This window comes from Pelobates fuscus, chromosome 4, assembly GCF_036172605.1.
Source record: "Pelobates fuscus isolate aPelFus1 chromosome 4, aPelFus1.pri, whole genome shotgun sequence".
NCBI classification, from domain to species: Eukaryota; Metazoa; Chordata; class Amphibia; order Anura; family Pelobatidae; genus Pelobates; species Pelobates fuscus.
Window position 1 is genome coordinate 257,315,532 of NC_086320.1, and position 57,022 is coordinate 257,372,553.

The window sequence follows — 57,022 nt, forward strand, 5'->3', positions numbered from 1 at the left end:
ACAAAGAAAAAAGGTTTCCAGTGTAAGCTAATAGCAGCCAGTCAGTGTCCTTCAAGCGGCTCTGTCAGGCCTTCCATCAGCGTATGCCCTGCACAACCCTGCCAGCGTGCTTTGACAGTTGCCAATCATATCTGGTGTCTCTTTAGCGTGCTTTTACAAAGAAAAAAGGTTTCCAGTGTAAGCTAATAGCAGCCAGTCAGTGTCCTTCAAGCGGCTCTGTCAGGCCTTCCTTCAGCGTGTGCCCTGCACAACCCTGCCAGCGTGCTTTGACAGTTGCCAATCATATCTGCTGTCTCTTTAGCGTGCTTTTACAAAGAAAAAAGGTTTCCAGTGTAAGCTAATAGCAGCCAGTCAGTGTCCTTCAAGCGGCTCTGTCAGGCCTTCCTTCAGCGTGTGCCCTGCACAACCCTGCCAGCGTACTTTGACAGTTGCCAATCATATCTGGTGTCTCTATAGCGTGCGTTTACAAAGAAAAAAGGTTTCCAGTGTAAGCTAATAGCAGCCAGTCAGTGTCCTTCAAGCGGCTCTGTCAGGCCTTCCTTCAGCGTGTGCCCTGCACAACACTGCCAGCGTGCTTTGACAGTTGCCAATCATATCTGCTGTCTCTTTAGCGTGCTTTTACAAAGAAAAAAGTTTTTCCAGTGTAAGCTAATAGCAGCCAGTCAGTGTCCTTCCAGCGGCTCTGTCAGGCCTTCCATCAGCGTGTGCCCTGCACAACCCTGCCAGCGTGCTTTGACAGTTGCCAATCATATCTGGTGTCTCTTTAGCGTGCTTTTACAAAGAAAAAAGGTTTCCAGTGTAAGCTAATAGCAGCCAGTCAGTGTCCTTCAAGCGGCTCTGTCAGGCCTTCCATCAGCGTGTGCCCTGCACAACCCTGCCAGCGTGCTTTGACAGTTGCCAATCATATCTGGTGTCTCTTTAGCGTGCTTTTACAAAGAAAAAAGGTTTCCAGTGTAAGCTAATAGCAGCCAGTCAGTGTCCTTCAAGCGGCTCTGTCAGGCCTTCCTTCAGCGTGTGCCCTGCACAACCCTGCCAGCGTACTTTGACAGTTGCCAATCATATCTGGTGTCTCTATAGCGTGCTTTTACAAAGAAAAAAGGTTTCCAGTGTAAGCTAATAGCAGCCAGTCAGTGTCCTTCAAGCGGCTCTGTCAGGCCTTCCTTCAGCGTGTGCCCTGCACAACACTGCCAGCGTACTTTGACAGTTGCCAATCATATCTGGTGTCTCTATAGCGTGCTTTTACAAAGAAAAAAGGTTTCCAGTGTAAGCTAATAGCAGCCAGTCAGTGTCCTTCAAGCGGCTCTGTCAGGCCTTCCATCAGCGTGTGCCCTGCACAACCCTGCCAGCGTGCTTTGACAGTTGCCAATCATATCTGCTGTCTCTTTAGCGTGCTTTTACAAAGAAAAAAGTTTTCCAGTATAAGCTAATAGCAGCCAGTCAGTGTCCTTCAAGCGGCTCTGTCAGGCCTTCCTTCAGCGTGTGCCCTGCACAACACTGCCAGCGTACTTTGACAGTTGCCAATCATATCTGGTGTCTCTATAGCGTGCTTTTACAAAGAAAAAAGGTTTCCAGTGTAAGCTAATAGCAGCCAGTCAGTGTCCTTCAAGCGGCTCTGTCAGGCCTTCCTTCAGCGTGTGCCCTGCACAACCCTGCCAGCGTACTTTGACAGTTGCCAATCATATCTGGTGTCTCTTTAGTGTGCTTTTACAAAGAAAAAAGGTTTCCAGTGTAAGCTAATAGCAGCCAGTCAGTGTCCTTCAAGCGGCTCTGTCAGGCCTTCCTTCAGCGTGTGCCCTGCACAACCCTGCCAGCGTACTTTGACAGTTGCCACTCATATCTGGTGTCTCTATAGCGTGCTTTTAAAACCAAAACTTTGTTTCCACTGTAATAGAAGAGCAGTTGCCTGCCTGCCAGCTTCTGTGTGAGTTTCACAGTGGATACTGTGCCCTCTTGCCCAGTGCCACCACTCATATCTGTTTTTACAATAGCTTAAGCTTTAGATTTAAAATAAATAATTTTTTTCACTGTAATATGATTGGCAACTGTCACCAGATATGATTGGCAACTGTCAAAGCATGCTGGCACAGGTCTGCAGAGCACACGCTGAAGTAGGCCTGACACCCAGACGCTTGCAGACAACTAACTGCTCTTCAGCAGTTAGTTGTCTGCAAGCGTCTGGGTGTCAGGCCTACTTCAGCGTGTGCTCTGCAGACCTGTGCCAGCATGCTTTGACAGTTGCCAATCATATCTGGTGTCTCTTTAGCGTGCTTTTACAAAGAAAAAAGGTTTCCAGTGTAAGCTAATAGCAGCCAGTCAGTGTCCTTCAAGCGGCTCTGTCAGGCCTTCCTTCAGCGTGTGCCCTGCACAACCCTGCCAGCGTGCTTTGACAGTTGCCAATCATATCTGGTGTCTCTTTAGCATGCTTTTACAAAGAAAAAAGGTTTCCAGTGTAAGCTAATAGCAGCCAGTCAGTGTCCTTCAAGCGGCTCTGTCAGGCCTTCCATCAGCGTGTGCCCTGCACAACCCTGCCAGCGTGCTTTGACAGTTGCCAATCATATCTGGTGTCTCTATAGCATGCTTTTACAAAGAAAAAAGGTTTCCAGTGTAAGCTAATAGCAGCCAGTCAGTGTCCTTCAAGCGGCTCTGTCAGGCCTTCCATCAGCGTGTGCCCTGCAGAACCCTGCCAGCGTACTTTGACAGTTGCCACTCAAATCTTGTGTCTCTATAGCGTGCTTTTACAACCAAAATTTTGTTTCCACTGTAATAGAAGAGCAGTTGCCTGCCTGCCAGCTTCTGTGTGAGGTTCACATTGGATACTGTGCCTACTTGCCCAGTGCCACCACTCATATCTGTTTTAACAATTGGTTAAGCTTTAGATTTAAAATAAATATTTTTTTTCCACTGTAATAGAAGAGCAGTTGCCTGCCTGCCAGCTTCTGTGTGAGGTTCACATTGGATACTGTGCCTACTTGCCCAGTGCCACCACTCATATCTGTTTTAACAATTGGTTAAGCTTTAGATTTTAAAGAAATCATTTTTTTTCACTGTAATAGAAGATCAGTTAGTTGTCTGCAAGCATCTGGGTGTCAGGCCTACTTCAGCGTTTTGCTCTGCAGACCTGTGCCAGCGAACTTTGACAGTTGCCAATCATATCTGGTGTCTCTTTAGCGTGCTTTTACAAAGAAAAAAGGTTTCCAGTGTAAGCTAATAGCAGACAGTCAGTGTCCTTCAAGCGGCTCTGTCAGGCCTTCCTTCAGCGTGTGCCCTGCACAACCCTGCCAGCGTGCTTTGACAGTTGCCACTCATATCTTGTGTCTCTATAGCGTGCTTTTACAACCAAAATTTTGTTTCCACTGTAATAGAAGAGCAGTTGCCTGCCTGCCAGCTTCTGTGTCAGGTTGGATGCCTTGCCCATTTGCACAGTCAGTGCCACCACTCATATCTGTTTTTACAATAGCTTAAGCTTTAGATTTAAAATAAATATTTTTTTTCACTGTAATAGAAGAGCAGTTAGTTGTCTGCAAGCGTCTGGGTGTCAGGCCTACTTCAGCGTGTGCTCTGCAGACCTGTGCCAGTGTGCTTTGACAGTTGCCACTCATATCTTGTGTCTCTATAGCGTGCTTTTACAACCAAAATTTGTTTTTTACTGTTATAGATTGAATAGCAGTTACTTGTCTTCAAGCGGGTGTCTCAGGCCTACTTCAGCGTGTGCTCTGCAGCACTGTTCCAGTGCACATTGCCAATCATATCTGGTGTCTCTATAGCGTGCTTTTAAAAACAAAATTTGTTTTTCACTGTTATAGATTGAATAGCAGTTACTTGTCTTCAAGCGGGTGTCTCAGGCCTACTTCAGCGTGTGCTCTGCAGACCTGTGCCAGTGTGCTTTGACAGTTGCCACTCATATCTTGTGTCTCTATAGCGTGCTTTTACAACCAAAATTTGTTTTTCACTGTTATAGATTGAATAGCAGTTACTTGTCTTCAAGCGGGTGTCTCAGGCCTACAGTGTGTGCTCTGCAGAACTGTTACAGTTCACATTGCCAATCATATCTGGTCTCACAGTAGCTTGCACGCATAGTACCACTAATCCCCCAAAAAATGACAGGCAGAGGCAGGCCACCCCGCAGGGGCCGTCGTGGTCGTGGTGCTGTGATTCCCTTTTGCCCTAGAATGATGCCCAGTTTTCAGAAGCCACGTACCCTGAACTTGAAAAGTTCTGAGGACATAATTGACTGGCTAACACAGGACACCCAATCTTGTACAGCCTCCGCTCGGAACCTTGACGCACCATCCTCCTCCAGCTTAGCTTCAGGCATCTCTCAAGATAGCACTCACCGCCTGCCGCAACCACCAAAACTAGCACCACAGCCGCTTTACTTGGTATGTCAGAGGAGTTATTCACACACCCGTTTGAAGAAATGAGTGATGCGCAACCATTATTGCTAGAGGATGTAGATAACAGGGATATGTCTCAGGCAGGCAGCATTAAACACATGGAGGTACGGTGTGATGATGATGATGTTGTACCCGCTGCTGCTTCCTTTTCTGAATTGTCAGATACAAGCGAAGCGGTTGATGATGACGATGCGTCCATGGATGTCACGTGGGTGCCCGCTAGAAGAGAAGAAGAACAGGGCGAAAGTTCAGATGGGGAGACAGAGAGGAGGAGGAGGAGACCAGTTGGAAGCCGGGGTCGGGGTCTGCAAGCGTCTGGGTGTCAGGCCTACTTCAGCGTGTGCTCTGCAGACCTGTGCCAGCATGCTTTGACAGTTGCCAATCATATCTGGTGTCTCTTTAGCGTGCTTTTACAAAGAAAAAAGGTTTCCAGTGTAAGCTAATAGCAGCCAGTCAGTGTCCTTCAAGCGGCTCTGTCAGGCCTTCCTTCAGCGTGTGCCCTGCACAACCCTGCCAGCGTGCTTTGACAGTTGCCAATCATATCTGGTGTCTCTTTAGCATGCTTTTACAAAGAAAAAAGGTTTCCAGTGTAAGCTAATAGCAGCCAGTCAGTGTCCTTCAAGCGGCTCTGTCAGGCCTTCCATCAGCGTGTGCCCTGCACAACCCTGCCAGCGTGCTTTGACAGTTGCCAATCATATCTGGTGTCTCTATAGCATGCTTTTACAAAGAAAAAAGGTTTCCAGTGTAAGCTAATAGCAGCCAGTCAGTGTCCTTCAAGCGGCTCTGTCAGGCCTTCCATCAGCGTGTGCCCTGCAGAACCCTGCCAGCGTACTTTGACAGTTGCCACTCAAATCTTGTGTCTCTATAGCGTGCTTTTACAACCAAAATTTTGTTTCCACTGTAATAGAAGAGCAGTTGCCTGCCTGCCAGCTTCTGTGTGAGGTTCACATTGGATACTGTGCCTACTTGCCCAGTGCCACCACTCATATCTGTTTTAACAATTGGTTAAGCTTTAGATTTAAAATAAATATTTTTTTTCCACTGTAATAGAAGAGCAGTTGCCTGCCTGCCAGCTTCTGTGTGAGGTTCACATTGGATACTGTGCCTACTTGCCCAGTGCCACCACTCATATCTGTTTTAACAATTGGTTAAGCTTTAGATTTTAAAGAAATCATTTTTTTTCACTGTAATAGAAGATCAGTTAGTTGTCTGCAAGCATCTGGGTGTCAGGCCTACTTCAGCGTTTTGCTCTGCAGACCTGTGCCAGCGAACTTTGACAGTTGCCAATCATATCTGGTGTCTCTTTAGCGTGCTTTTACAAAGAAAAAAGGTTTCCAGTGTAAGCTAATAGCAGACAGTCAGTGTCCTTCAAGCGGCTCTGTCAGGCCTTCCTTCAGCGTGTGCCCTGCACAACCCTGCCAGCGTGCTTTGACAGTTGCCACTCATATCTTGTGTCTCTATAGCGTGCTTTTACAACCAAAATTTTGTTTCCACTGTAATAGAAGAGCAGTTGCCTGCCTGCCAGCTTCTGTGTCAGGTTGGATGCCTTGCCCATTTGCACAGTCAGTGCCACCACTCATATCTGTTTTTACAATAGCTTAAGCTTTAGATTTAAAATAAATAATTTTTTTCACTGTAATAGAAGAGCAGTTAGTTGTCTGCAAGCGTCTGGGTGTCAGGCCTACTTCAGCGTGTGCTCTGCAGACCTGTGCCAGTGTGCTTTGACAGTTGCCACTCATATCTTGTGTCTCTATAGCGTGCTTTTACAACCAAAATTTGTTTTTTACTGTTATAGATTGAATAGCAGTTACTTGTCTTCAAGCGGGTGTCTCAGGCCTACTTCAGCGTGTGCTCTGCAGCACTGTTCCAGTGCACATTGCCAATCATATCTGGTGTCTCTATAGCGTGCTTTTAAAAACAAAATTTGTTTTTCACTGTTATAGATTGAATAGCAGTTACTTGTCTTCAAGCGGGTGTCTCAGGCCTACTTCAGCGTGTGCTCTGCAGACCTGTGCCAGTGTGCTTTGACAGTTGCCACTCATATCTTGTGTCTCTATAGCGTGCTTTTACAACCAAAATTTGTTTTTCACTGTTATAGATTGAATAGCAGTTACTTGTCTTCAAGCGGGTGTCTCAGGCCTACAGTGTGTGCTCTGCAGAACTGTTACAGTTCACATTGCCAATCATATCTGGTCTCACAGTAGCTTGCACGCATAGTACCACTAATCCCCCAAAAAATGACAGGCAGAGGCAGGCCACCCCGCAGGGGCCGTCGTGGTCGTGGTGCTGTGATTCCCTTTTGCCCTAGAATGATGCCCAGTTTTCAGAAGCCACGTACCCTGAACTTGAAAAGTTCTGAGGACATAATTGACTGGCTAACACAGGACACCCAATCTTGTACAGCCTCCGCTCGGAACCTTGACGCACCATCCTCCTCCAGCTTAGCTTCAGGCATCTCTCAAGATAGCACTCACCGCCTGCCGCAACCACCAAAACTAGCACCACAGCCGCTTTACTTGGTATGTCAGAGGAGTTATTCACACACCCGTTTGAAGAAATGAGTGATGCGCAACCATTATTGCTAGAGGATGTAGATAACAGGGATATGTCTCAGGCAGGCAGCATTAAACACATGGAGGTACGGTGTGATGATGATGATGTTGTACCCGCTGCTGCTTCCTTTTCTGAATTGTCAGATACAAGCGAAGCGGTTGATGATGACGATGCGTCCATGGATGTCACGTGGGTGCCCGCTAGAAGAGAAGAAGAACAGGGCGAAAGTTCAGATGGGGAGACAGAGAGGAGGAGGAGGAGACCAGTTGGAAGCCGGGGGGGTCGTCGCAAGGAGCTAGTCAGACAGCATGCATCGGCACCCGAGGTCAGCCCGACAGCACGCCAATCAACGCATGCTGTGTCCACCACCAGAATGCCGTCATTGCAGAGCTCAGCAGTGTGGCATTTTTTTTGTGTGTCTGCCTCTGACAACAGCGATGCCATTTGCAACCTGTGCCAAAGGAAACTGAGTCGTGGGAGGTCCAACACCCACCTAGGTACAACTGCTTTGCGTAGGCACATGATCTCACATCACAAATGCCTATGGGATCAACACATGAGTACAAGCAGCACTCCTACTCTAAGCCGCCATCCTCCTCCTGGTCCAGCATCTTCAGCCACGTCAACCACTGCTGTCCTTCTTGCCCCCTCTCAACCATCCGCCACTCCGTCTCCCGCCTTGAGCAGTTCCCGCTCATCTGCCCACAGTCATGTGTCTGTCAAGGACATGTTTGAGCGTAAGAAGCCAATGTCACCAAGTCACCCCCTTGCCCAGCGTCTGACAGCTGGCTTGTCCGAACTATTAGCCCGCCAGCTTTTACCATACAATCTGGTTGAGTCTGAGGCGTTCAAAAAATTTGTAGCTATTGGGACACCGCAGTGGAAGGTACCCGGCCGGAATTTCTTTTCACAAAAGTCAATCCCCAACTTGTACTCGATTGTGCAAAAGGAAGTCATGGCATGTCTGGCACACAGTGTTGGGGCAATGGTCCATCTGACCACTGATACCTGGTCTGCAAAGCATGGTCAGGGCAGGTATATCACCTACACTGCGCATTGGGTAAACCTGCTGACGGCTGACAAGCAAGGAATGCGTGGCATTGCAGAGGAGTTGGTGACACCGCCACGAATTGCAGGCAGTCCTGCTGCCACCTCCTCTACTCCTCCTACTCCATCCTCTTCCATAACCTCCTCGGCTGAGTCCTCTTGTGCCGCTGCTTCTTGCTCCACATCAACGGCACCCCCCCAGCTCCCCAGGTACTATTCCACATCCCGGATACGGCAGTGTCACGCCGTCTTGGGTTTGACTTGCTTGAAAGCAGAGAGTCACACCGGAGAAGCACTCCTGTCCGCCCTGAATGCACAGGTGGAAAAGTGGCTGACTCCGCAGCAACTGGATATCGGCAAAGTGGTGTGTGACAACGGAAAAAATTTGATAGCGGCATTGAAGTTGGGCAAGTTGACACATGTGCCGTGCATGGCACATGTGTGTAATCTGATCGTACAACGCTTTGTGCATAAGTACACAGGCTTACAGGACGTCCTGAAGCAGGCCAGGAAGGTTTGTGGCCATTTCAGGCATTCCTACACGGCCATGGCTCACTTTGCCGATATCCAGCGGCGAAACAACATGCCAGTGAGGCGCTTGATTTGCGACAGCCCTACACGTTGGAATTCAACACTCCTAATGTTCGACCGCCTGCTCCAACAAGAAAAAGCTGTTAATGAATATTTGTATGACCGGGGTGCTAGGACAGCCTCTGGGGAGCTGGGAATTTTTTTGCCACGTTACTGGACGCTCATGCGCAATGCCTGTAGGCTCATGCGTCCTTTTGAGGAGTTGACAAACCTAGTCAGTCGCACCGAAGGCACCATCAGCGACATCATACCATTTGTTTTCTTCATGGAGCGTGCCCTGCAAAGAGTGCTGGATCAGGCTGTAGATGAGCGTGAAGAGGAAGAGGAAGAGGAAGAGTTGTGGTCACCATCACCACCAGAAACAGCCTTATCAGCATCGCTTGCTTGACCTGCGGCAACGCTGGAAGAGGATTGTGAGGAAGAGGAGTCAGAGGAGGATTGTAGCTTTGAGGAGGAGGAGGAGGAGCAAGACCAAACACAACAGGCATCCCAGGGTGCTCGTTGTCACCTATCTGGTACCCGTGGTGTTGTACGTGGCTGGGGGGAAGAACATACCTTCAATGACATCAGTGAGGAGGAGGAACGGGAAATGAGTAGCTCGGCATCCAACCTTGTGCAAATGGGGTCTTTCATGCTGTCCTGCCTGTTGAGGGACCCTCGTATAAAAAGGCTGAAGGAGAACGACCTGTACTGGGTGTCCACGCTACTAGACCCCCGGTATAAGCAGAAAGTGGCGGAAATGTTACCCAATTACAACAAGTCGGAAAGGATGCAGCATTTGCAAAATAAATTAAAAAGTATGCTTTACACAGCATATAAGGGTGATGTCACAGCACAACGGGAATCTAACAGGGGGAGAGGTGGAAGTCATCCTCCTCCTCCTCCTCCCACGACCACGCCGGCAAGGACAGGACGCTTTAAAGACGTGTTGTTGATGGAGGACATGCGGACCTTTTTAAGTCCTATGCATCGCCACAGCCCTTCGGGATCCACCCTCAGAGAGCGACTCGACCGACAGGTAGCAGACTACCTCGCCTTAACTGCAGATATCGACACTCTGAGGAGCGATGAACCACTTGACTACTGGGTGTGCAGGCTTGACATGTGGCCTGAGCTATCCCAATTTGCGATAGAACTTCTGGCCTGCCCCGCTTCAAGTGTCCTGTCAGAAAGGACCTTCAGTGCAGCAGGAGGTATTGTCACTGAGAAGAGAAGTCGCCTAGGTCAAAAAAGTCTAGATTACCTCACCTTTATTAAGATGAATGAGGGATGGATCCCGAAGGGACTGACACTGGGCGATACATTCGATTAAAAAAGGCCTGATGAGATGAGCTGCCTTGGGCTAAAAATTGTCCACACGCTGCTGTATTTTAGCTCTGAATGACGTTTGACTTGCGTGACTTATCCGCCACCAACTAGGGTTCAAGCCGCCATGTTTTAGGGCACTTTCTGCCTGTGAAACAAACATCAATTTTTCTGGACGCTGCTACAGCAGCGGCTGCAACAATACCAAATTTTTCAGGCATGTGTACATGCCTAATTTTTAGGCCCACTGGTGCAAGTGGACTGATTACAATTACAGGGCCTCTAAAGAGTCCTGTATTGTTATTTGTCGTCACTACCTTCCCGCGTCGGGAGTGGGTCATTTGCGCCCCTGCTGCCTTCCTTGCATGTGGTAGCTGTTTGTCAGAGATTTGTCAATCCATATCTGCAAAGTGACCCTATGTAGGGGTAACAGTCCCTATTCTGCTCTGTGTCAGTGTGTATCATGGTCTCTGTGGACAAGGAACAGTCTCTATTCTGCTCTGTGTCAGTGTGTATCAGGGGTTTTGAGGACAGGTGTCAATCCATATCTGCCAAGTGACCCTATGTATATCTGCTGTCAGTACACAGGAAAAGTTTAAATATTTCTTGTTCTACGTTCTCTGCAACTCCACGCACCGACTCATCCAATACGTGAAGATCTGGGGTTTCTCTGACTCTCCTCAGTAGTGTATCAAACAGAGTCTGCACTGTGGTAACACGGACATCTTCAGGACATAACTCAACTATTTGCAGATAGGCAGTCTGCAGCTTCTCTTTTTCACCTGTTCTCTTCTTTCTCTTATGCGTATTCTTGTCTATATGCAGGTGGTCTCTTGCCTTTCTTTTAACCAATTCGTTCCTTCCATATGGTTTCAAAAGAACTCTGGCATCATTACTTTCAACGCAAATAACGTCATCATAGTTAGTCTCCTCATTATTCACCGGGAAGAGAGTGTTTGCACTGACTACCCACAGCATGCTCTTGCCATTGCCTACTCCACCTTCAACGACAGGGTGCAAGTCCCAAGGAGAAGGATCATTCACTTCATTATCTGTCTTTATTTCACAAGTAGTGCCTGGAACATCCTCATGGGTCACAAGATGTAAATCTGGACTAATGTCAACCCCAGGGTCTGGAAAATCTAAAGAGTCCTGTATTGTTATTTGTCGTCACTACCTTCCCGCGTCGGGAAGATTTCTTGCACAGGGCGCCCAAAGGCCTAAGGCTGGCCCTGCGCATGGGTCAGTGGCTCTGCACCAGACTTCCCTCCAATTGATCAAAGTTAAAGGATTTCAAGTGGACTGATTACAATCACAGGGCCTCTAAAGAGTACTGTATTGTTATTTGTCGTCACTACCTTCCCGCGTCGGGAAGATTTCTTGCACAGGGCGCCCAAAGGCCTAAGGCTGGCCCTGTGCATGGGTCAGTGGCTCTGCACCAGACTTCCCTCCAATTGATCAAAGTTAAAGGATTTCAAGTGGACTGATTACAATCACAGGGCCTCTAAAGAGTCCTGTATTGTTATTTGTCGTCACTACCTTCCCGCGTCGGGAAGATTTCTTGCACAGGGCGCCCAAAGGCCTAAGGCTGGCCCTGCGCATGGGTCAGTGGCTCTGCACCAGACTTCCCTCCAATTGATCAAAGTTAAAGGATTTCAAGTGGACTGATTACAATCACAGGGCCTCTAAAGAGTCCTGTATTGTTATTTGTCGTCACTACCTTCCCGCGTCGGGAAGATTTCTTGCACAGGGCGCCCAAAGGCCTAAGGCTGGCCCTGCGCATGGGTCAGTGGCTCTGCACCAGACTTCCCTCCAATTGATCAAAGTTAAAGGATTTTAAGTGGACTGATTACAATCACAGGGCCTCTAAAGAGTACTGTATTGTTATTTGTCGTCACTACCTTCCCGCGTCGGGAAGATTTCTTGCACAGGGCGCCCAAAGGCCTAAGGCTGGCCCTGTGCATGGGTCAGTGGCTCTGCACCAGACTTCCCTCCAATTGATCAAAGTTAAAGGATTTCAAGTGGACTGATTACAATCACAGGGCCTCTAAAGAGTCCTGTATTGTTATTTGTCGTCACTACCTTCCCGCGTCGGGAGTGGGTCATTTGCGCCCCTGCTGCCTTCCTTGCATGTGGTAGCTGTTTGTCAGGGATTTGTCAATCCATATCTGCCAAGTGACCCTATGTAGAGGGAACAGTCCCTATTCTGCTCTGTGTCAGTGTGTATCATGGTCTCTGTGGACAAGGAACAGTCTCTATTCTGCTCTGTGTCAGTGTGTATCAGGGGTTTTGAGGACAGGTGTCAATCCATATCTGCCAAGTGACCCTATGTAGGGGGAACAGTCTCTATTCTGCTCTGTGTCAGTGTGTATCAGGGATCATTAGGACAGGTGTCAATCCATATCTGCCAAGTGACCCTATGTAGGAGGAACAGTCTCTATTCTGCTCTGTGTCAGTGTGTATCAGGGATCATTAGGACAGGTGTCAATCCATATCTACCAAGTGACCCTATGTAGGAGGAACAGTCTCTATTCTGCTCTGTGTCAGTGTGTATCAGGGATCATTAGGACAGGTGTCAATCCATATCTTCCAAGTGACCCTATGTAGGAGGAACAGTCCCTATTCTGCTCTGTGTCAGTGTGTATCAGGGATCATTAGGACAAGTGTCAATCCATATCTGCCAAGTGACCCTATGTAGGAGGAACAGTCCCTATTCTGCTCTGTGTCAGTGTGTATCAGGGATCATTAGGATAGGTGTCAATCCATATCTGCCAAGTGACCCTATGTAGGGGGAACAGTCTCTATTCTGCTCTGTGTCAGTGTGTATCAGGGATCATTAGGACAGGTGTCAATCCATATCTGCCAAGTGCCCCTTTGTAGGAGGAACAGTCTCTATTCTGCTCTGTGTCAGTGTGTATCAGGGATCATTAGGACAGGTGTCAATCCATATCTGCCAAGTGACCCTATGTAGGAGGAACAGTCCCTATTCTGCTCTGTGTCAGTGTGTATCAGGGATCATTAGGATAGGTGTCAATCCATATCTGCCAAGTGACCCTATGTAGGGGGAACAGTCTCTATTCTGCTCTGTGTCAGTGTGTATCAGGGATCATTAGGATAGGTGTCAATCCATATCTGCCAAGTGACCCTATGTAGGAGGAACAGTCCCTATTCTGCTCTGTGTCAGTGTGTATCAGGGATCATTAGGATAGGTGTCAATCCATATCTGCCAAGTGACCCTATGTAGGGGGAACAGTCTCTATTCTGCTCTGTGTCAGTGTGTATCAGGGATCATTAGGATAGGTGTCAATCCATATCTGCCAAGTGACCCTATGTAGGGGGAACAGTCCCTATTCTGCTCTGTGTCAGTGTGTATCATGGTCTCTGTGGACAAGGGACAGTCTCTATTCTGCTCTGTGTCAGTGTGTATCAGGGGTTTTGAGGACAGGTGTCAATCCATATCTGCCAAGTGACCCTATTTAGGGGGAACAGTCTCTATTCTGCTCTGTGTCAGTGTGTATCAGGGGTTTTGAGGACAGGTGTCAATCCATATCTGCCAAGTGACCCTATGTAGGGGGAACAGTCTCTATTCTGCTCTGTGTCAGTGTGTATCAGGGCTGGGCTTTGAGGACAGGTGTCAATGTTAGGTGATGTCTGCCCTTTATGGATTAAAAGCAGACTCTGCATCAACTGTGCAATTTTCCATGGGAGTTTTGCCATGGATCCCCCTCTGGCATGCCACAGTCCAGGTGTTAGTCCCCTTGAAACAACTTTTCCATCACTATTGTGGCCAGAAAGAGTCCCTGTTGTTTTTAAAATTCGCCTGCCCATTGAAGTCAATGGCGGTTCGCGCGGTTCGCCGGTTCGCGAACATTTGCGGAAGTTCGCGTTCGCCGTTCGCGAACCGAAAATTCCGGGTTCGCGACAACACTAAAGGCTATATTTAAATAAAAATAGAAAAGTAAAAAGTAAAATGGGCATAATAGCTAGAATATTAATTCTCTCTGGATCATCTAAGATCTACCCTAGATCTACAAACAATCTAATTAAAGTGAGTCTTATTGAGCCACTAAATAAAGTAAGTCACTTTCTAAATAAAATTTTTTTAAAGTGAGTATCTGGTGCAGTGCACATTCACTGTGCAGTAAACATGCATTCAACACTGCACAAAAGAAAATGCAGGAAAAAATCAAGTGTCTAAGTTAACTTAATCAAATCCATTTAAAAGGAGGTTGAGCAAGTGGTTCAAATCACCAGTCTCCCACAATGAATGGAAGCAAGGATCAATGGCAGGATATCAAAGTAATGTACAACAAATGGCTACTTTAATAGCATTAGTCAAATTGTCTAGAAAAAAAAAAAACGCTTTCAATGTATTTAGAGTTTGCTTACTCTCATGTTGTTACTCTACTGGTCAGTTGCTCTGACAAAACCACCACTTGGTGGCTGTCCTCTTAAAATCAGTTATAGGTTTTCCTGATTGGACAGGGGATGCAGTCTACATTGTTAACATACCCTTAGGTGGCTAATTTACTACATTATATCAACTCCTCCTGCTTTCCATTCCCTGTTCTGATGCAACAGCCAGCATCCGTTGGATGAATCAAAGACTCGCGTGGAAGAATTGCATTCATCATGCGATTCATTTGTCTATCCAACATTTCTTTGTTTTGACAGGCCAAAAATGTATCCAAATCATAGTCTGTCTGAAAATGAAAACATACTTTAGAACCATGCGACTATCCTCTTGGTTACATATACAGAACAGAAAAATAATCTGTAAATTAATATCTGACCAGATGCTCTAGGTAATAAGGGCCATCTGCTTTTGTAATGTAATTTGTTTCAGCTCATTTCACTAACCAAGCAGGAAAAATTCTCAGACTTTATGCAGGAAAGCTACACAAATTAAGCTATTTGTACCTTTTTATTAATTCTTTTTGCTATGGCTCAGAGATATTTGTTCACAGTGTTATCACATATAAGATCTTCACTTCTGTCAATGCATTGATGTTTGCATGCGTGTATGCATGCATGGTTTTTCTTATTTTTCTCACTGGAGCCAGAAAATATTGCGATAATCAACAAAGCAAACATTTGCTGAAGAAATCTCCTTCTTGTATCACTGTACAGATATGGAACATTCAAAATTGTTTTATTCCATCTATTAACTCCTTAAATATGGAGGCAACTGTCCAGGGGCGGGCTGGGAAGGGGGGCAGGGGGGCAATTGCCCCCCAGGCCGCCCTAAACCCAGGGCCGCCCACACCCAGCAAAAAAATGAAAAATCTGAACCCCCTGCTTCTGGCTGAGGAGTCAGATTTTTCAACTTACCTCACTCTTCCTGCAGTCTGCAGTCAGTGGAGTCGGCCGGCCTCTCCTGATGATGTCAGGAGGAGGGGGCGTGACTTCCACTGCTCTTCTCACAGGACCGCTGGGGAGTCTGGGAGAAGAGCAGAGGAAGTCACGGCCCCTCCTCATGACATCATCAGGAGAGGACGACTTCACTGGCTGCTGCTGGTTGCTGCTCCTGTTGGCTGCTGCTCCCTGGCCTAAGGTAAGATTCAGGGAGGGGGGAAATACACTTTTAAAAAAAAAAAAATTTTATTCCCCTCCTCAGCCCTGTCCCGTTAGTCAGCTCTTGCCCCCTCCTCAGCCCCTGTCCCCTCCTTAGCCCCTGTCCCCTCCTCAGCCCCTGTCCCCTCCTCAGCCCCTGTCCCCATCTCAGCCCCTGTCCCCACCTCAGCCTTAGTCAGGCCCTGTCCCCTTAGTCAGCTCCTACCTCAGCTCCTGTCCCCTACCTCAGCCCCTGGCCCCCTAGTCAGCCCCTGTCCCCCTATTCAGCCCCTGTCCCCTTAGTCAGCTCTTGCCCCCTCCTCAGCCCCTGTCCTCTCCTCAGCCCCTGTCCCCTCCTCAGCCCCTGTCCCCTCCTCAGCCCCTGTCCCCTCCTCAGCCCCTGTCCCCATCTCAGCCCCTGTCCCCACCTCAGCCTTAGTCAGGCCCTGTCCCCTTAGTCAGCTCCTACCTCAGCCCCGTCCCCTACCTCAGCCCCTGTCCCCTACCTCAGCCCCTGTCCCCTACCTCAGCCACTGGCCCCATAGTCAGCCCCTGTCCCCCTATTCAGCCCCTGTCCCCTTAGTCAGCTCTTGCCCCCTCCTCAGCCCCTGTCCTCTCCTCAGCCCCTGTCCCCTCCTCAGCCCCTGTCCCCTCCTCAGCCCCTGTCCCCTCCTCAGCCCCTGTCCCCTCCTCAGCCCCTGTCCCCATCTCAGCCCCTGTCCCCACCTCAGCCTTAGTCAGGCCCTGTCCCCTTAGTCAGCTCCTACCTCAGCCCCTGTCCCCTACCTCAGCTCCTGTCCCCTACCTCAGCTCCTGTCCCCTACCTCAGCCCCTGGCCCCCTAGTCAGCCCCTGGCCCCCTAGTCAGCCCCTGGCCCCCTAGTCAGCCCCTTTCCCCTTGGTCAGCCCCTGTCCCCTTGGTCAGCCCCTGTCCCCTTGGTCAGCCCCTGTCCCACCCTTTCCCTACTCCTTTTCCCCCTCTCAGCTCCTGCCCCCTTCCTCAGCCCCATGCCCCCCACCACAGCCCCATGCCCCCCACCACAGCCCCATAACATCCCCACTACAGCTCCTCTCCCCCAATTGCAACCCATATTACACACACCACAGCCCCTTTCCCAAATTGTAGCCATCAACTTGCTTCAGCCCCTATCCCCCCGTACATTTCCTAAACCCCCAATTACAGCTTATACCCTCCACTACCACCCCTGTCCCCCCACTACAGCCCCTGTCCACTGGTTTTGAAAGTGTCAAGTTTGGGTGTGTGTGGATGAGTATGTCTGTGTGTGTCAGTATGTCTGTGTGTGTCAGTATGTCTGTGTGTGTCAGTATGTCTGTGTCAGTCAGTATGTCTGTGTTAGTCAGTATGTCAGTATGTCTGTGTGTGCGTTAGTATGTCAGTATGTCTGTGTGTGTGCGCATCAGTATGTCTGTCTGTGTGTGTGCCAGTATGTCTGTCTGTGTGTGTGTCAGTATGTCTGACTGTGTGTGTGTCAGTATGTCTGACTGTGTGTGTGTCAGTATGTCTGACTGTGTGTGTGTCAGTATGTCTGTCTATGTGTGTGTCAGTATGTCTGTCTATGTGTGTGTCAGTATGTCTGTCTATGTGTGTGTCAGTTTGTCTGTCTATGTGTGTGCAAGTATGTCTGTGTGTGTGCCAGTTTGTCTGTGTGTGTGTCAGCCAGTATGCCTGTGTGTGTGTGTCAGTATGTCTGTCTGTCTGAGTCAGTATGCCTGTAACAGTGTGTCTTTCTGTGTGTGTCTGTGTGAGTACCAGCATGTATCTCTGTGTGTGTGTCAGTATGTCTGTGTGCAAGTATGTCTCTGTGTGTGTGTCAGTATGTCTGTCTGCCAGTATGCCTGTGTGTGTCAGTATGTCTGTCTGTCTGAGTCAGTATGCCTGTAACAATGTGTCTTTCTGTGTGTGTCTGTGTGCCTGTCAGTGAGTGTGTGCGTGTGCCTGTCAGTGAGTGTGTGTTTTTTAGTGTGTGCCAAATCAGCAAGTGTGCCTGTCATTGATTGTCTGTTTAGGTGACTGCTCTCCCCCCCCACCCCCCCCACACACACACACTTTCAATCACATGGGAAAGGTGTTTTTACTCTCCCCTTGGTGCAATGGGCCACTTGACTGGATTTGCCCCCCAGGCCTAAGGCTGCCAGCCCTCCCCTGCAACTGTCCATGTTCTGAACCAAAACCTAGAATTGGACCTATATTGTTTATTCAACCATAATTGACCTATTTCACGTGAAATGCACCCACACTTATTATATATCATTATGTTAAGACAAATAGGACTTTCATGTGACATAAAAAATTTATATATGATACATAATTTAAAGTGAATAAAATCTCAATAGCTGAGAGAAATTAAGATTTTTTTTATGTTCTGCATTACATATTTTACTATTATCATAATACTGATTATGGCAAGACTCAACCAGACAGGACAAAATCACCACAATGTAAGGCATTTAAAAAGCATTACAACCCCCACTAGCACCACCTTCAAATTTGTCGATTTTTGTTTTTTTTGCAAAGAGTTAAAAAAGACATACAGCAAACTATGTAATATACTGAGGAAAGAAGCTTTCAATTTTCAAAGCAGGAGCAGTCGCACATTGCAAATAAAATAATCTAATCCATCTAGAATTATTTTTTTTGCAATATACAATAGGTGAGTGGACGTGCCATATCCCCCTATACCTTAGCCAAACCCCTTAAAATAAACTAGCCATGCCTACCCTCCTCACCCTAATGATAGTGAGGGGGCATAAAAAAAAACCTTTAAAAAAGAATAGATTATACTTACCATTTGAACTCTTAATTATTCTAAATCATTTTTTCATCATCCCTAAAGAAGTCAAAAAAAAAAAAAATACTCCTGTGACATTTTTTGAAAATAAAAAATATGATTTACACTGGGAATCCCTAGACCTATGCTGGTTGACAATTAAAATGGGCATGTCCACCCCCACATAAACTTTGTAAAGACTTCAGATGCGAAAGCACTGTTTTTACTTGGTCACAGAATGCATTCAGGCAATTGCTGCATATTTGCTTGGGCAGATCAAAATTAAATTCCAAACTTAATATCCACTGACGTCAGAATTTGTCATTTTTTTTCTGCTATATGCCAGTTAAATGGAATTGAATCACTGAAGCCTATATTTTCAATGTAAATATAGGCCTCAGATTCAATATGATTTTGGCTCCTTAACTACTGGAATTAAATTGTTAAACTGCTGATACACGTGATAAGCTGGATTATAATTATGACCAAGGTTAGTTCCCACTATATTCTAGTTTCTTGTGATCATTTGCTTGTACTTATATGGATTTTAAATCATTTTAACAATGAGCAGATGTAACGCTATAGATAGCAAATACTGTATAGAGCTATACTGTAATCATTAGTTTTCATTGTCAGTTTATTGATTATAACATGAACATGATATGTGGATAGTTCTGTGAAAATATATTTTGAAATTCTGCATTTCTATATTTGCCACCCATTGATTTTTTCCATTGGATACATTCAGTAATCTAGTTTATGAAGAACCTTTAACTGATTGCTATGTTACCTATTGTACATTAATATACTATACACTGCTTTATATAATTCACTCAAATACTTAGCATCACCTTTAAAAAAGAATATTGTCAAATCTCATTTTATCATAGAGACTTCCTGTCTATTTTGGTTTTCAGAACTGCTCTCAGTGGAGCAATATGACTAATCTATCTATTGATTCACCCTCTTTCTGAGTTCATACTTATGGTTTCCTGGAATACTCACTCATGGTCATTGAACAACAGATGTTTTCTCATTGAAGCATTATGTATCACTGAATAGTTAAATATTTTCAATATATCTGGACTACATTCTATGCATCAAAAACCAAAGCATTTTCACTAGACTGGAAATCGCTTCTAATTTTAACAGAACATTTCAAAGTTAAGTTAAAGGACTCCTTTAATGGCAGAAAATGCTAGTATTAAAAATATCCCATTCCTATACATGCCATGGAAAAACAATGCAAAAATGATACACTGATATTGAACACTCTGCGTGTATACGAGGCTAAGGATTTTATCAGTAATTGTTGAAAAATAAGTTTGTTTTTGAGAACTGTTTTAATGATTTAGGCATACCAATGTATGCTGGTGTTTAATGGCTAAGAAAAACAATTCAACAATAAGAAAAATACCACCTGCCTCCCAAAAAATGGAAAACAGGTATAAAATACTATATAAAATATCCCACAGATCTATTTGCAATTCAGGGAGGGGTTATTCACTAAACACTGGCTTCTGTTGAAATCCGACCCCAATAGCAATTCTCATATTTACGCTAGCCATGCATGGTTGTAATTCAGATAGCCTGAGTGATTCTGCAGCAATCGTGGGGTACATTTGTAGTCTGAATTAAAATCTGTGTTTTTTGCATTTGATTCCAATACAAAGATTCAAAATATTGACAAAGCACCAGTTTAACTAAAATTACAGGATGCATATTCGCAAATTGTCCTTAAATACAAACTGCTTAATACAGCAGTGGCTGGGCTACAGATCAATGATAGCAGATACTTGGACTTGCTATTAGTGATGTCCCGAACGGTTCGCTAACGAATAGTTCCTGGCGAACATAGCTTGTTCGCATTCACCTCGGAACATATGCGATGTTCGGTCTGCTCCCTATTCGTCATCATTGAGTAAACTTTGACCCTGTACCTCACAGTCAGCAGACACATTCCAGCCAATCAGCAGCAGACTCTCCCTCCAAGACCCTCCCACCTCCTAGACAGCATACAATTTAGATTAATTCTGAAGCTGCATTCATTTTTTTGTATTATTATTTTTTTTTGTGTGTTTGTGTTTATTATACATTATCCTCCATAGCCAGTAACCTGTGTTTATTATACATTATACCTCCCATAGCCAGTAACGTGCTTATTATACATTATTCCCCCCATAGCCAGTAACCTGTGTTTATTATACATTATCCTCCCATAGCCAGTAACCTGTGTTTATTATACATTATCCTCCCATAGCCAGTAACCTGTGTTTATTATACATTACCCCCCCCCATAGCCAGTAACCTGTGCTTATTATACATTATCTCCCCCATAGCCAGTAACCTGTGTTTATTATACATTATCCTCCCATAGCCAGTAACCTGTGTGTATTATACATTATCCCTCCATAGCCAGTAACCTGTGTTTATTATACATTATCCCCCCATAGCCAGTAACCTGTGTTTATTGTACATTATCCCTCATAGCCAGTAACCTGTGTTTATTATACATTATCCCCCCACAACCAATAGCCTGTGATTATTATACATTATCCCTCCATAGCCAGTAAACCTGTGTTTATTATACATTATCCCCCATAGCCAGTAACTTGTGTTTATTATACATTATCCCTCCCATAGCCAGTAACCTGTTTTTATTATACATTATCCTCCCATAGCCAGTAACGTGCTTATTATACATTATTCCCCCCATAGCCAGTAACCTGTGTTTATTATACATTATCCTCCCATAGCCAGTAACCTGTGTTTATTATACATTATCCCTCTCATAGCCAGTAACCTGTGTATATTATAAATTATGCCCCCCATAGCCAGTAACCTGTGTTTATTATACATTATCCTCCCATAGCCAGTAACCTGTGTTTATTATACATTATTCCCCCCATAGCCAGTAACCTGTGTTTATTATACATTATCCCCCATAGTCATTTATCGATGGACCTAGGCAGCATGATGTCTTAGGCCGGCCCAGAGAGTGAGTGAGTGAATGATATAATATATCAGCATGTCCAGCATGTATGTGTTTGCTGACAAGGAATGTAGTGTGTGTGTAGTTGGTGCAGTGTGTGTGTGTGTGTGTGTGTAGGAGATCTAGTGTGTAAAGGACCCAGAGTGTGTACAGGGGAGAGTGTGTGTGTGTGTGTGTGTGTAGGATTAAGAGTGCATATAGGGCAAGGGATCTAGCGTTTATCTGGAGCGTAATGTGTTTAGTTGTGCAGTGTTAGGGGTGCTGTAGTGTGTGTGTGTATATATATATATATATATATATATTATAAATTATATATATATTATAAATTATATATATATGTGTGTGTGAGTGAGGTTGCTGTGTGTGTCTGAATGTGCTGTGTGTGTCTGGGGGTGCGCTGTGTGTGTCTGGGGGCTGCGCTGTGTGTGTCTGGGGCTGCGCTGTGTGTGTCTGGGGGTGCGCTGTGTGTGTCTGGGGGGGACGCTGTGTGTGTCTGGGGGTGCGCTGTGTGTGTCTGGGAGCGCTGTGTGTGTCTGGGAGCGCTGTGTGTGTCTGGGGGTGTGCTGTGTGTGTCTGGGGGGGCGCTGTGTGTGTCTGGGGGTGCGCTGTGTGTGTCTGGGAGCGCTGTGTGTGTCTGGGAGCGCTGTGTGTGTCTGGGGGTGCGCTGTGTATCGGGGTGCTGTGTGTTTCTTGGTGCGCTGTGTGTGTCTGGGAGTGCTGTGTGTGTGTCTGGGAGTGCTGTGTGTGTGTGTCTGGGAGTGCTATGTGTGTCTGGGGGTGCTGTGTGTGTGTGAGGGGCCTGTTAGTGTGAGTGTATTTTGTATTTAAAATTAAATATATATTTTTTTATTAATAATAAAAAATAAACAGTTATATTTATTTCCCCCCCCCCCTCCCTTCTTACCTTTAGCCTGGGAGGGGGTGGGAAGCCGGGTTTCCCTGGGGGGGTGCCGTGGTGCCATGGAGGGTGCTGCCTGATCCCTGGTGGTCCTAGTGGAGGTTGGGCAGTTGCTTAATATCCCCCCTCCCTTCTTACATTATGCCTTGGAGGGGGAATCCTTTCTGCAGATTCCTTCCCTGGTGGTCCAGTGGTGAGAGTGAACTCTAGCCCCTGCAGGCTAGAGTTAACTCTCGCGAGATCTGAGCGTTGCCGCGGTAACCGCGGCAACGCTCAGAATCCCGCGAGAGGACCCGGCGGAGCTGCTGGCTAGAGCTCCACCGGTGTTCTCTCCTCCTGCCTGCCTCCCTCACACCCCAGCACCGGCTGCCTGTACCAGTGCCTGTTGGCCAGAGAGGGAGATCTTTGATCTCCCCACCAGCCCATGGAGGTACACAGCGGGGCCGGAGCTCGGGTAGCGCTGGCCCTGCAGGGGCTGGCTGGGGAGATCCTGTGATCTCCCCTGCCGGCCTCGGCCCCACGGCCATCGCGGCCCACCGGGCATTTGCCAGGTATGCCCGATGGTCAGTCCGGGCCTGCTCCTAACCCTGCAAGTGTAATTATTGCAATTTTTTATAAACTGCAATAATTACCTTGCAGGGTTAACTCCACCTCTAGTGGCTGTCTATTAGACAGCCACTAGAGGGAACTTCCTGCTCTATAGCACAGGAAACCTGTGCTAGAGCGTCGCTGGACGTCCTCACGCTGTGTGAGGACCTCCAGCATTGCTCAAATCCCCATAGGAAAGCATTGAAATTCGTTTTCAATGCTTTCTTATGGGGAGACGTAATGCGCATGCGCGGCATTGCCGCGCATGCGCATTAGGTCTCCTTGGCCGGTGGGCGGGATCAGTCTCGCCCACCGGCCGACGCAATAAAGAGGCGGAGCGTTGCGGAGGAGGAGACAGCGGCGAGGGACATTGCCGCTGCCTCAGGTAAGTGACTGAAGGGGTTTTCACCCCTTCAGTAACCGGGGATTGGGGGGTGGGAGGGAGAGGGACTTTCCAGTGCCAGGAAAACTGATCGTTTTCCTGGCACTGGAGTTTCCCTTTAATTAAAAGCATATGCATATGCATTCAACATATTAATATTTTAATTCATCACTTCTAATAATAATAGGGAAACTGATGCATATTAGTAGTACATACATAGTAGTACATAGCATTTTAGGTAATGAACTAAATTAATAAAAAAAAGTATGTTATATTGATTCCTCTAGGATTTATATTTGACACTTTAAGTTTTGATATCTTAATTGAGCAAGTAAAATAGAGCAGTCTGAGCAGCACAATGGCTTTGCCTTCGATTGCTTCTACTTGCGCTCGGGAACATGGCATTTTTGTGGACCTGCTGATAGAAAGGAGTGTGTTCTCGTGCACATGCGCAGCACATGAAATTGCAGTGAAACACATGATTCCACTTCCAGTGCCTCGGTCCAGACTTTGAAAGTGTTGAAAATGACAGAACATCAAGTCATCATAATACAGCAGGATTTGTTTAACCCCCTGCTGTGAAGATTGAATAAATATATGGTTGTCAAGAAGTCTTTTGTATAGTCTACTTTATTTAAAAAAAAAAAAAATATATATATATATATATATATATATATATATACACACACACACACACACACTCTCAATCTCTTATAGAACTCTTGCATAGCTCATTTTTATGTATTGTTTTATTGCACCTATTAAACATATTACTTAGACCTTACTTGATCTTGAGAAAGACTGTCAGGGGTCAAAACGGCGATCAATTTTCAGATGTAATTGTTTATTTTTTTATTAAATCACCGTTGAAGTATACCAGTCTTGTGAGTTCCTCCGTTGATAATATTTGGATATACGGAACACAGATAATAGCACCAAGGCAAAGTCTATCATAGAAGAGGTCAGGAGAGTGCCATGCTGTTTTGATATATAGAAGGCGTATGCCTGAAGTTGTGGGAGGGATTTATGGCCTATATAAACCCAGCAAACCCCTTACTCACCTGTCTTCGACGATTTCGGAAATTCCCTCCCACCACACCCTCTTTATATCATTATACCCAGGTGGGCCCTCTTTTTACAGGCCTAACCTCGCGTCGGTTTCGGCACACCTCAACCGACTCTTACATATTAAAAACTACACACACTTTAATGTGCGCCCCTTCCATAATCCCGTACACAAATATATATATATATATATACATACATACATATACACACACACACAGCAACCTCTTATAGAGCTCATTTTAATGTATTGTTTTATTGCACCTATTAAATATATTACTTGGACCTTACTTGTTATACAGGTTCACAGACAGTCTAAGACATTAATGTTTTCCTTTTTAATCTGAGCTAATATTGAGGATTAAGAAGATATTTTTCCTATATATTTTATCATGCATGTATCTGAAAAAGCAGGAGCATTTTCACTTTGAGTATCTGTTTACATTGTTTTTGAGTTAGCTATTTAATTGACAATGTGACTTGCAAAGTTTCATTTATGGCACGTGAATGTTTAATAGCATCCAGCTGCCTCTTTTTTGTGCCATTTAAAGGCACCCAGCTTGGTTTATTTGTTTGACAATAATTATCTTTCTAGATATAGAAAATCCCTTTGCATTCTTATGCAACTTTGTTGTTGTGTTCTATGGGTTTGTGTGATTTCATTAATTAACCCCTTAAGGACACATGACATGTGTGACATGTAATGATTCCCTTTTATTCCAGAAGTTCAAGCCTTAAGGGGTTAAAGGAATTTTTAGACATTTATGAACATTGTACGTCCCATTTTATCTTTAAGTATTTGTTCTGAGATGTTGCATTATACAGAACCCAACAAGCATGACACATGGATGATAAAGCTCTTAGCTTTAGAAGTACAGTGCTTAGTATTGAATATAATGTTTCCATAGTAACATCTGCTTCTGACCCCTAAATAAAAGGGGAGGGCACAAGGAGCCATTAGAAGAAAGAACTGAAACTCCAGAGAAGACAAGCTCAATATTGTTCCTTTCAAGATTTTCATGTAAGTACATTTACTGAATGTATGAATTTATTTTTTTTAAAGTAAAGAGTAAACCATAATTAGCTTTTAATTGTACTCTTCTAAATGCAATACACAATCCAAACACATTGCACATTTTATGAGAACTCACACATTTCTCACTTTACACACACACAGTATGAATTTGTGTTTTCTCTAGTTATTACATTTCAAAAGAAAAGATAGAACGCATTTTTTTATTATGAAATCTATTTTATATGGATTTTGTTAATGAATCATTTGGCTAAAATTTATAAAAAAAAAAAAAAAAAAGATTTAAGAATTTAACACAAAACTGTTTTCACTGCATCCCGAAACATATATCTGACCGGTTATCTAAGGGTAAAAGCAAATGTTGATGTAAATATTACTACCTATATTATATAATATTTTAAAAATAGTATGCTAAAGAACACTATACTACATTATAATATATTATTAATATTTTCAGTTATGAGCTTAACAAAGTAAAAAAAAAAAAATATATATATATATATATATATATATATATATATACATATATATATATATATACAAAAATAGAGACTTAGAAATTTCACATGCTTTCAGTAAATCTTATAAACATGTTTCTTTAAAATGGTAAACATTTGTTAATGAAATGACACAGAAATAATACTAGACTAGACTACACTAGACATTAGAGATTTGTTTTGGTCTGAACTGCAATTCATGCGATTTTGGGCTGATCGGTGATCGGTCGAATTCCCAAACGCTGAGCCTAGATGTACCCGAATAACATGCCAACGCTTTATTTTAGTACATGATATTTAAATGATTGATGGAAAGAAAAGATGATCATGGGTCATTCAATAATGATTTTATTCACAGATCAAGAGAAACGTGAATAGAGGGGAAAAAAAGAGGACCATTTAAAAAAACAAAAAAACTATATTTATATATTAAATATTTATTAAATATATAATTTTTGACTTTTTTTAAAATGCTCCTCCTGTTTTTCCTCTCTATTAGTTACTATTTCTCACTTGATCTGTGATCCTAAAATGCACCCATTAGTGCACTGCAAAATATATACATAACATTATATATGTATTTTCCAGTACACTAGTTAGTCAATTTACACAATTTTTTGTTTCCAAATCAACTTGGATCTTGACAAAGTGTTCAATACAGTTCCACACAGTATGTTAGTGTTGGGATAGATCAGGGGTAGTCAACCTTTTAATGCCCACAGCCCACTTTTGTATCTTTGTTGATGGTAAAATTTCCTTACCGCCCACCAGTGCCACTGTAGCTCATTTTATAGCGCAATTGCAATTTGTTTAAAAAGAAAGGATTTTTTTTTTAAATATGTACTCAAATGTATCTGTTTCTTATTCCTTTTTTTCTTTTTTCTATTTTCTATTCTACATTTCTTCTATGTGTGTATGTGTGTGAATGGTGCTGTGTGTGTGTGTGTGTGAAGGGTGCTGTGTGTGTGTGTGTGTGTGAAGGGTGCTGTGTGTGTGTGTGTGTGTGAAGGGTGCAGTGTGTGTGTGAGTGGTGCTGTGTTTGTGAGGGTGGCAGTGTGTTTGTGTGTGTGTGTGTGTGTGAGAAGGGTGCTGTGTGTGTGTGTGTGTGAGGTGCAGTGTGTGTGAGGGGGCAGAGTGTGTGTAAGAGGGAAGTATGTGTGAGGAGTGCACTGTGTGTGTGGTGGAGGGGTGCAGTGTGTGTGAGGAGGCAGTGTGTGTAATTGGAGCAGTGTGTGTGTGTGTGTAAAGGGTGCATAGGGTCTATGCAGTGTGTAGGTGGGTAAGATGTGAAAATCTATCTTAATGTCTCCCCCTACTTTCTTCTTAACTTTCACCAGGGAGGAGGGGGGGGCATATTACTGAAAGCCCTGGTTGTCCAGTATTGGCATGCTTACTTTAGCCTGTAGCTCCTTCGGCTGCAGGCTGACTCTCCTGTCCTCCTGAGAGCACAGCACCATATCAGAGCATTGCCATAGTAACATAGTAACACGCGGCAACGCTCTGACCAGCCTGCTCGCGAGAACAACACAGAGCCTCCCAGGCCCTTCCCTCCCTCTGCTGGAACTCAGTGCCAGGGGGCCGATGAGGGAGATCTTTGATCTCCTCACCAGCCCAAGAGGGCTTATAGCAAGGCTGGCTATGCATGGGCTGGCAGAGGAGATTAAATGATCTCCCCTGCCGGTCTTGGTCCATGGCCATCGTGGCCCACCGGGCATTTTCTGCAAAACCCTCCACCGCCCACCTGAAATCCCAAACTGCCCACTAGTGGGACCAGGTTGACTACCTATAGTCTAGATGAAAATCTTGTTCTTTGGTAGAACATTGATTTAAAGATAGAGTACAGAAAGTTGTCATTACTGGTACGTTTCCAAACTGGACAAAAGTGGTAAATGGCAGGGTTCAGCTCTGGGACTGCTGCTATTTAACATATTTAGAAATGATCTTGAAATATGCATTGAAAGCCATGTTTCAGTGTTTGCAGATGACACAAAACTCTGTAAAGCAATACAATGGCTGGAAATCTATTCATAATCAGAGCTATGCATAGGATACAAATTCACAAATCTAGAATAGAAGAAAGCAGATTTAGTCTAATGCAAATCAAATGTTTTTATAAATAATAAGAACAATGTAGATGTGAAATTATCTGCCTGAAGAGGTGGTTGTATCAGAGTCCTTACAGGTGTTAAAACTGCAATTGGAAATACTTGCAAAAACATTATATGCAGGGATATCATTTTTAATTATTGGGGTCCAAGGAGATATCTTACTTGCATTACTTGCAATCTTTAGGTTGAATAAGTTTGGCTTCGTGGATCAATACAGTGTTATTGCAGTGAAAGAAGAGTGTGAAGGACCATTTTGTAGTGATTCTGTCATGGATATATTTCAACTCCTAACATTCACAGGCAGGCAGCTGACAAATTTTGATATAACTGTTTCTCCATCAAAAACAGGTTGACATGGAGCTGTGTATGAATAGAAAGTGAACAAACATTATGGGTTCAGAAGTTGGTTAGACTAATTTACAACCACTAAATTATGTCTGAGTTTCAATTCTAACTATTCTTAGACAGCCAACAACTGACAGTGATTAACCCTTTAAATCCGGAGGACGTACTATTACGCCCTGCAGGAACCGGCTCTAAACGCCGGCGGGCGTAATAGTACGCCCTCGCCATAATGGCCGCCCACGTGGCCGGCGCTAATCGCCCGCTGCAGATCGCGGTCGGGGGGGATGCCTGGCCCCCCAGGCAACCCCCCCTGTGGCCGGTGACCGCGATCTGCAGTCTCTGATCGCAGTGACAGGCTGTCACTGCGACCAGTATTCAGCATGTGTCAGCCGATTTCAAATCGGCTGACACATGCGGCCGGCGGCTTTCCCCTTCTGCAGATCGCGGTCGGGGGACTTACCTGGCCCCCCAGGCAGTCCCCCTGGGGTCAGTGACCGCAATCTGCTAAGTCTGAGATCGCAGTGACAGGCTGTCACTGCGATCTCAGAGCGCTCTGATCGCAGTGACAGCCTGTCACTGCGATCAGTGTTACATGTGTCAGCCTATTGGCTGACACATGTAACTGGCACAATGATCCCCCTGCAGATTGGAAGGGGGGAGTGCTTGTACCACCCAGGCACTCCCCCCTGTGGTCAATTACCCAATCTGCAGGAGGTGATCACAGTGACAGGCAGTCACTGTGATCACTGATCCTGTGTGTCAGCCAGTGATGTGAAATCACTGGCTGACACTGTCTCTGCCCCCTGTCCTGTGAAAAAAATAAAATATTAGTTAAAAAAATAAATTAAAAAAATTAGTTACAAATAAAATATACTTAGATCATATATATTATATATATATGATCTAAGTATATATATATACACATACACACATTTACACATACACAACGTGTATTTAAATATTAATATATATATATATATATATATATATATATATATATATTAATATCAAATTACACGTAAACTGATACTGATTAAATATATATATATAATTATTGTTATATATATATTTATATATAATATTAAAAAAAATATGTAAATACGTAAAAAAATTAAATTAAAAAAATATTTAATAATAAATAATTAAAAAATATATAGATGTGTGTTATTTCGTTCTAACTGTATTGTGATATTAATATATATATATTTATATCAAAATACACGTAGAACAAAATAATATATATATCATAATATATATATCTATATACATAAATATATACGTATATATCACTATATATACACACCTATATATACATAAAAATATTAAAAAAAAATTATATATATATATATATAAAAAAACGAGAGAATATTCTTGCACTCCAACAAAACAAAGCAATGGTACCTGGTGCTCTGGTAGCAAAAATTATAAATATCCAAAAAATACCGGCACTCCAGGAATTCTCAGTAATACAAGTTTTCTTTAATTCAGTTCAGGACGTCAACGTTTCAGCTCCTCATGGAGCTTTCATCAGGACAACTTAAACAATGAAACAAGCAAGCTTATATAGGGAGAATCTTAATTAGTGTACTTACATATTCAGGTGTTACCCCTCCATTCCCGCCATCGAACGGATCACAGCTGCCTCCGCATCGACACACTTCACTTCCGGGTACCTGACCCACATGATCGGATCCGAGGTATCTGATTCGCCGTATGTCGTTGCCGGGCAACCAGGGACGCCATCGTCACTTTAGTCAAACCCTTCACTTACGGACTGCGGCATGAGTCAAACCTCCCAAGCCCTTCAGTGTGTATATGTGTTGCCGTGGCAACCGGACCGTGGACAGTCGGGAGAGGAGGGGAAACAAGAGAATTGTTAAACCAGCAGTAGCGGATAGTCGATAGTATTTAGGAGATATTGGGAAAACATATATGTGGCATATATACAAACCGATAATGTGTATATCATATCTTAAGTGAGTGGTGAGGTCATAGCCTCAAATATCACGTGAGAACTATACTGTGTAGCAATCTGTGAATATCGTGATCTGCGATCACTTAGAGTCTGTGTGTTCTTGCTGGTAAAAGGCTATATATATGCCTGTAGTGTATGGTGTGAACATAATTATAACAATGTATCTAGGGAGAAACAATTGCCTGCTACTGAGGCCGGAGTATGTCTGTTATTATATGGTGCTCTGCCTCTATGCTAAAGTGAAATAATAAAAACGTTAACATATGTCAAATGTGCAACTAGTGAAAAATGCAAAGCAGTGCCAGTATATACAATGTACAATGAATCTATAAGGTAAGGGACTACAACAGTGCCTAGTAAAAATAATAAACATAACCGATTTGCCCATATGCAATAGGTCCAGTCTCAATATGTGAGTATAGGACTATTTCCTTTACCCCTAATCTTGCTCTGCCCCAATCAATATGTAAGTAACAAAAAATTGTTTTTATAATAGCTAAAAAATTCTCTTTATATTGAATAAAGAATAAAATTTTGTAAAAAGCAGTACTAAATTATTAAATTATTACTTGGACACCGTCCAAATAGTGGAAGGATACACATCTCTATACCCCAAATAATGATGAAATGCTGTGTGCTATAATCAACCTAATACTAGGGAGTCATAGGAACATAGTAAAGGAACATTTTTCGTTCCTGAAACGTTGACGTCCTGAACTGAATTAAAGAAAACTTGTATTACTGAGAATTCCTGGAGTGCCGATATATATATATATATATATATATATATATATATATATATATATATATATATATATATATATATATATATATATATATATATATATATATATATATATATATATATATATATATATATATATATATATACGTATATATACACATATGTATATATATACATATATTAATTCTACACATATATTTATGTAATATTTTTACATAATTAGGTATCATAATTAATTACAATTAGCGGGACCTGCCTGACAACCCATGCCGAAAGTATAGGGAATTTAATTTGCTAGCACTATATTTAACCCTATAACTTTCCAAGACACCATAAAACCTGTACATGGGGGGTACTGTTTTACTCGGGAGACTTTGCTGAACACAGATATTAGTGTTTCAAAACAGTAAAATGTATTACAACGATGATATCGCCAGTAAAAGTGGCGTTTTCTGCATTTTTCACGCACAAACAGCACTTACACGGACGATATTATTGCTGCAATACTTTTTACTGTTTTGAAATACAAATATTTCTGTTCAGCGAAGTCTCCCGAGTACAACAGTACCCCACATGTACAGGTTTTATGGTGTTTTCAAAAGTTACAGCGTCAAATATAAGGCTTGTGTTTCATTTTTTTCACATTAAAATTCGCCAGATTGCTTACGTTGCCTTTGTGACCCTATGGTAGCCCAAGAATGAAAATTACCCCTATGATGGCATACCATTTGCAATAGTAGACAACCCAAGGTATTGCAAATGGGGTTTGTCCAGACTTTTTTAGTAGCCACTTAGTCACAAACACCTAAATTTGATGTTAAATGAAAGCCCTGTTTCCCCTGAATAAAATGATATATAATAAGGGGGGATGCATTTAATATGAAAGAGGTGAATTACGGTTGGACAGACATATAGCGCAAATGCCAGGTTTTGTTTACGTTTTGTTCTTGTACATTTGGCTGCGGTGTTAAGGGGTTAATAGAAATTGACATTCAGCAACAACAGTTAGATTTGGGATTATGCATGAACAAGAGATGCTGTTTGTGGGAGTTTTAGGATCCCACTTGGGTGTCCAGTCTGTGTCTAATTTATGCACCATTTGTTTGTCAGCTCTAAGTATCTTGCAATATTGAAAATAAATATCACCTTTAGTGCTATCCTTTGTGATATTGGTACTTGAATGCACCATATTTGAAGTTAATCATGCAGTATAAAGTTAGGGTAATGCTGCATGTGCTGGGTTAATGGAAACCTATAGTGTTAGGAATTCACTCGCATCAAGCCTTCCCCATAGGAAAGCATTGCCTTTTTATGGTGTTTTCTCTAAAGTGTTGGACATCCTCGTGATTGACAGTCTGAGGCAGTCTTGGTCCTGCAATGTACTTATTGCAGTTTTTTTAAAACTGCAATGTTTTAAACTGCAGGACTAAGTGAAACAGGGGCACTGTACCCAGACCAATTCAATGAGATGAGGCCTATAGTGCCCCTTTAATGATGCTTTTTGAATGAATCCAACATTTTTATAAGCCTATATTTAAAAATATATAGGCTTATAAAAATTTTGGATTTATTCAAAGAATTGGTTTCATAATGTAACGCATGTGACTTACCATCAAGATAAATTAATGACCATCCTGCAGCGTAAAGGAACATTAAAGTCACACTGGCCCAGGCCTAGTCCTGTCATTTTAACCTTGCAATGTAAAACATTGCAGTTTTTATAAATTGAAGATTAAATCATATTGTGGCTGTCTTCCTGAAATCCCTTCCCATATCCCTCTGTCCCTCTTTTCTTAGCTCCATATTGTTGGTGTATATAATAGAGTTCCAGAGCTTTATTACTCATAGTAACGTGTCTTTAACCTACAGTAAATGTATTTAGAAATCAGACAGCATGTGTAAATTAATACATTGTTCTTGTTTTAAATTAAATGTAGTTCACAAGAATACTGGTCAATACAGTGCACTTTGTTTAATCCTATGTTGTCATTGTTTAATAACAGAATAAAATAAGTCTATGTTTTATTTCTCCCATTAAGAATTCAGAATAAATTGATTGCATATCTTAAATTAAAAAAAAAACAAAAAACTGAAAATGTGCCAAAGGTTTATTCTCTGGACACCCATTCTCAATATGACATCACTCTATTGTATCTGTATTTTGTATAGTTAACATGAAACAAATCATGAAACAGGAACATAAAATATTCATGGCTATTGACTGGTTCCTTCTGCATCTGCTAGTATGAAAGATGAGTGCATTACTGCTTACTTCCTTATTAATCTGTTTGTTAAATGTATGAAATGTATGTTCATTTCATTAATTTTATAACTTAAATACTTGTTATATGAACATAAAAACAAGAAACATCAAAAACAGAGAACAATATAGCTAATGTACCATAAGATGCACAAAGAGAATCAATAAAATGGCAGTAGCTTTAAAACAAATAGTACAATATTATAAAAGATAATATAAATGTCAATGTACTCTAAAACATTGTGTGAATTGATAAGAAAAGTTGACCGTGAAATGAATCAAATATTCACTTGAATGAGTCAATATTTTACTACTACAGCTGCTATAAAAAAAAATAAAAAATGAAGTACTTGATAAAGGTTACCCTTATACAAGTAGTGAGCATGGGAGTATGGCAAATCTAAACAATACAGTATTTGGTTAACTAAGGGGTTAGATGTAAGCAGAAAGTACTAAATTTGGGAAACGTGTTTTTCTACTGAATAACACTAAAGAGTATATTCACTAAATTGCAAGGATTGTTAGACAAACTTACAAAAATGAATACTAAAATACTAAAAGAGTGGTTTTATTTGTCACTTAGTCACTGTTGGTCACTCTTTAATTAATTTGGTAATATTATTTACACCCTGTATAATTATTATCACTTTTTTTTTTATTTTGTGTGTTTATTGTTCTATTTCAGAACAGAAAAATAAATCAATAATGTCAACAGAATTAGTGTCAACACTAGACATCTCAGAAGACAGATTGGATAAGCGAGAGAAACGCTGTAACCTTTTAGGTAAATGTAATTATTGGCGATTATTTCATATGATTCATTAGAGAAGGATGAGGATGAGTCATCCCCGATTTGTCTAGAGAAAAGTAGATAATGGTTCACCCAGTAGACTGATAGAAACGTGATATCCTTTTCCTTCTGGTAAAAAGCTTGATGCCAGATGGGAAGGATGATCATATGGTTTCCATCCCTAGTGTCACATATGTTGATTAATTGAAATTACCTGAATACTTCAAGTATACCATATTGTGTTATCTGGTCATTTACAGAACAGGCATATTAACTGTGTAGTGATTTCTGAGAAACAATACAATTTTTAACAAAATTGGTTCCTTTTAACCCCTTCATGTCCAAAATCATGTATAAATAATTTCAAAAGGTGTCCTTCCCATACCCCAAAATCGTGTTAACATACTTTTCACTAATGCAAATTAAATTGGTCTTTTGTAAATAAATATATTACCGCTGTGTGTGTCCTGCTTTCCCTCTCCATGCCAAATCTTAAAGACAACATACAGAGCCAGACATGTCCAATAACTTGGAACCTGACAATTTCCAACCAGCTGGGAAATGGGACTAGCAGCAATGGATCATATGCCACTGTGTTAATGTATTTATATGCCATACTGCTAGAAATTTTGATTCACTTGCAGCAAGTTCACAGTACGTTTAGAGGGAGACCTGTCTGGACTGGGGATGGGCAGACATGTTGGTAATCCCAGTTTATGTGAACATACTATTTGCCCACAGTGAACTTACCAACTCCTCTTGGTAGGAAGTGAAGCTATTACAGTACTGGCTAAAGTACTGGCTAAACCTGGCACAGTTCTAATGAGACTAATTGTGCAGCATGTGGAATGTGATGTCATTGAGTGCTGATCTTTAGCAGGTAGATCATACTCTCTAGCAGCATGCATATGAATACAGAAAACCGGTGACATATGATCCTTTGCTGATATATGGGGCAGTATATATGAGGAACACACGGGGACAGCATGAGAGCATTACAAAAATAATGAGAAAAAAGTTGATGTTACATATTCACAAAAGTTGTTTTTTTACTGTATATTTACACTGACACACATGTAGATACACAGATACACACACTGACACACATGCAAATATACAGGCACACAGATACACACACTCACACACATGCAAATAAGCAGGCATATAGATACAAACACTAACACATATACAGATTCACAGACATAGCGATACAGACACTTACATACATATAAATACAGAGATACACACAATACTCAGATGCACACACTGACATTTATACAGGAACACACATTGACATACATACATACATACATACATATGTATCTTACACCCCCCTTGTGTGTCTCTTACTGTTCCACAGCCCTTTTGTGTGTGTCTCTCTTCCTCATCCCCTTCGTGTGTCTCTTTCTCTCCCAGCCCTTTGTGTATCTCTTGATTCTCCCAGACCCGTTGTGTGTCATTTATTCCCCTGCAGCCCCTATGTGTGTTTCTTACTCCCCAACAGCGTCTTTCACCCACAACAGCCACTTTTGTATGTCTTTTTCCCAGTCCCTTTTGTGTGTCTCTTTCTCCCGCCACAGCCCCTTTTGTAGGTATCTTTCCTCTGCCCCTTTTATGGGTCTCCTTCTCCCTTTCCCCTGTGTTTGTGTGGGTGTGTGTATCTACCCCCCAGCCCCTGTGTGTGTATCTTTCTCCTTCCCTTGCCTCTGTGTGTGTGTCTCTTTCTCCTCTTCCCCAGTGCCTGTTTGTGTCCCTCAACCCAGCCCCTGTGTGACTCCTTCTTCACCAAAGTGTGTCTCTTTCTCCCCTTTCCCTGCCCCTGTTTGTCGCTTTCTTTCATCACAGCCCCCTTCCTTTGTGGTATCTTCCTCCCCCCAATGCTTGCTGACCACCTTCCATGTAGTGTGGCGGAGAGGACAGTGATAAAGGGTCTTTAGTATTCTCTACCAGATCTGACAGGAAGCTGTTCACTGTGCTCAGTGAGCACTTCCTGTCAGACTTAGTAGAGGATACAGAAGGTGCTCCCCCTATGTCTACTCGGCCACACTACACAAAGTGACTGTAAGTAGTTTTTATGCCTTCATATCTTGTCTGTCATGCTAAAGTGTAGTTTTGCAAGCCCGGTATGTAATTGTTTTATTCACCTATATGCATTCCTCTATTTCCCTTCTGATTTCTGACTGACCTTTGACCCCTCCCTTCTTTTATTGATATGTTTGTTTTTATTTGAATAACCATCCCTTCATCTCTGTGCCTAGATACTTATCCCCCTCCCTCAGCTTTATTGCAAACCTATCTAACCCTCACATATCTTTATTCAACAGCCTGATTTCAAAAATATCAAGCCCCAATACTGCTGTAAGAAAGTCTGTGATACCTGCCCTCCTTTCCCCTCACCATCCCACCATGCTCATTATTACATTTATAGATTGTCTGTCACACCCAAACTTTAGATGAGTAAAAATATCAAGTGCACACACTGCCTCTTACTAGTACACTCCTGCACTTTCTTAACCCATAAAACTTAATATGTACCCTACCTTCACCTGCTCTTGATATTCCAATTATTTCCAATTTACTTTTTCCCAGTTTAGCAATGATCTGTTTTCTCCTCTTCTTTATTTCCTCCTTCTCCCTCATTATAAAAATCTCTCCTTACACTTACTTCACTCATCCCCATCCACATTTACATATCCCCCTCTCTGCTACACTCCCCCTTCTCTCATCTCATGCCTTGCACTCATTTTTCTACTCTCTCACTCCTACCAACAATCGATCGCATCCTAGACCCCATGCATAAAAAAAAACATTCACACCTCCTGTCACTTTATCTCCTACTGCTTCTAGCAGCTGGTGATGTCTCTCCCAATCTAAGCACTCTGTTACCATTCAGCTAATTGTACTCCCTTCTATCAGCCTTCCCCAGTCATTCATTCTTTTGTTATGCTCCATTTGTTATTTTGTTCGGTTTCCGAACCGAGACCACCCCTGAGACTAATTAGAACTGAGAATGTTACGTATCTATACGAAAACCGCAGACGAATTGAATGCTCCTTGGTGGCCGCCATTTCGTGCATACGAATACACATGGTGAGAACAATGGGTGGCGGCCATCTTGTCTCCAAAACGCTGCCTGCGGGACTTGGTCGTCGAGTGGCTGGAACGGTTTTCGGCAACGCACCTGCATGAACACCGGTCTCTATGGAACTCATCTACGTTCCCTTTCCCAGCAACTCAGATGAACGGCGTTCGGGAGTTTCAAACTACCGAACACAGGGAGCATTCTCCATGAACCAGATGGACTCTACCTATTGCGGTTTTCGTATAAAACTCTACGAACAAAGACCGACTCTTGCTACATTTCTTCTGGAACTGTTTCCCGGCTTCAACCTCGTGGCAGACCGGTCAACTCCCTCTGCGGTGCTGTTCGTTAACTACTTTAACTTAACTCGTTAACTTTAGTATCTTCTCTAAACTTAATTATCTTGCTGGTTCAGAGGAGGAGCTATACACTGTATAAATTGAATGCCTGTGTTCTCATTAAACCAGTATTGTCCCAGCATTAAGCTTTGGCTCATGTGTGGGTTATTATGCGACACCAGCAATATTTGGAACCTGTGGATTATTGGCGTATTATTTTATGGGAAAAGGGTATGCAAGACGGTGATACCTTCTCAGACTGTCACACAAAATATCCACGCTGCAAAATCTCGTAGTCACTACTCTATCCTAATTCTCCTTGACCTGTCTGTGGCTTTTGACACTGTTGGTCAGTAACAGCTTCTTCTCATCCTCTGCAATTGGTCTACAAGATATTGCTCTCTCCTGGTGCTCGTCCTACCTCTCCCAGCTCTCTTTCAGTGTTTCTTTCTTTGGCTCTGCTTCTTCTCCCAACTCCTCTCTCTTGTTGTCCCCCAAGGTTCAGTCCTTGGTCCCCTACTGTTCTCTATCTATGCTGTCTCCCTTGGTAAACTCATTAGCTCCTTTGGCTTCCAATATAATTTCTATGCGGATGACACACAAATCTACCCGTCCTCACCTGATCTCTCCCTGTCTCTCTTGACTAGTGTCTCTGACTGCCTCTCTGCTATTTCTAACTGGATGGCTGCCCACTTCCTAAACTTGACCAAAACTGAAATTCTGGTCTTTCCTCCCTCAAGTGTTGCTACTTTTGCAAGGATTTTTGCCGCCCTAGGCAAAAGTAAAGTTTGCCGCCCCCCCATTTGACATCACAATGCCCCACCCATATGATCTGCGATGTTAACCAACGCTAGTGCTGCAGTGCCGCCGTGTTTACATTAAAAGGCCTGCAGGGACAGGCTATAGACACCAGAACCACTACATTAAGCTGCAGTGGTTCTGGGGACTATAGTGTTTCTTTAATGTGAGGTAAATTAGAGATTAGTGCCACGAATAATATACTAGATTGCCTACTTACAACCAGATGAGGATGATGATGGGCTCTAGCTGCAATCTGGCTCCACTGGTCTGGTGTAGAACAGGATCTCTGGAGGCTGTTTGTAACTGTGGTCACAAAAATCAATGTTCTGGGAGAACGGGAAGCAGCTCCATTTTTTGGGGGCCCTTTACACAGCTCAAGGTCTGGGTGCCAGGGTCCACCTTCATGTTCCACCAATGAGTTTGTTCACAGGGGGTGGAGTGTGTAGGGGATGTCCTGATTTGTGTGTGAGGAATGCATTGTGTGAATTTGTGTTTGTATGTGTAAGGACTGCAAGGTGTGTTTCTGTGTATGTACGGGAGGGGTGCATTGAGTGTGTGTAAGGGGTGCATTGAGCGTGTGTAAGTGTGTAAGGGGTGTATTGTGTGTTTCTGTGTGTGTAAGGGATGCGTTGTGTGTAAGGGTTGCATTGCGTGTGTGTGTGTGTGTGTGTGTCTGTGTGTGTAATGCATTGTGTGTTTTTCTGTGTGCAAGGGGTGCATTGTGTGTGATTGTGTGTGTGTGTGTGTGTGTAATGGATGTCAATCTCACCCCCTCCCTTGTCACTCTCATACCCCCTTCCTCCCCTGTCACTCCCCCCTCCCTGTCAATGTCTTTCTTTCCTCCCCCTCCCTCCCAGTTTCTTTCCTCCCCCTCCCTCCCAGTTTCTTTCCTCCCCCCTCCCTCACAGTTTCTTTCTCCCCCCTCCCTCCCAGTTTCTTTCCTCCCCCCTCCCTCCCAGTTTCTTTCCTCCCTCCTCCCTCCCAGTTTCTTTCTCCCCCCCCAGTTTTTTTCCTCCCCCCCTCCTCCCAGTGTTTCCTCCCCCCTCCCTCCCAGTTTCTTTCTTCCCCCACCCTGTCAGTTTCTTTCTTCCCCCACCCTGTCAGTTTCTTTCTCCCCCCTGTCAGTTTCTTTCTTCCCCCCCTCCCTCCCTGTTTCTTTCTTTCCCCCCCTTCCCCCCCTCCCGAGCTCTGTATGGTCCGCGGGTACAGGGTGCCTCAGTGTGCATTTCCTGTTAGTCCGGCCGGGTATAGGAGACAGATGCTCCCTGTACCCGCAGACCATACAGGGCTCGGCCACGCTACAGTGAGGGAGTGATAGGAGGGAGCGCTGAGCGCTTCCCTCCTGTCAGCCCCTCTCCTCATGCTGCGCCCGGGCGGTGCGGTCTCATGGACAAAGCTGCAGCCGCCTGGGCTCTACAGAGCGCTCGGGCGGCTGCAGCATGAGGGGGGCCGGCGCTCCTGGCGGCGCCCCTTCCCAAGGGGCGCCCTAGGCGGCTGCCTAGTCCACCTAACAGGTAGCGCCGGCCCTGCCTCCACCAAGTCAACTGTGCTACCATCAGCACCACCACACATGCTCGCTGCCTAGGTGTTCTCTTTGACTCCGACCTCTCCTTCATGCCTCATGTTCAGTCTATCGAAAATCCTGCCCCTTCCATCTCAAAAACATTGCGCGCATTAATGCCAGATGCGACTAAGGTGCTGGTCCATTCCACTGTCCTTTCTCACCTTGACTTCTGTAATCCGCTTCTCAGTGGTCTTACGTGCTCCCAGCTTGCGCCGTTACAGTCCATAATGAATGCAGCATAGAGGCTCATCTTCCTGTTCGCCCGCACCTCCCACGCCTCACTCTTCTGTCAGTCCCTTCATTGGCTTCCTGTAAGATATAGGTTTTAATTTAAAATTCTGGTTGTTGTTTTCAAATATCTACTCCCACCTATCTATCCTCCCACCTATCTATCCTCCTTAATACACAAGTATGTCCCATCTAGGCCCTTACGCTCTGCTGAAGACTTAAGTCTTTCTTCTGTCCATACTCCCACCTCTGATGCTCACCTTCAAGACTTCTCGAGGGCTGCACCGTTCCTGTGGAACTCACTTCCCTCCTCTGTTAGATGCTCACCCAGTCTCCACTTAAAAACCCAACTGACTCCTCTCTTGCAACTGTCATTAGTCTAATACTATCCTTACCTTTTGTGTCACTTTACCCCACTCCCTCTCGCATGTAAGCTCATTGAGCAGGGCCCTCAACGCCTCTGTTCCTGTGTGTCCAACTTGTTTGGTTCTCAGTGTGTCTGGTTCAGAGGTGTGTTTGTGCAGTACTTGCACAAGTGATGCAACAGGCAAGAATTGTGGGTGGCATTTGCTACCCATCAGGGCCGGATTAACATCTCCAGCAGCTCCAGCCCCATGACTTTGTAATAGGCCTATTGATTTTAAAAAAATAAAAAAAATGTGTATATATATGTATATATATATATATATATTTCTTTTTTTTACGTCTCTTCACATGCTCTTGCTTAAGTATGGAAACTTAAGAGGGATGAAGGGGAACAAAACTGATGTGGACTGTCTGACAATGAAATTAGTTAAGGTACAGCTTACTTTGCCCATTGTGCAAATGCTCTTGCTGCTTCAGTCTCTCTAACACTGTCAGGGCTGCCATCAGAAATTTTGGGGCCCCTGACACAGCTCAAGGTCTGGGCCCCCCGGCGCCTGCACCCGAGTCCCCCCCGCCCCCCGAAGTCCGCCCACAGGGATGTAGTATCTGCAGGGCCGGTGCAAGGATTTTTGCCACCCTAGGCAAAAGTAAAGTTTGCCGCCCCCCATGTGACATCACAGTGCCCCACCCATATGATCTGCCATGTTAACTAACACAGTGCTGCAGTGCCGCCGTGTTTACAATAAAAGGCCTGCAGGGACAGGCTATAGGCTTAAGCTGCAGTGGTTCTGGGGACTATAGTGTCCCTTTAATGTGAGGTAAATTAGAGATTAGTGCCACGAATAATATACTAGATTGCCTACTTACAACCAGATGAGGATGATGATGGGCTTCAGCTGCCGTCTGGCTCCACTGGTCTGGTGTAGAACAGGCTCTCTGGAGGCGGTTTGTAACTGTGGCCACAAAAATCAATGTTCTGGGAGAACGGGAAGCAGCTCCATTTTTTGAGGACCCTTTACACAGCTCAAGGTCCCAAGGTCCACCTTCATGTTCCACCAATGAGTTTGTTCACAGGGGTGTGTGGGGGGGGGGGGGGGGGGGGGATGTCCTGATGTGTGTAAGGAATGCATTGTGTGAATCTGTGTTTGTATGTGTAAGGGCTGCAAGGTGAGTTTGTGTATGTATGGGATGCAGTGTGTGTGTCTGTAAGGGATGCACTGAGTGTGTGGAAGGGGTGCATTGTGTGTTGCTGTGTGTAAGGGATGCATTGCTTGTGTATGTGTGTCTGTGTGTAATGCATTGTGTGTTTTTCTGTGTGCAAGTGGTGCATTGTGTGTGTGTGATGGATGTCAATCTCTCCCCCTGCCCCCGTCAATTTCCTTCTTCTCCCCCCTCTCCAATTTCCTTATTCTCCCCCTCCCTCTCATTGCCTTTTCCCCCCTCCAATTTCCTTATTCTCCCCCTCCCTCTCATTTCCTTCCTTCTCCCCTACTCCAATTTCCTTCCTCTCCCCCCTCCAATTTCCTTCCTCCCCCCTCCAATTTCCTTCCTCCCTCCCCCCTCAAATTTCCTTCCTCCCTCCCCCCTCAAATTTCCTCTCCCCTCCCTCAAATTTCCTTCCTCTCCCCCCTCAAATTTCCTCCCTTCCTCTTCCCCCTCCCTCAAATTTCCTTCCTCCCCCCTCAAATTTCCTCCCTTCCTCTCCCCCCTCCCTCAAATTTCCTTCCTCCCCCCCTCAAATTTACTCCCTTCCTCTCCCCCCTCCCTCAAATTTCCTTCCTCCCCCCCTCAAATTTCCTCCCTTCCTCTCCCCCCTCCCTCAAATTTCCTCCCTTCCTCTCCCCCCTCAAATTCCTACCTCTCCCTCCCCTCCCTCAAATTTCCTTCCTCTCCCCCCCCTTCAAACTGAATGTGGGGCCCGGACAACTCACTACTGGTACATACACTTTTTCTCTGTTCCCAGACTGTAACAGGAGCTTCTGCCTGCTAGTAAGAAGCTTAGGAGATTAGTGAACCAGTGAGTGCTAGGGGACAGTTCTTAGAAAGCGTAGAGCTAGCGCATCATTAGATGAATTTATGCCAAGCTCAGGGTGCTGTCTGCACAGTATGCCCTTGGTTGGTCATCCTGCATAATTGGCAGGCAGCCAGAAGGGCATTCACGCCAGGCTGACAATCTAATTTGCAGAAAGGCCCCTTTTTTAGGGCATATTTGTCCCTTTGGGCGGTTCTGGTTCTGGTTCTGGATTTACTTGAAAGATGAAATTAGCATAGGGTATGTGTTTTCTGAGAGCTATATCCTGTGAGTACTCTCCAGCACTACCTCCACCAGATACATGATGCTTGGGAGGTATAACTGTTTTAGTGTTTTCTGTTGATAAAATTGTGAAATTAGGCCCATCACAATTTTCAGCACCAGGCCCAATGGGCTCTGAAACGGGCCCTGGTAGCCATTACTGTGTGGGTTTATGTTTGGGCTGGTGACCTGTGCTCTCAATGCATTCCAGGCCTTTACTGGTCTAATGGAATATTTTTTGGTATCTGAGGGTAACAGACTGTTGCGGTTGCCGGCTCGCCGCGTGGCAAAGCTGTGCCCGACTGGCACAGTCTAGCCGACGGCACAAGCTTACCTGCTCACCGGCGAGCCGACAGCCGCTTCTCCGCATCTTCTGACCGTCGCGCCCGGATCCAAAATGGCGCTAACCGCGTGGTCGCGCCTAAACTCAGCTCCGCCCCCGACGTTTATACGAACGTGCGCGTGACATCACGACATCGACGCGCACACACGTTCTGGGGTCAGAGGTCGCCCTCTGACCAATCAGACCTTTGAGAGGGATATTTAAATCCCTAGCTCACTCCAGTACCTTGCCCTGTCGTGGTTTCCTGTTCCTGGTTTCCTGAGAGTGCTTTATATTTGTGAATCTGATTTTCTGGTATCCTGATCTTGGCTTTTCCCTGGTTATTCTGAATTCTGGTTTCCCTGACTTGGCTTGTGTAAACGGTATTGTGTTTTTTCTGGCTTCCTTGACCCCGGCTTTCCCTTTGACTATTCTCTGTCTCTAGCGTATTAGTCCGGCCATTCTAAGGTCTGGTTTATGCTCTGTCCTTTTATTTTATTTTTCTTGTCTATGTATACGTTTACATAGTTTCTGCGTGCTGGACCACACTAATAGTCGTGACATTACGACAGGGCCATGGATCCTGCAGAACTATGCAAACATATGATTGCTTGTGAGAGTAGGGTGGAGGATATGGACCACAGGTTAGACCAATTTGCTCAGGCATTTCAGACCTTGCTCCAGAGGACTGCCTATTTAGAGGCACCTCCTGTACCACCTGTGGTTCCGCCACCTATAGTGGTTCCCGTGCCACATAAACCACCGTCCATAACCCTTTCACCTCCCCCTCGTTATGGAGGTGATTCCAAAGAATTTTGAGGTTTTTTTAAATCAAATTGAGTACCACTTCGAAGCTTCCCCCGTTCATTCCCCACAGATAGATCGAAAATTGGCTATCTGATGAACCAATTAACAGGAAATGCCTTAACCTGGGCTAAGGGAGAGTGGAAACGCAGTAGCCTGTGATTACAGTGTCTTCCTCACAGCATTTAAGGCTACTTTTGAACCTAAAGGCAGAGAAAAGAACGCTGCCAAAGCCCTTATGAAGATAAAACAAGGCAGTCGCTCTGTAGCCGATTACGCCATAGAGTTCAGAACACTGGCGTCTGAGGTTGACTGGACCAATAGTGGTTTGGTAGCTGCCTTCTCTGAAGGTCTAGCTGAAAGTATACAGGACGAGACCGCAGCTAGAGACCTTCCGGTTAATGATAGATATCGATAACAGGCTCACAGAAAGAGAGAAAAACAAGGCTCACAGAAAGAGAGAAAAACAAACAACGTAATAGACGTCCTAACTTGTCCATAGCCCCTCGTTTCTCTAACCCAGTGGTGATTAGCCAAGCTCCACCTCCAGAACCAGAACCCATGCAATTGGGTATTGCTAAACTCACTGAGGCAGAGAGACAACACAGACGTAATGAAGGGTTATGTATGTATTGCGGCAAGAAGGGACATCAAAGATTTTCATGTCCGGTTCGGCCGGAAAACTTGCACACCTAAGGCACGTACGGGGACCGACCTTAGGTGTGATTTATATGTCCCCTAAATTGACTAAGAACCGTTTCCTTGTCAGAGTTACCTTGTCTTTTAAGAAAACCGCTGTACAGTGTGAGGCTATGATTGACTCTGGGGCAGCGGAGAATTTCCTAGACAAAGAATTCTCTGCAAAGTATCTCTTGCCCTTAAGACAGAAATAAATACCTATAGCAGTCGAGGCTATTGATGGAAGGCCTCTTACCCAGCCTTTCATCACACACGAAACTCTGCCAATCACTGTCTCAGTGGGTATTCTTCACTCTGAAGAGATGATTTTTTCAAATCATATCTTCACCTACATGTCCGATAATATTCTGTTTCCCTTGGCTCCTGAAACACAATCCACGTTTAGATTGGGTTGAAGGAGAGATTGTGAGTTGGGGTGAGAGATGCAAAGGTGTTTGCTTAACCCCTTAAGGACCAAACTTCTGGAATAAAAGGGAATCATGACATGTCACACATGTCATGTGTCCTTAAGGGGTTAAAGCAGATACCACAACCAATTGGTACCATCAATGTTCCCATTGCACCTCCCCTGACCACACAGATACCGCCGCAGTATTTGGATTTAAAGGAGGTGTTCAACAAGGCCCAGTCGGAGGGGTTGCCACCACATAGACCCTATGACTGTGCCATAAATTTATTACCAGGTACTATGCCTCCTAAGGGAGGAGTTTATGCTCTATCATCCCAAGAAAATCTTTGTTTAGAGGAGTATATTAAGGAAAGGTCAGAAAGGGTCATATCCGTAGGTCCTCCTCACCCGCCAGGGCTGGGTTCTTCTTTGTCACTAAAAAAGAAGGAGACCTACGCCCCTGTATAGTCTATCGGGGTTTAAATAGGATTACGATAAAAAAATGCCTACCCTATTCCCCTTATATCAGAGTTATTCAACAGGTTGAAAGGAGCTCGAGTCTTCACTAAGCTCGATCTCAGAAGTGCGTACAACCTAGTCAGGATTAAGGACGGTCACGAGTGGATGACCGCATTTAATACTAGAATGGGACATTATGAATACCTGGTTATGCCGTTTGGATTATGCAACGCTCCAGCGGTATTCCAGGACTTTATTAACGATGTCCTAAGAGAGTACCTCCACATGTTCGTTCTAGTGTACCTAGACGACATTCTCATCTATTCCCCAGACCTAGAGACACATCACGAACATGTGAGAGTAGTACTCAAAACCCTGTTAACTGGAGAAATGCCAGTTTGACCAAACGGAGATACAATTTCTTGGCTATGTTATATCTCCGTCCGTTTTCCAGATGGATCCCCGCAAGCTAGAGGCAGTCTTACAGTGGCCGTTGCCCAAGGGCCTTAAAGCTACACAACGCTTTATAGGTTTGGCGAATTACTACCGCAAATTTATTAAAGGGTTTTATTCTGTAATTTCTCCTATAACCAATCTAACCAAAAAAGGAGCAAATTGCATATCTTGGCCCAAAGAAGCAAGAGAGGCATTTGAACAGTTAAAATCTTTATTTTCCTCATCACCTGTCCTGACCCATCCTGATCCAACCAAGCCATTTATTCTAGAAGTGGATGCGTCAGAAACAGGAGTTGGAGCCATTCTGTCTCAGAGAGAAAGTCCTGATACGCCTTTACATCCCTGTGGGTTTTACTCTCGCAAACTCACACCTGCAGAGAAGAACTATGACATAGGGAATAGGGAACTTTTGGCCATACTTGCCCTTAAGGAATGGAGACATCTCTCTTCCAAAGAGCCACTTTTGATCTTTACCGATCATAAGAATTTGGCTTATATTGGGGACGCTAAGAGATTGTCCTCTCGTCAGGCTAGATGGTCATTGTTCCTCTCCCGATTCAACTTCGTAATTACTTATAGGCCTGGGACTAAGAACACAAAGGCAGATGCACTTTCTAGACATTTTGAGACAGATGAAGTTCCTGAACAGGAGGTATTTCCTATCATACCTCCAGAATGTCTCATTGCCACCACAGTTTCTGAAGTGTCTTCTCCACTCTTCTGTGCCATAATAGCAGATCAAACTCAGGCACACGTGGGAAAACCTCCGGATAAACTGTATGTGTCACCTCCATTAAGAAAAAAGGTACTTGATTTATTCCATGATAACCTCACAGCAGGTCATCCTGGAGTCCATAAAACCCTCTCTGCTATCTCCAGGAGGTTTTGGTGGTCTACTCTTAGGAACGATATCAAAGATTATGTGGGGGCATGTCAAATATGTGCCGTTTCTAAAGTTCCTCCTAGATCACCTCCTGGATTGTTACAACCACTGCCCATGCCTACCACTGCCCATACCACTACCCATGGACCCATTTAGCCATGGATTTCATTGTGGATCTACCCAGTTCAAACGGGTTCAATACAGTCCTTATGGTCATCGATAGATTCTCGAAGATGGCACATTATATTCTGCTTAAAAAATTACCATCTGCTCAAGATCTCGTTCAGATATTCTTGAGAGAGATTTTTCGGTTGCACGGTGTGCCCAAAAACATAGTGTCTGACAGAGGTACCCAATTTATTTCTAGGTTTTAGCGTTCCTTTTGTAAACAATTGGGTATCGAACTCTCCTTTTAGTCAGCATATCATCCTCAAACAAATGGAGCAGCAGAGAGGGCTAATCAGTCTTTAGAATCCTATTTACGTTGTTTTATCAATGCCAATCAGTCTAACTGGTATAAGCTCTTACCCATGGCTGAGTTCGCCAGGAACAACGCGACTCATGAATCTTCTAATCATAGTCCATTTTTTGTAAATCAGGGTTATCACCCCACAGTTTTCCCTTCTGAATTCTCAGACACGGACATTCCTGCTTTAAACACCCATTTAGAATCTATTCATGATACTTGGGATTCCGTTCATTCAGCTCTGCAAAAGGCTTCGATACGTGCGAAAGTCCAAGCAAGAAACGGGGTGCCAATCCTGTCTATCATCCAGGTGACAAGGTGTGGCTATCCACATGACATATCAAACTTAAGGTTCCTTCCATGAAATTTGCCCCTAGGTACATAGGTCCTTTTCGAGTCATCCGACGTATCAATCCAGTGACCTATTCCTTGGCACTTCCTGCCCATATGAGGATTGCCAATTCGTTTCATGTATCTTTGCTCAAGCCCCTTACTTGCAATCGATACACTAGAATGTCCACACCTCCTCAGCCCTTGGTAGTGGGTGACCAGGAGGAGTACAAAGTTTGTTCTATAATGGATTCCAAAATGTCCAGAGGTATCTTGTCCCATCTTGTTGACTGGAAGGGATATGGTCCTGAGGAACGTTGTTGGGTCCCTGCTGACCGGGTTCATGCGCCCCGTCTTGTCCGGTCGTTTCACAACCGCTTTCCCCTCAAGCCGGGTCCTTCCCACCCGGTGGGCGGTCTTCGAGTGGGGGGTACTGTTGCGGTTGCCTGCTCGCCGCGTGGCAAAGCTGTGCCCGACCGGCACAGTCTAGCCAATGGCACAAGCTTACCTGCTCACCGGCGAGCCGACAGCCGCTTCTCCGCATCTTCCGACCGTCGCACCCGGATCCAAAATGGCGCTGACCGTATGGTCGCGCCTAAACTCAGCTCCGTCCCCGAAGTTTAGACGGACGTGCGCGTGATGTCACGACGTTGACGCGCACGCACGTTTTGGGGTCAGAGGTCGCCCTCTGACCAATCAGACCTTTGAGAGGGATATTTAAATCCCTAGCTCACTCCAGTACCTTGCCCTGTCGTGGTTTCCTGTTCCTGGCTTCCTGAGAGTGCTTTATCATTGTGAATCTGATTTTCTGGTATCCTGATCTTGGCTTTTCCCTGGTTATTCCGAATTCTGGTTTCCCTGACTTGGCTTGTGTAAACGGTATTGTGTTTTTTCTGGCTTCCTTGACCTCGGCTTTCCCTTTGACTATTCTCTGTCTCTAGCGTATTAGTCCGGCCATTCTAAGGTCCGGTTTACGCTCTGTCCTTTTATTTTCTTTTTCTTGTCTATGTATATGTGCTGGACCACACTAGTAGTCGTGACACAGACTAATAGATTCCAAGTATGTTGTATGCCTCCAAAGGAGTTTGATAGTGTATGCAGGGAGATGAGATAGTGATAATGACATTAATAACAAACACTGCTTGTCATGGGCAATGTAGTCAGTGAGAGTCTGCATCTCTTAGATGTGCACAGGTATCTGTGAATGTTACTTCATACAGTACAGGTTACACTGATGGATGTTGCAGATATATATGATGACAATCTCCAGCAGCTGCAATCTGCCAAATCTATATACACTTATTAGCAACATCATTAAAACAACACACAGGTGAAGTGAATAACAGATTATATATCGTTATAGCGGCCAAATAGTGATGGCTAGTGTCTTGGTGCCAAATACCACAGGGCACATGTTGAAGTTTTGTGGAGTCCATGCCTGAACGCATCAGAACGGTTTTGCCAGCATGAGGAAGACCTACACAATACTAGGAAGGTGGTTTTAATGTTGTGGCTGATCAGTGTATATTGTATACTCCATGTGTGTGTGACCATCTAGAGGTCTGGGAGTCTAATTTGTTCTAGCCTCCAAGCCAACAAGTTGCCATCCTTTCCCTGGTTATGTGCAAGTTATATTGGTGTGAATGGTGTGCTTACCATTACTTTTGTTTTGTATTATTTACAGACAACCTCTCAGAACAATTAATTAGAAGTTGTGATATCCAGATGAAGTCAAGACAAGAAAAAACAATACAGATGTCTCATAACAAGGAATTGGAACAAACACAACCCCGCAGAAAAGATACCCCTGCTTTGCACATGGTGCCATTTGTACCTGGTAATAATAATAATTTCACCCACCATAATAGTTTAGGGAACTAACAGTGACAAATAAGGTTATCTCTCTAAGTATTTCACTATAGCTCATTGTAGTGGTTATGGTATGCCCTGGACCCGATTCCTGTTAGACTTCTTTGGAGCAGATTAAAAAAACTTGGGTATCTACTTGACACCTAATGTGTCCCCAATCTGCAGATGTATTCATATTGTGGATATTATACTTCAACTTCAGCTAACTCAGCCCACCCCAAATGCCTTAAGGTTGTCAGCGGTGCAGCCCTCGAGAAGTCTTGAAGGCGAGCATCAGAGGTGGTAGTACGGACAGAAGATAGACGTAAGTCTTTAGCAGAGCGTAAGGGCCTAGACGGGACATACTTGTGTATTAAGGAGGATAGATAGGTGGGAGCAGCATTATGTAGAGATTTCAAAACAACAACCAGAATTTTAAATTAAAACCTATATCTTACAGGAAGCCAACAGAGAAGTGTTATATTTGCATTATCATTTCAACGTCAGAGAAGGTGGGTTATGGATGCCAGGAAAAGCACCATGTTTTTCTCAGTTATTAAAAGTTATATGGCACCATAATCATTACAATGAGCTCTATTGTGTGTTTAGACTTCACTTTAATGGTAAAAAATTCATCTAAACAAATTTCAGTTTCAGGTGTACTATAGCTGTACTGGGTTACAGTAAATCTAACATTTATGTTGAGGATATTGGGAAATTCAGGTAAGTAAAGGCTATTAATTGCTCTTTTAATTTATTTTCAAGATTTTTCAGGAAGGTTATTTAAATCATATGACGCAAATGAGAGACAAAAGAAGAGTAACACAATGCCATCTGCCCACAATAAGGAGCACGAATTAAGAAAACCTAGAAGAAAAGATACACCTGCTTTATACATATCACCTCCTCAAGCAGGTAAGAAGATGGCAAAGGTTTATCTACAAGACCCTTGATAAAAGGGCAATTTAAACAGCTGATGAACAATGTACATTCACTATTACGTGGCATTTAAATGTCAGCAGTGACCAGTGTACATCACCTGCCAAGAATGGGTTAAAAGAAATCAAAACATTAAATGCTTTCAATTCCATTTCATCCATCAGCACAATTACTATCAAAATGTATACAAAAATTTATAAAAACACAACATAAACAAACATGTTTGACTAGGTTTATAAAAATTACTTGTCTATTTCAAGTTGCATAGAAACTCAATAAAATCATGTTATTATTATTATTTTATTTATATAGAGCCAACAAATTCCGTAGCGCTTTACAATGGGTGGACTAATAAACATGTAATTGTAACCAGACAAGTTTGACTCACAGAAACAGAGGGGTTGAGGGCCCTGCTCAATGTGCTTACATGCTAGAGGGAGTGGGGTAAAGTGACACAAAAGGTAAGGGAAGTATTAGGGAAGTAGATTCGTAGGATAGTATTCAATGAAGACATAGTGTGGGTCTTTTGGAGCCATTAACAGAGAAGGGAAGGGAGTGCCACAGGAACGTTGCAGCCCTAGAGAAATCTTGAAGGCGAGCATCCGAGGTGGGAGTACGAACAGTGGATAGACGTGGGTCTTCGGCAGAGCGTAAGGGCCTAGATGGGACATATTTGTGTATTAGGGAGGATAGTTAGAACTAGAATTTTATATTGAACCCTATATCTTACGGGAATGCAGGGACTGACAGAGGGGTGAGGCATGGGAGGTGCTGGCGGACAGGAAGATGAGCCTTGCCCCCGCATTCATTATAGACTGCAATGGGGCTAGTTGGGAGTACATAAGACCATTGAAAAGGGGATTGCAGTAGGCAAGGCAAGAGAGGGCAGAGGCATGGACCAGCACCATAGCGGCATCTGACGTTAAGTAGGGGCGGATGCTCGCAATGTTTTTGAGATGGAAGCTGCAGGATTTGGCGATCGACTGGACATGAGGGGTTAAGGAGAGGTCGGAGTCAAAGAGAACATCTAGGCAGCAAGCCTGCATGGTGGAGCTGATGGTAGCACCATTAACATGGAGGGAGACAGAGATGAGAGTAGCAACACTTGAGGGAGGAAAGACCAGAAGTTTTGGACAAGTTAAGTTTAAGAAAGTGGGCAGCCATCCAGTTAGAAATAGCAGAGAGGCAGTCAAGAGGGGCAAGAAGAAATCAGGGGAGGACAGATAGATTTGCGTGTCATCCGCATAGAAGTGATATTGGAAGCCAAAGGAGCAGATGAGTTTACCAAGGGTGGCAGTATAGATCGAGAACAGTGAGGGACCAAGGACTGATGTTAAAAACAAAAAGAGACATCCAACACTTTATACAAATAAATAATGTGATGGAAAAACACTTCTTAATAGATAGTGATAGCCTTCTCCAGGAATATCCCAGACTATATTTCTTTCTATATGGTAAAAAAAGCAGCAAGTATATTGGAGAGTGTGACTGCAGATCTACAAATGAGATTAGGGAAACACAAAAGGAACATATATAGTGTAACACTGTTTTGTAAAAAGTAAATAGCGCAGACACAAATTGCACTCACAAGATGTTGTAGAATTAATCGCAGAAGGGTGACTCCCCTTATGGTTTTGGGGGGCTAATCCAGGACGCCTCTTCCTGTAGCAATTACGCTGCGAGTATGGAGAGCCGGACTCAGGATTCAGGTGAAAAAAGACTGCTGTTTATTGTATAAAGTATATATAAAAACACTAAAATAAAGCTAAAAAGCAAAACAACATAATTAATTGCTACGAGTAATCCTACAGGTTTTGCCCCAAAGGATTTTCTCAGGGACTCTCCAAATAATTTTAGCAACAATTATAAAGATAACAAAGATAAAATAGCAAGCAGAGTGACAAAATGAAACCATCACAATGCAAACAAAGCAGTATACAACCCTCCCCCCTGAGTCTCTCTTAATAAATGGCTCTTGAATCTTCTTATTGGTGGTACAGAGGGTGTTTCCTCATGTTCCTCAGCTGTTCGTCATTTGTTTATATTGCTTTCTGATTCCCGGTCAGATTGAAACATGTTTCGTGTTTTCGTGTGTCACTTCCGGTGCGCCAATTTTCATTGGCGCATAACTGTGACGTTTGCGTTCCACTCGACAGTGATCGTGCGTTCCACCCACGATATATGTATTTAGATGTTTTCTCTTCCCTGTTCAGTCTACAGAATAATAATAAACTGTCAGAATGAAAAGTGTACAAAATGGATATGTATGTGATGACCCAAAAAACATAAACCATTCTTCTATGGACAATAGTGTTAAGATTCATATGTATTTGGGGAGAGCTTCCGGTTCCTAGTCCCGCTATGGAAAGAAAACCTATTCATATTTTCTCTATAAATAAATTATACAGAGAAATCACTTCCAAGTGTTTAAGTGCAACAGAATTCAATTTGGAGATGGAACTGAAGGCTCTTACCACCACATATAATAATACAATGTAGAGATTTATTGCAGTATGAAAACAGTCAAATTTATTGTGTATATAGAGAAAAAAATATTAAGATAACAAGATAAAGAAAAATAAAGAAAATGAATAAAAATAAAAAAAATATGAAAAGAAATAGCTCGGGGTCCGCCTTTGCTCTTCCCCCGCTGATGTCAGCCAGCGGGGAAGACCTAATGCACATGCACAGCAATGGCCACCCTCGCATTAGAACAGCCCCATTGGAAAGCATTATACAATGCTTTCCTATAGGGTTTCAGAGAAAAGCTGGATGTCCTCATACTTAGCATGAGGTCGTCCAGCATCAGTTAGGCGACCAACAGTCTGGTAGACAGCCACTAGAGGTGGAGTTAATCCATAAAGGTAATTATTGCAGTTAATCAAAAGCTGCAATAATTACCTTTCCAGGGTTAAGGGACACGGAAATATGCACCGAGACTACTTCAATGAGCTAAAGAGGTCTGGGTGCCTATTGTTTCCCTTTAATTCAGTCAATGAGAGATCTGTGTAAGCTGAGCTGCTGACTTGACTTGTATAGTATTTCAGATTTTTTCCAAGTGTAAAGGGTACAAATAATAGGAGTACAGGGATTGGCTACACTGAGTATATAATAAGGAAGTTACGCAGTAAAAAGAGGGTGCGTGCAGCCAGGGCCGGCGCGTCCATAAGGCGGCACAGGCGGCCGCCTTAGGGCGCACGGGCTCTGGGGGCGCAAAATTTCAGTGACCGGCAGGAGGGAAGCTCTCCCTCCTGCCAGCCACCATCTCGGCCCCCGGCGCGGCTGTGCTGTGCGGAGATCAGACGCGGCGAGGGAGCTCTAATCTCACCGCTCTGCTCCCTCGCGCGCTGTCTGCTGATACCGCGGGAGCCGAAATATGACGTCATATTCCGGCTCCCGCGGTATCAGCAGACAGCGCGCAAGGGAGCAGAGCGGTGAGATTAGAGCTCCCTCGCCGCGTCTGATCTCCGCACAGCACAGCCGCACGCCGCTCAGCAGGACCCCAGGGAAGGATGCATCATCCACACCAGCTCTCCAGGTAAGGAGGCTGGGTGGGAAATGTATATTTATTAAAATAATTAGTGAATGTATGTGATGTGTGTCTGTGAGTGTCTGTGTGTGTGTCTGTGATTGACAGTGTGTGTGTCTGTGAGTGTCTGTGTGTGTCTGTGAGTGTCTGTGTGTGTGTCTGTGAGTGACAGTGTGTGTGTCTGTGAGTGTCTGTGTGTGTCTGTGAGTGTCTGTGTGTGTGTCTGTGAGTGACAGTGTGTGTGTGTCTGTGAGTGACAGTGTGTGTGTCTGTGAGTGTGTCTGAGTGACAGTGTGTGTGTCTGTGAGTGTATTTGTGTGTGTCTGTGAGTGTCTGTGTGTGTGTCTGTGAGTGTCTGTGTCTGTGAGTGACAGTGTGTGTGTCTGTGAGTGTCTGTGTGTGTATGTGAGTGACCGTGTGTGTGTCTGTGAGTGTCTGTGTGTGTGTGTGTGTGTGTGTCTGTGAGTGACAGTGTGTGTGTCTGTGAGTGTCTGTGTGTGTCTGTGAGTGTCTGTGTGTGTGTCTGTGAGTGACAGTGTGTGTGTCTGTGAGTGTCTGTGTGTGTGTGTGTGTCTGTGAGTGACAGTGTGTGTGTCTGTGAGTGACAGTGTGTGTGTCTGTGAGTGTCTGTGTGTGTGTCTGTGAGTGACAGCGTGTGTGTCTGTGAGTGTCTGTGTGTGTGTCTGTGAGTGACAGCGTGTGCGTCTGTGAGTGACAGCATGTGCGTCTGTGAGTGACAGCGTGTGCGTCTGTGAGTGACAGCGTGTGCGTCTGTGAGTGACAGCGTGTGCATCTGTGAGTGACAGCGTGTGCGTCTGTGAGTGACAGTGTGTGCGTCTGTGAGTGACATCGTGCGTCTATGAGTGACAGCGTGTGTGAGTGAGTGCGTCTGTGTGTGTGCATGTGAGTTTAGGAGTGTGTCTGTCAGTGTATGATGAGTGTGTTTGTCAGTGTATGAGTGTGTGTCTGTCAAGTCAGTGAGAGTATGTTTGTCATTGAGTATGTGTGTGACTATCCGTGTGTCTGTCAATGAGTGTCAATGAGTCTGTGTCTGTCAGTGACGTCTGTGTGTTTGTCATTGAGCGTGTGACTGTCAGTGTGTACAGAGTGTAGCGGAGCGGAGCGCGGTACAGGAGCTTCTGTTTCCTGTACCTGGCCAGACTGACAGGAGGTGCTCACAGAGAGAGCACTCCCTGTCAGTTCGGCCGGGTACAGAAAACTGAAGCTCCTTTAGGGGATCTGCTCCGCTAGGCAATGCAACAATAGAGGTAGAAGGCACACCAGGAAGGGGAGTGTAACCACTAATGGGGTGTGGGGTGCACCAAGGGACAGGGAGGGAATGGGAGAGAAACACCAAGAGACAGGGAAAAGAGGGGGGAGGGGAGAAGAACACTAAGGGGCAGGAAGGGACCACTATTGGTCGGGGAGGGGAGCGGGGCTGGTTAAGAGGCACATAGGTGAAGATGTTTTTTTGGGGGGGGGGGCGGAAAAATGCATCTTCGCCTATGTACCTAAAAATCCAAGCACCGGCCCTGCGTGCAGCTATGCTGCAGAAAGCTGACATTTTTTTTTTTTTTGCAAAACTAATTTTAAAAACTGCAAGACTATAAGGCTGCAATCAAATGCCTTGCATTTATGTTGGTGCAAAGAGCTGGAGTGTCCTTTTAATTTTAATTGTCTGTTATTTTTCTTATTTAGGTACCAAATGCATGAAAGGAGAAGGAAAATCCATTATTCAAGAGGATGAAGAAAAAGATGGATAAAACTAAAGTGGATTGACGCATGAGGTTTATTCACTGAATTGGGAATGGCCAGTTTAGCAAGACGAGCATTTCTCCTCTTCTAGCCTAAAAAAAAGTATTTCCCATTTCGATTCTCCACAAAGCGTGGATAGTGAACAAGACCAATATAGGTTTTAATGTTGATAGCAATCTTCTGAAATAGTAAGCCTTACTCTTTTGGATAATTAAGCACATTAATGGCAAAATGTTATGCCTGGAGTAATACTGCCACTACACAATGTTCAATGTGCCACCACTACCCAAATTCAGGAGTGTCATAATTACATTATAATCATAGTTGAGATGTGCAAACAGACTTTGCTGTAACTAAGCATGTTCTTTCTGCTCTAGTCTTTTTTTCCACTTGCACATATGTTTTATCTGTACCAGTGTGATTTGAGAAAATTTGCTCAATATTTTTTTTAGAACAATGCAAATTTTTTGTAACTTTTTTAGCTGCAGGGTGCATTAAAATATTGATCTTGGGGGAAAAAACCCCAATAAATTAGACAATGCTGTCGTTTTATTTAAATAATGATTAATTTTAAGGAGAGAGGTTTTGGTGACTCTGTGGATGCATATGCACATAAGCGGCTAGTAATCAAGCTCCCAATGTTTGTTATAAAATAATTTTTGGGGAAACACAGGATATATACTTAATAAACCAAATAACATCCTATACCAGCATCCTCAACTCTGAAATTATTCAAAAGAATTTGAATTATTTTTAAAAAGAATATCCTCATATAGTTTCAAGAGGGTATCAGCCACCTGTAAAATTGCAAAAGAATGACATTTCAAGAGATTTTAAAGGAGTCCCATAATAAATAAATAATGAATTCACTCCTTTGAAAACAGTGAAGTACTGCATGAAAGTAACCAACGTCACAGTTACAGGGTTATTCACTAGAGTGAGAATTGTCAAGAATTCCCAACATTTTAAATGAAAAAAGAGAGACAATTTCATTTTATGAGTGTGAGTGGGGATATGTGGCCAGGAGTCCCTTTTGAGAAAATGTAGGTGGCTTACTAATAACAATTTATAGAACTAAAATGTAATTTAAAATACGAACAATATATCTAAAATACACAGACTAAGTTCTAAACACATTTATTGTAGTTTAAAGATACATTATTGCTGTGGAGTTCTGATATACACTCCAACTCACCAACAATATGGAGCTCATAGAAAAGAGGGACATTAAGATAGAAAAGTGTAACAGACGGATTTAGGCCCCACATAGGGACTGTCTCTGTTAAGTAGGGTCACTTGGTAGGTATAAATTAGAGGTCTTGTGAAACAAATAGCAACACTGAGATGGATTGGTCATTTTGAAGGTCTGCAGTGGGAGCATCTACCATAATGGTAAGAGATAAGCCGTTTGTGAAACTGGTATCTAGCCAGCCTACATGTTGTCAGGGGAGAAGAAGTGTGGTCGGTAATTAAGTTTACTCCATCAAGATGATGGGAGTGTTGGCTTGGGAATGACTATACTGAAGGAAGCTGTTCTTTCTAACAGCTGAGGGAATAGCTCAT

The 57,022-nt window shown here is 43.9% G+C and overlaps 1 protein-coding gene across 1 annotated transcript; it reads left to right on the plus strand.

Moving 5' to 3' along the window:
* Positions 1-25,126: 25,126 nt before the first annotated feature.
* On the plus strand, positions 25,127-55,899 carry PPP1R17 (protein phosphatase 1 regulatory subunit 17). The gene is made up of 5 exons (XM_063450631.1): positions 25,127-25,177; positions 33,805-33,903; positions 49,073-49,225; positions 50,002-50,151; positions 55,403-55,899. The coding sequence occupies exons 2-5, from the start codon at positions 33,825-33,827 to the stop codon at positions 55,465-55,467; spliced, it is 447 nt and encodes a 148-aa protein (XP_063306701.1). The 5' UTR covers positions 25,127-25,177; positions 33,805-33,824; the 3' UTR covers positions 55,468-55,899.
* The last annotated feature ends 1,123 nt before the right edge of the window (positions 55,900-57,022 follow it).

Excerpts from the sequence above, each read along its gene's own strand:
- PPP1R17 (XM_063450631.1), top strand. The coding sequence starts at position 33,825 with ATGTCAACAGAATTAGTGTCAACACTAGACATCTCAGAAGACAGATTG. Across the intron at positions 33,904-49,072 it reads GAAACGCTGTAACCTTTTAG|ACAACCTCTCAGAACAATTA; the intron begins GTAAATGTAATT and ends TATTATTTACAG. Across the intron at positions 50,152-55,402 it reads CATATCACCTCCTCAAGCAG|GTACCAAATGCATGAAAGGA; the intron begins GTAAGAAGATGG and ends TTTCTTATTTAG.